A 72,089-nucleotide genomic window follows, 5' to 3' on the forward strand; every position below is an offset into this window, starting at 1 on the left:
AATTCAAATCACATTTGAATATAAGGTCGGTCAAAGTTTGTCTTTTCAAAGTCAAAAGTCAACTCTTTGACTTTTTACATCTTTGACCATTTCCATTATTTTCGAGCTTCCGAACGTATTTATATTCTTGATATTTAAATCACATTTAAATATTAAAGCTATATCTCTAAATTGAAAACCGACTACTATATCACATATACTTGTCGGTTTCTCACTCTTCACCTAATTCGAACAATTCAAATCATTCTATCATACTGTTCTAAGTTTATTCCATATAAGCTAGTAGGGGAACCTAATGGACCTATAAATCATGGGCTCCAACGATCCGAGATTAGCTGGCTAACCTTTTTAGATAGAGCTAATCAACATTCATTAACTAACGGGTCATTCCATTATAGTCCCGTAGTTGCACTCCCCTCACTATAGATATATTTGTGTCCATTTGATATAACCATGATTAGTAAGCTAATCCTTCACAGGTTGTTCGTAATCTCGGCTGAGTCATAAAAATCGTTTTACCCCCAAGACTACATATTGTTCCTTAAGTTTCACTGATCATCTAATGAATAATTGGTTTAAGGTCCAACCTATAAATCGAATCCCTCTCGGGCCAAGGAGAGGGTGAGGCCCCTTGTTCAAAACCTAGATTCAGTACTAAAGGGAACAACCTATCTACCCCTATAACGGGTAGGAATGAATTCCGTCTTGCACCCTATGTTCCCAGCTATCTACCCGATCTTACCCATGAAATGGGATGCTTATTGGGCCAACGATGATGAGCTGCCCTCACCTATGCAGATCTAAGGATAATTCCGAGTGAACAGGAGTTCATAGTTAGCTCAGGATTAAGATTAAGTTACCTAGGTTATCAATTAATGAAATAGTCAATTTTATACATAAAACGACATTTAGAACGTAAAAAGTGGCTATTTTATGGTTCAATCTTATGCAAACTCATTGCATACGATGCCCCCACTCACGTATCTCTATATGAACGATTCAGGATCACATCGTTTGTACTAACTACAAAGTGGGCCTCATCCATATTGTCCCCAGAATAAGACGCCCAACCTTATTCATATACTATAGACCATTTTGGCTATATATTTAAACTTGATCCATATTTATGTCACTACATAAAGTTCAAACTACATTAAATAGCCTCAGGACCTTAGTTTATTGGATTCAAGATTACAATTTCAGTAACAACTTTATCGAAAAACAAAACAGAATATGTTTATTAATTTACAAACTAGAGTTTTAGGACATAAAATCCAACAATAACATTCATAATTTCTTTTATAGTTCTATTTTTACTTTCTGTTATGCCATTTTGTTGAGGTTAATACGTAGCAGTTACTTCATGAATGATACCATTTAACTCACATAATTTCTTAAGGAAATGCCACTATATTCACCTCCTCTATCGAATCTAACTTTTTATTTTTCTGTCTACCTACTTCAACTTTGAATTTCACAAACATGAAACTAGCTTCATCCTTTGATTTTAGAAGGTAAATTTTTATATATCTAGAATAATCATCAACAAAAGATATATAATATTTTTTACCACTTCTACTCATAGTATTTTTAACATCAGCCAGATCTGTGTGAATTAGCTTAAGTAGTTCTATACTACGTGTTGTTGATTTAAAAGGTTTTTTTCCACAAATTTTGCTTCTACACAAATTGGGCATCTATTATTTTCATGTGAATCAGATACATTCATTAGTTACATATTTTTAAGCCTTTTAATTGATGCAACATTAGCATGTTCTAATCTATCATGCCATACATCAAGTGATTCAACCATATAAGCAAATCGAGAGGCATTGTCATTCATGGAAATAGAAGCATAAACAATATTCAGAACAAACAGACCATCAGACAGATATCCCTTACCAACAAAGTCAACATTTTTTGTGATGATAACCTTGTTAGCTTCAAACACAATCCTAAGCCCCCGTTTTTTCAACAGACTCCCTGACACCGAATTTCGATGTAAGAGGAACATACAGTACATCACTGAAGGATTGAGCTTTTCCATAAGTAAGTTTCAATAAAATATTCCCTTTCCTAAGGATGCCAGCAGTTGCTGAATTTCTCATAAAAACAAATTCGCCATTATCGGTGTCTTGGAAGTCGTGGAAAAGATCCCCGTCTACCAGAGACCTTAAATTGACTCTTCTTTTGTGATGACGTTACTATTTGTTTCTCTTTGTTTTTTTAACCTGTCTTTCAAATTTGAAGATTCAACAAGGTTAACATTAACTAAATTAACACATATAGAATTTAGCTTATCTTTTTGTCTGTTCGCCTCTTCAATGCATATGTGACTGACCAACTTTTGCAATATCAAATCTTTCTTTTTGTGCTTCAGGTGGTTACGGTAGTCACTCTAAGATGGTGGAAATTTTTCAAACAACACATTTGCTTGAAGAATCTTGCACATCTTCATGCCTTTGAACAAAACATTGAACGTTAAATTTTCATACTCGTAAACCTGCTCCATCATTGGTTTGTCATCCAACATTTGGAATTGCAGCCACTTGACGCTTACATATCTTCTTCTGCTTGCATCGTCACCTCCATATCTGGATTCCAAAGTATTTTAGATAACTTTTACAGATTTTTGGATGACGAGCAGATCAAATAAATAATTTGTCATGTGGTTGAGTAGATGGCCACAAACAGTTTTATTGTCCTTCTCAAACTTGTCAGCATCCATGGTGTGAACTGGATCACTAGCAGCTTCCTTAGAGGTTGTTGGATCAGTGATGGCAGTAGCATCCTTGGAAGACGTCGGATCTGGCATGGCAGTAGCATCCTTGGTGAGAACGTAGTCCACCTCCAACTGCTCAAAGAAGATTAACAGCTTCTGGGACCAGCGACGGTAATTGGCTCCGTTGCGGCTTCAACTTGGATAGATCTGGGATAACTTTTTTGGATTTATTCGACATAGATAAAAAAACTAGCTTTTAAATTGTTAAACATCGATAGATCCAAAGCTAGTTGTTGTGTCGTAGAAACCACTACCTTGAAAGCAAATTTGGCACGATCGTGGTGTGAATCGTTCTTGTCGGTTGCTCCCCAAGGTTAACATAGTGCCCCCTTCACTACTACAGATTTAACTTTTCTTGATGCATAGATTTTTTGTTTTCTTGATGGTCATAGCAAAAGATCATTATAAAACAAAAAAATCATTTCTTAATGCAATTAATTTTATATTTAATTTGACCTACATGCGCATTAAGAAAAGTAGCTTTCTTAACACAAAAATATATAAGTTACGTCAAAATGGGAAATTTTCGATTTTTGGATTCGTTGATGGTAAAAATCGTCAAGAAACTTTTTCTTGATGGTGGCTATCAAAGAAGAAGTAGAAATTGATGGGCAATGGCCATCAATGAATACGAAAACCAAGATTTAATACGCATTTTAGCATGCAAACATGGGTTTTCTTGATGAACATTGTCCATTAAGAAAGAGATCTACATTGATTGGCTTTGACGATCAAGGAAAAGCCCAAAACAACATCGTTTTGAGCTCGACCAAAACAACGTTGTTTTGAGCTCGACCAAAACAATGTCATTTTGATATCATTTTTCTTTATGTGCAAAGCCCGCCAAGAAAAGTACATTGCGTTAACCAACATTGACCATCAAGAAAAGCCCAAAATGATTTTCCAAAACCAAATTGGTTTTGGTCTTCATCTTCATGGTTTAGTTGGAAAATCTGAACTCTAGTCTTGCAAAGAAGCTTCAATCGTTGTGACCTACTAAGATCTATTGACCTTCGACTTCAAACTCTGTACGACCGTCGACCGCTGCTGCCTGTGATGTTGATTTTTGCTGCCACCATGACATTAGCCTATAGGCGTTGTGATCGTGACCCTTGCCTACTGCCTCCATGACTTGCTAACTTCGTTTTGGGTCAATCCGTTAGTTCTAAACCAATTGCTTAGGTTCTATTTCGATATGTGGTCTATGTGTTTTGTTTTTAGAAATTTTTGTTTGTGTTTGTTGTTGGATTTCTTAGTTTCTAATGATATGTGCAAGAAATTGGACTAGATTTCTAACAAAAATTTTGGTTCATATCAATAAAACAAATAAAACATAGTACATAAAAGATGAAATCTAACTATTTGAAAAGAATAAAAAATCAACAAAAATACTTGAGATTTATTCTTTGTAACGACCCGATCAGTTCAAGTACTCTGACATGGTCGTTACTCTTAAATACACATTTTCATTCAAAACATTTTGGATCGACATAGCACAAGTTCAGTGACACACATGAAAGATTATTTTAAACAAAAATAAATAAATAATTGACAAATAAATCAAGTAAAATAAGACATCTAATCGGGATTAAAAAAACATTTAAAAAGATAATGTTCAAAACAAACTGTAAATTGTTCCATATGACGATAAACACAAATCACAAAACAATTAAGTAAAAAAAAACATGAACTATACGAAAGCGTTTTCTAGTGTCTCCATATGGCTCTATCAAGAGTCTCGTCTGTCTTTCGTCGATCCATTCCTATCATTGCTTGAAAAACATAAAAGAAGAACGAATGAGTATAACAATACCCCATAAGTGACCCACTACTGGGCTCTCTAGGTAACTTGTTAGCTAGTCTATCTAGGCATCAATGTACACTCATATCATATCAATTGTGGTAATCCTGAAGGATCACATATCAGTCATAAATGTGTTCTCGTAGAAACATGCATCAGCCATAGTGTGTAACCCAAGGGTACACAAATCAGTCATAAATGTGATTTTGAGGGAACACGCATCAGCCACCAGTCATAAGTCATAAATATAATCCTAAAGGAACATGCATCGGTTATAATGTGTAACCCGAGGGTACACAAATCAATCATAAATGTGCACATATACAATCATGGTGTGTACCTGAAGAAGCACACAATTAGTCATATGTGTACACCTATCTAGATAAGAAAAGTTAACAGAAACATTTAAACCTAACAAGCATCAGTTCACATATACCTCATTTTTTTATAATTATAGTCATTTATCTTAGGGGTAAAGTTACCAGTACGTCCTCAGTTAACTTTACATATCATCATAGTCAAGACATTCAAATCAGTCAATACCATGAAATCTGCAGTCCAACTACATAAAAAATTCAATCTGTCTAATTAAGCAGTCCAATCAATCTAAAATAAACAGTCCAATCATTATCATGCGATAGGGAACGACTGGTTCGAAGGCAAGCCAGTAGAAAGACACTTACCTGAGTTTAGGCCCAAACATTGTTATTCAAGAAACCAATCTCCAATAGAAAATCTTGAACTAATGTCCCTGACACAAGAGGTAACATTCAAAACAAAGTCCAAAAGCCTAAATTTAAATCTTCAGGCTTAATTCCAAAACACCCAATTTACAACAACCTTTGATGTTTCCAAATAAATTATAAGATCTAATTATTTACCCAAAATTATGCTGAAAACATAAAAATCGACCTGCTAAACAGTAAGTAAATTGCACACCAACTCCAATCTACAATCAAAATATTATGGGCAAGCAAGATTTAATCCAAAAATTAAGTGAGCAAACAACAACCAAAACCCAAAATCTCACCATTAAATCAAGATCTTACCCCAAAACCAAGATCCAACGAAATAGCGGCGAAGGAAAACTATGTGGCAGACCAAAAGAAGTGGCGAACCATGGTGACTGAACGGATAGAGCGGCGTATCAAAAGGTAATCGACAATGTCGAATCCTAAAACCGCATGGAGAAGAAAAGGCGCGGATGACTAGGCAAGTGCAGATCCGATGGCGTGACATGAAGCAGCTGATAACGCTAGGCTTCTGATGTCGGTGACGTTAGGTAGAGACGCGTTGCGCAACTGAAATCTCCGAAAAGATTGGGCTATGGCATATGAGTTTCGATGGTGCGTGACGGCAGATTCGAGGATGGAGGGAGTCCAATGGCGAGGTTTCACACGAAATAGAGAGCGAAAGGAAAATTTCACAAAATGAACTAAAAACCAAACAATTTTCTATCAATGACCTCTTCCTATAAACTTTTTTACCACTGATCTTTTGCCCATGTGAAATTTCAAAATTACCCATAATTTTAAAAATCCTTCAGACCAAGGTCTTCTCTTCTTCCTTCAACCATTCAATGTGTATTCAATACAACACCAACATTACACCAAAGCATTTATTCCTAACTAATATTCTACCAATAGTATTTAATAACATTGGTATTAACAGAATGGAAGGTCACTCTCAGTATTCACTTTCTGTTGAACTCCCCACAAAATTATCCCATTGTTCTCTTGAAGTGTTCTCTCAGAGTTTCAGTCCAACATCTTCGTCGATCGCTTTCATCATCAGATTTAGAAACAAAGACAATGTAAGTGATATTCTACAATAATTATTATCCCAGATCGCTTTCATAATAAGTGTCATTTAGCATTAAATGAACGATTGTATGGTAATATATACACAATCGTTCATTATAATGTAAGTGTCATTTAGCATTACTAGATAATCGTGTAATAATTTATAAATGATCATGTAGTCATTTCTAAACAATCGTGTAGTAATTTATAAATGATGTGTACTAATTTATAAACGACCATGTAATAATTTATAAACGATTGTGTAGTAATTTATAAACGATTGTGTAGTAATTTATAAACAATCGTATACTTAGTATTGTATATAAGATTGTATATAAATTTATGAACGATCGTTTATACAGTACTACACGATCGTTTATAACTTAGTACACGATTGTGTGTGTATATATATACGATTGGTCATAAATTACAATATTTGCTTAAGATTTGCTTATCCCATTGTAGATCAATGACGCTACTTCACATATTTGTACGATTTGGTGGGGATTGGGATGAGTTTGGAAGGAATTATGTTAGAGGTCATATGAAAGGTATGAATGTCAAAAATGGTATAATAGTCAGTGAATTAGTGAGTATGATGCACCAACAACTGAATATCAATCTGGATATGTTTGATATACACATCAAATGTTGTTATAATTTATTGGTCCCAGCTTTCCCGATCGACATAATCGATGATGAAGACCTTAGATTTTTTAGAAGGCAGTGATGCATCCCGGATGCCATTATTTGTATCAGTTCCACCTTCCGAAAGTCATGGAGTACTCACAGATAATATGTACCAGCATTGTAATCCAACCGATCAACCAATTTCAACCAGTCAAAACTTGGGGGATGACCGAAGTGAAGCTTGTTTTGGTCACAACAATGAACCCAGATGTACTTCACAGTTCGATACTGAACATGGATATGGACAATCTTCAGCACCACAAACTCTCCACACACCTTACATCCATATTCCAACCAAACCTGCTCCCGTCCCACCAGTTTTGATGCCTTCAGTTCAAATGCATTCCTCCATTCCAACTCAACCATTTATAGATATACCCAGACCATCAGAGGGCTCATCGTATGACGACCTCATCATAATAACTCATGACTGTCTGAATGACGAGGATGTAAAGGTCGGTCAATTTTTTTTTGTCAAAATATGATTTGTCATTTAAATTATCGATGCATGCAATAAGAAAGAACTTTGACTACCGTGTAAAAAGTCAACAAAGAGCTTGCTAACTATCTGGTGTTCGATGGAGGAATGCAAGTGGAGGGTCCATGCAAAAAAAATGATAGAAAGTGATTCCTTCAAAGTGACTAAATATCCAAGCGAACACACATGTTCTCTTGAAATGAGAATGGGTAATCATCGACAAGCAAAAAGTTGGGTTATTGGACATTTAATCAAGTCCAAATACGAACAAATTGGTCGAACATACCGTCCGAGGGATATAATTGAGGACGTTCGACGAGATTATGAAGTGAACATAAGTTACGGGCAGACTTATCGCACTAGAGAGTACGGATTGGTGTTCGCTAACAGATCGTTGCTAAGAGATAGCTATCAAGAGATTGTTGGTGGGCGGTTCGATTCGAGCAGTTCAAGGCCCAGTTTACTTGTTTCGAACTGATTGACTCTTATTTTGTAATAATTAGATTTTTTTAATTAATTATATTAATATAAGTGTTATATTAATTTAATTAATTATTAAGGTGTCCAATCTCGGTCCAATAATTACTTTTTTAAAATTATGCATTTGATGTATCATTTATATTTATTATTATATGATATAATATATGTCATATAGTAAAAATCCCACCATAGGTTATGCATTTAATTTCATGCATCATTTATATTATAAGTGTTATAATATATATAGTTGCATGATTTAATTAATATAGCATGCTCATGCATCATATAATATAAGTGTTATACTGTATGATTGCATGCATTAATAACATTGTCATGCATTATTTATATTATAAATGTTATAATATTATAAATGTTATAATATATAGTTTTGAGTATGCATGGAAGAATGTTATTAATCATTTCATTACATTATTATATAATTGTTATATATAGTTAGTAATGAAATGGAATTGCATGAAGCATGACATTATCTTAGGTAATTTATAATTGTTATAATATGGTTTGTCTCAAAGGTTTGCTTTTTTAGAAATGACTTATATAAGTTGATTAATTTAGCTATGGAATGTCTATCCTGCAGTTATGGTAGTTACTTATATGATTTAGTTTTTTAGGAATGACTTGTATATGTTGATTAATTTAGCTATGGAATGACTATCTTGTAGTTATGGTAGTCACTTATTTGTTATAATATGGTTTATCTCAAAGGTTTACTTTTTTAGAAATGACTTATATAAGTTGATTAATTTAACTATGGAATGTCTATCCTGTAGTTATGGTAGTTAATTATATGATTTTATTTTTTAGGAATAACTTGTATATGTTGATTAATTTAGCTATGGAATAATTATCTTATAGTTATGGTAGTCACTTATATACTTTACTTTTTTTAGGAATGACTTAGATAAGTTGATTAATTTAGCTATGAAATGAATATTCTGTAGCTATGTAGTCACTTATATGCTTTGCTTTTTTAGGAACGACTTATATAGATCGATTAATTTAGCAGTAGAATGACTATCCTGCAGTTGTCGTGGTCACTTATATGCTTTGCCTTTTTAGGAATGACTTATATAAGTTGATTAATTTAGTTATGGAATGATTATCCTGCAGTTATGATCGTCACTTATATGCTTTGATTTTTTAAGAATGACTTAAATGTGCTGATTGATTTTTGTTAGAATTAGAAAACACATAGCAGAAGAAAAACGAATCATTAAGCATTTTAATTCATTAATTTTGGCTTTAAATTAAGCATGCTCACAAACTAATAAGAGAGTTTCGTGACATACCTTTGAAGAAACACTTGATTCTTGAATCCAGACGTAGATCTTCTCCAAATCAGCATGTGAACCACCTCAAGGCGTTCCCTACTATCCTCTTGGTGCCTTAGATTGAGTTGTGGGACTCAAAATAAACTTGGATTAAGGAAATTTGGAGATGTGGTCACTGCATTACTATGGTAGAAGACCTTCTTCAACCTCAAGTTTTTCAGCAAAAAACTATCGAATGCACGCCCGATTCTCATCTCAATCTTCTTCATTTATTGCATGACTATCATGCAAACTCCATCGTTGTATGAATTGCAGCTCATGCTTAAAAGATTGACTCAAGTTTATGGTGGAATGTGTGTGAGCTACTTGAAATGGAAAGTGGAAAAAACCCACTTTTGAGATTTTTCATTTTTCATCTTTTTCAATTTTAGTTTTCTAATTGATTTCTAAAATCAGTCTTTCAAAAATGAAATCTTTATTAATTTTACAAAATTAATTAATTAATTAATTTTCTAAAAAAATTAATAATAAATAATTAATTAAACAATTTAATTAATTATAGTTAATTCAATATCAAATATTAAATTAGTTTAACACTAACTCCACCATCATGAATCCCTATTCATGAATTTAATATTTAAATCATATTTAAATATTAATTTATTCTCCAATTTCGTTTAATTCCAACAGTAAATGCATAATTATATCACATATAATTACCAATTTCCTTAATTCTAATTTGAACGTTTCAAATTAACTTATCACGATACTCTAACGCTAATCCATTTGTAAGTTAGTAGAGGGACCTCGTGGACCTATAAATCATGGGCTCCAACAATCTGAGATTAATTAGCTAAACTCCTTATACCGAATTAACTCTCATTCGTTAACTGTTGGGTTACTCCACTAAAGCCCAGAGTTGCACTCTCATCAATGTAGATATATTATGTCCACTCCATATAAACCATGATTAATAAGTTAACCCTTCACATATTATTCGTAATAACGGTTGGGTCAAATGATTGTTTTACCCCCAAGATTATCTCTTGTTTCTTAAGTCCCATCGATCCTCTAATGAACAATTGGTATGTTATCCAATCAACAAACCGAGTCCCTCGGGCCAATGAGAGGGTGGGGCCTTTGTTCAAGACTTAGAGTCAACATTTAAGGGAACAACCTCTCTACTATCCCTAAAAGCAGGTATGAGTGAATTTCATCCTGCACCCTATGTCCCCAGCTATCTATCCGGTCTTACCCCTAAAATGGAGGTTTATTGAGCTGGCGCTGTTGAGCCAACCCTCACTTATGGATAATCCCGAATAAACAATAATTCATAGTTAGCTCAGGATTAAGATCAAGTTACCTAGATCATCGCTTTGAAATAATTAGTCTTAAACAGTAAACAACGTTATAGAGTAAAAGTGATTTATTTCGTGGTCCGATCTTGTGCAAATTCATTGCACAGGACGCCCCCACTCTTCATATCATGACATGTATGAATTATGGTCACTTCGTCTGTAGCACTTTATAACTCCTTGTAATAACTACGGAGTGGGCCACATCCGATAGTATTACCAGAATAAGGCATCCAACCTTATTCATATACTATAGACCATTTTGACTATTTACTCCAACCTAATCCACTTTTATGTCTCCACATATAGTTCAAGTATTCAGGTAACAGTCATAGATCTTTTAATTTATTGGATTTATTTTTAAAACGAAATAAGCAATTCATATATTCAATTACAATTTATTGAATTTTCAGAATAAGTTTAATTATCTACGAAACATGAGTTTTAGGACATAAAACCTAGCAAATTTAGCTATGGAATGACTCTCCTGTAGTTATGGTAGTCACTTAGATGTTTTGTTATAAGTTTAGTTTAAGGGTGACACCCTCCCCCCAATTTTATTTAACTTCATTATTTTAGTATAACGTGGTTTATCTCATTGACTTCTTACTTGTATGCTTTGTTTTTTTGAGCCATAAGATTGTTTTATATCTGAACAAATACGGGAGCTCGACCTCTTACTTGGATCCTATTAAGATAAGTATTTCAATTTTGATTGAATGGTAATATATGTTTGATTAAAATATCTAATATAAGTTTATGATACCCTTGACGAATATCGCTTTAGCGTCTAAAATCCAACTAAGCTAAGCTATGCTCATTTGGCAAAATATAAAACTATTATTATATATTACGTTTGTCATCAAGCTGAAATTTCAAGAAGCGTCAGTCGCACCTTATCAACACAGCTTCGCACGCCGAAAATGCATCTGAGAATTCTGAAAGTGGGCGTATCCAGCAGCAATGGATCAACTAATTCAACGCGACGATCTGGTTCAGAACCTGGCCACACCCTCCACCTCCATTGCACCGTGCATTGAACTTCCAGGCCACCCAATTCGTTCTCAATCCAGTTCCAGGTTTGTACAAGAATCCGCCATTTCAATCTGTTTTTGTTTTCTGGCGTTTCTATTATCCGTTGAGTTCGTATGGGTTTTTGGTTTGTTGCCTTTATTAGTGTAGTCTCTTACCCCCGTTTTCTGTACATTTGCAGACAACTAAGAGGAGATGTGATTTGTTGTTGTTAATTCTTTGTTTAAGAACGATTTTGTTTCTCTGTGAAACTATGCAAACTTGCTTTTATTTCGGAAATTTTGACTTTAGAGGAAAATTTTCTCAATCTGCAAGCATAAATGTTGAAACCTATTGGCTGAATTTGGTACTTTGCAGCGTCAAGGAAATTTTGAAACCTAAGGACCATGTAGATTTAGGTTAAATATGCGTTGAAAGGACCATAGTTTCCATGATTCCTTTTTCATTATCCGAGTAGTTTAACTATCTTTGCTATTGTCTTAAGAACATAAATTATCTTTAGCTTACTGGTTATCGTATCGATATATTTTTTCCGCTGCCGAAGGTCTGAAGGGGAGTTCAAGGATTCTGCAACTGCTAGAAAAGTTCAGAAGGCTGACAGAGAGAAATTAAGAAGGGGCCGTTTGAATGAACAATTTGTCGAGCTGGGAAACATTTTAGGTGAAATTAAGAATATCATCTCTTCACACATTGCTGTTTTTTCTATTTCTACCATCATTTATACCTTTCGGTTTGATTTTCTTTGTGGAAGTTAACACCTTGTTTCTACTTTCTTATTACTTTCTGAGTTCAACATGTACACATTCTAGGGAGACTCACAAAATTTCAAAGTGGATTTCATTATTGTGTTACATACTATTAGTGTGCTTGGTTTCCAATGTGTTTAAGTTTCATTTTCCAGATTGTCAACCTTGAATTTCATAACTAGAATGTGTTGACGATCATACTTATTAGAATTCAAGGCTCTGGTTCATTTTACCTTGCGCTAGGAGCGAAGTGTGAATTTGAACCATTTTACACCAATGATTTGGTGAGGAGGTGATGCACAGATTGAGAGAAAACCCGTGTAACTGATGGATGTAGTAAGTAGGTGGTTAACTGACTTGGTCCCCTCTTGTACGACCATAGTTTGGAATATATCAGAGTCGGGCATGAGAGTGGGAAGTAGTGAGCTGAGTTGATAGGGGGCGAATAAAACCTCTCTAATTGTCTGATAGCTTGTAATTTTCCTTTCTTAAGCAATTCAAATTAGCATATTTCAGCTAAGAGCTCCATTACAGATCATTTAGGAGTGTTGTTGTGTATCACAGTATCGGTATTGCTAGAATATGAACATGTTTCTGTATTTTTATTATTTATTCTTAAACTCAAGAACACAGTTGGACAATTTATAGAACAGATATAGTTCAAGTAAGATCATTTTTTTAAAAAAATATGATTACTTACGTCTATGCAGTCATTTGCCTCTGGATTAGGAATGTAGGATTACTTATGTCGATATTATCTATAACCCTGCAGATCCCGACAGGCCCAAAAATGACAAAGCAACCATTTTAATGGATACAATTCAGCTGCTGAAGGATCTGACGTCTCAAGTGAACAAATTGAAAACTGAATATGCTACTTTAACAGAAGAATCAAACGAGGTGATATTTTGTATGTCCTAGTATATAAATAAATTATACAATTTTGAATATGCTACTTTTAACATAAAAATTACACAAGATGATATTTTGTATGTTCTAATGTATAAATAAATTAGACAATTATCTTATACCAAGCAACTAATATTAGTTTATCAAACAATTTTATTCAACTGCAGCTAGCCCAGGAAAAGAATGATCTGAGAGAAGAGAAGGCGTTGCTTAAATCTGATATTGAGAATCTTAATGCTCAGTATCAGCAGAACCTAAGAGCTACATACCCTTGGGCTGCCATGGATCACTCGGTTGTCATGTCTCCTACCCCCTTCCCATTTCCAGTGCCGATGCAAATGCCTCCAGGGCCATTTCCCCTACATCCATCCTTGCAGCCTTATACGTTCTTTGGAAATCCAGATCCCAGGGTAATCACAAACCCTTGTTCCACCTTTGTCCCATTCGTACCTCCTAATTCCTTGACTGAGCAGCAGTCCTCTCGAAATGCACCGCCTTTCATTCAGTCAGGCAATCAGTCTCATAACTTGAGCAAGCAAAGTACCGGGAGCAAGTCCTCAAGTGAAAGCAAGATTGAGAAAAGTGTAGATTCCAATGAAGTTGCTACTTACCTGGAGTTGAAAACTCCTGGATCTTCTACAGATCAGGTTAGTTTGTCATGTTTAACGGATGCAATGGAATAGTACTAACCTCCTGAAGCTGGTCTGTATTTAATGTACTTATATCATCCAGATCGTCATCTAAGTTTGTTCATTTGCAGGATACATCGTTTGAACAAACAAACAGTAAGAACAGACAGGAAAATAATCTATCAGCAGAGAGTTCCTTAAGTAGATGTTCTTCATCTTGTAGTTTAGAGCCCAATTCGTTTAGTAGCACGCCAAAATGAACGAAAATCTACTGATATATGTGGAAAGCCATAAAAGTTGCAGGTTCACCCAAATTAGTCCCCGAATTTTATTTTCGATGGTCTATAACTTACTAAAATACTTCTCAGTGCTTTTCTATTTATCTGCAAATAAGGTGGATCATCTTCAATGCAATGTAAAGGGCCTTCACAAAATTAAAAGTATTTTGGGATTGTGAACTATTATATTCTTACCTTACCTCCTTTATGACGTCCTCAAAGTTGCAGCAGTCATTTAATCCGTGTTCATCTTATGTACTTGGACATGGCTGTGGATGTGCAAGCAATAAGGTAATGGTTCTAGGGTTGTCTTGCTGCAAAAATCCCACACTGAGAAACTAGCTAAAGCACTCTACAGATGGTTGGTCCATTCGTCTGAATACTTTTCGTTTTCCTGATGCTAAAATTCCCAGGTTATGTCATTGTTGATGTATGACAGACAATGTGACAGAGATATCTGGTCTCAAAAACCATGTGGAAATGACTCTGAGAGCATGTAGATGTGAAATATACATGCATGATATTCTGGGATATTATGTCAAAATTTTGAATCAAGAGACTGTGACTTGTCGTTCATGCTTGATCGATTGGGACATGATCGAATGGGAGCAATCGCACCATCATTGGCTGTAAGGCCAAGAAGGTGAAAATAATTGTGAGGAAAGAATGAAAGGACATGAATGCTGAAGGAGAATGTGGGGGAGAGGCCATTAATGCTGATATTATCCAGAAATCTGAAGGTCTTGAATGAAAGGTGGAAAAGCATCCATATTATGAGTGCCCAAAGACAGATTGCTTTGTCTGCTGCTTGTGAAAATCTAGATATGTTTAAACTTGTTCATAGGATATTGGTGAAGTAGAAGAGTGCAAGGGAGTTGGAGCTTTCTACTGGCCTTAGAAATTTCTTAGAGTGATGTTGAGTTAAAGTTTACTTTTGATTTTTTGGTCATAATCTAAGAGCGTTGTCTAAAGATTTAAAGAGAAATGAGTTTTAATATAATCCAATTTTTTTAAAAAATTATTTCTTTTTTGTGTTCGAGAAGTATGGAGTGAGAATTCGGGCTTTTCTTACCTAATAAAGTAACAAACTATCTTATCTGCTTAGGTATGTTTGTGATTGACATAGATGTTCGTTAAAGTTAATCTTGACATATTAATTAGTAATATTTTTTCGTCTTGGATATATATATTTTTTATTTTTATCTTTTATGTTTAAACATTTCTAAGAAGCTTTAAATCGTATATTTTGAGTTTTGCCCTATTTTAATAGCATTGCCTCTTTCTATTGTAGATAAATTGTGGAATATAGTTAAGATAATGTCAAATCTATAGTAGGGACACAACTTTAGAAGTTTTGAATCAATTTTGCCAAGGTAATTTTCTACCAATATATACACATAGATACACATATAAAGTAAAGGAAAAGGGAAAGTCAAAAGGGAAAACTACATTAAATTATAATCTTTGTTTTAATTGGTAACTTCAAACTTTCAATTCAAACTTTGTTATAATCTTTGTTATGAAATTGGTTGAATTAAACCTTTTTTCCCCTAATTCTAATGTAATATAAAAATGTAAAAATCTGATAAAAGGTCATTTTGGATGTAAACCTTTGTGATTTTGTTTTTAAAATAACTCCAAAAGGTTTTGATATCAAAGGAGATAATTATTCTTATACACCTATGATCACTTCCTTCCCTAATATGAGATTTTCTAATAATACCACCATGGAATTCGTAAGAATTTGTATAAATTATTTCAAATTCAACTTCCTCTTCATATTTATGTTGTTTGTTTAATGTTTGACTAGAAAAAAAAACTTGATGAATACAAAATGGTTATAGTTTAACTTTTTTTTAATATCCGTGAGTATCCAGATCAGCTTACGTGCACTTCGATTAATTTCATAAGACATTGAATCCTTGGTAGAAGATCAACTAATAACCTCTTAGTCTTTTATGAATGGGATGTACTCTTATTTATCATTGGGTCAACCTAGGATGGTTGAAGGTTGATATTACAAATCTGACATATTTTCAAGATTATAGACCATGTCAACAAATACATTACAAGTATGAATGTAAATTAAGTTTGTTTGTTTGCTCTTTTTCTTTTTCTTTTTTTCTTTTTTATAATTTTAAAGCAAGAATATAAATGAACTCTGGATCTTAGTCAAATAATCACAAATTTTTTGGAAAATTTACTTTCCTTGCCGTTGAAGGGCAGCAAATGGTACACCGACGATGCCATTATTCCATCGCTAGCAGGGCGCGTGGTAAAGGGTAATGTTAGCCTCGCAATATTTCCTCTTTACTTACCAATTATGTTAATTTAGAATATTTAATAAAAATGATATAAGATAAATTATAGGAAAATTTTGAAGATCAATTTTAAAAATATTAAATTATTTATAGAAATAGTAAAAAGAATAATGATGCTATCAGCATCTATAATGATAAAAACTAATAAAAATTTAAAATAATTAAATTTTATTATTTTATATAAATAGTTTTTCATATTTTTCTTTTTGAAAATTTCCAAAAAAATATTTAAATTTTATAGAAAAAAAATTCAAAAGTATACTTTTGAAACTTCTTACTAGTTTAAATATTTTTAAATATTTTTTATATTAAAAAAGATCCTAATTTTTATATGGTCCATAAATTTTATAATGCTACATATTTGCATTCTTTTTTAGAAATTATGAAAATCGATATTTAAAGAGAAAAATATTAATTGATTACAAAAGTTTCTGTTGGTAGGGAAGAGAGTGACAACACGCGCTTTCGATATCCACTTTATTGACTCACCTAATCCTGATCGTGAACCACAACTGACACCAAACAAAAACACCTCTTCAGTCACTTCTAGCGGCGGAGGACAGCCGAAGTAAAGCAAACGAATCCATTTCTCTGCTCGGCCATGGCGGCAGTGGTGTCTACTTCTCTCGCATCTCAAATCTCACCTCTTCGATTCTCCACTTCCAAGTCCGACATTTCACAATCTCTGTTTCACAACGTCCACTCACAAATCCGCCTTGCTTCCTCGCGGAAAGGTTCCCGTGGCGTTGTCACCATGGCCGGCTCCGGCAAGGTATTTTACCTTCTTCATCTCCGCTCCAGTGGTTTCCGCTACCTGAACGACTTTTTTATTAGTGTGTCGATCATCGTTCTTAACCTAGCGGGGTTGGCGTATTAACAGTAGGAAAAGAATGAGTCGGAGAAGCAATAAGGAATATGTTTGCCTATTTTTCTCATTTGTAGGCGTTGGACGATTCTGAATATGCGATGACTCCCATGTACAAATTTGTTTGAGCTAATTAATTTCTCCAGCTTTTGTGTAGGTCATACTTCTGAATTGTGATTACGTTTTGTTCAAGATTTAGGTGGAAAATTAAGCCTATTTCTTCTTAATGTGTGCATATTTATTTTAACAGAGGTCAATTCTTAGCCAATTTTTTTTTAAAAAACATGTTTTTATAAACTACATCTTTTAGTTTTTAAAACCCGGCTTGGTATTTTAAAACATTTGTAAAAAAATAGATAACAAACTAAGAAGTTTAGTGGTGAAACGGATGTTTATATGCTTTATTTTAAAAAAAAACTAAATGGTTACTAAATGGGGTCTTAATTATTACCGACTACTATTCGGTTTCATTAATCAAGTCTCTGAAGCCGTCTGGTGTGCTGAATAGCTGTGGAATATACTTACTGTCACATCTTTAACGAATCTTTTTCTTCAAATTGTTTTAAGCCCCATCCTTAAATTCATAAGGCCACCTTAAGGCCATGGTGTCGATGGGGTTCATTTATTTATTTTGATAATCGTTATTCTATATTCTCTCATTTGCATATTTTTCTAATTTCTGATTATTACCACCTTCTGTTGTATTTGCAGTTCTTCGTTGGTGGAAACTGGAAATGTGTAAGTATCTTCATTATCAGTAATCCTATAGCTAAAGGTCTGTGATGGACAGTGTCTATGTCAAGCAAAAAAGTTCGCATGTTAGTTGTAAATGCATGCTATGATTTCTCTTTGAATCATTCTATGTTTCTGTTCTGTCCATAATCTCACTAATGTGAAACAAAAGTCTTATCAATATGTTTCTAGAACTTTGCTTTTCTGTAACAGTTTATGTCAAATATAAATGAAAATGTAATTGATTTTCATTATTTTTCTAGTATTATCTATTATCATTAATGTCGATATTGTTTAGCTACTAAATGGAAGTATGTACAAATCATTTGAAATATAAGAAGCGTTGGAAAAATGATCGTCTTCTATTGGTCTCTATAACTTCATTTTCATGGACAAAATGGTTGGAGTTTAAAACTGGCTAGGTTCAAGCTATCCCTCCTTAGACCATACAAAGGTTTTCCGCCACTTCAATTTGAGATATCAATTTTAAATTATTTTGATTTTTGTCTTAGAAACTCTCATCTCCTAATACGTAGTCATTACTCATTAGGAACCCTTTGCTGTTTACTATTTTTGAGTTTTTTGGTTTTTTTTTAAAGTGTACTGGATCCGTTGTAGTAACTAGTACCCAAAATAAAAACATCTTTCTGCCCGCTGGTGTGGCTTGACTATGATCCAAGACTTCTCATATGTCCCCCCCTCTATACTTAGTAGATAAAGAAATTAATTATTATTATTTTTGTTGTGATTGACATTTATTGATTCTTTCCCTGCTTGTTTTAATTTCCAGAATGGTACAAAGGAATCTATATCCAAGCTTGTCTCAGACTTGAACAATGCAAAGTTGGAGGATGATGTTGGTAAGTTCCGTTTGAAATTGGAGAGTGCATGTTATCACCTTTTAATGTATATACTATTATATTTAAAAAATAATCCTCATGTTTGAGGATGCACTTCCCCTCTCTTGTATTCACTTGGCAACCATGTATGCAACTCTTGCTAAACAAACAAGGGGTTGCATTTGATACTGGTACGACCTTACTTGAACAGGATCTATTCTATAGGTTGTACCATTGTGTTCTTGAGTTCTAAGGTTGCATTCGATACTGGTTTGTTTCTGATTTACATGTCGTGGTTTCCTCCTCCTCCCTTTTTAATATGACTCTTATTCTAAAACCTCTATCAATTTTATTGTAGGTTGGTACTTTAAATTATGGGGAAAAGCTATGTATATCCCTAAACTTTGGGATTGTATACTAAAAACCCCAAACTAATAATTGTACCAATTAAAACCCTCAACTTTCACAAGTGAATCAATTTAGACCTTTGCTAAAATTTCATTTTAAACCATGAATGCGTAATCTTTGCACTTGTATAAGACTTCTTTAAATACATCGATTGACATAGTATGAGAGAAATGTTGGAATAAAATGGATAGTAGTGACTTTTCATTAATATGAGTAGTTCTCTTTTATCTTCTCGTCTTCCTCTAGTTTTCTCTACTTATTTAGGAAAAAATACACGATAATTTGAATGCAATCTAATGAACATAATTATATTTCAGTTATGGAGGGTCTAAATTGGTTCAACTATGAAAGGTCAGGGTTTAAATTGTGACAATTACTAGTTTGGGGCATAGTTGATACAACCTCTAAAGTTTAGGGATATAAGTTGATTTTTCCCTTAAATTATCAATACATCTGAGTTGTTGATGAGGATGAATGACATTTCTGTTCTAAATTTTGATAGTCTTTTTCTTCATATTGAAAGCTGATTTTTTCCCCATAATTATTTGTTTTTTTTTTCACATTAATTATTCTACTCTTCCAAGTACATTCTTCTGAAAAAAGAACTTTGGATATGTGTGGAAAAATGCAGATGTTGTTGTAGCACCTCCATTTGTCTACATTGATCAGGTGAAGAGCTCATTGACATCTAGGATTGAGATTGCTGCCCAAAACTCATGGGTGAGCAAGGGTGGCGCTTTTACTGGTGAAATCAGGTTATCTGACTTGCCCTTGACGAGACATTTTAATTTTTTTTAAATATTTATTTATCTTAATTCAATTATTTTTTTATCATAAATTTTTCTAGGAGGATTATTTTTAGTGCATGCGAACCCTTAATTTTACACCATTTGATGAGGATGACAACTTAAGTGTGCTTGTTTATAATCTGCAAATGAGATAACAATAATGTTTAACACAAGAATAGTTAGTCGTGGGGGCCATGATTTCTCTTTGAATCATTCCATGTTTTTCTTCTGTCCATATCTCACTCACGTGTAAGGAGTTATTAAAGCATAAAATTGATGTTTTTTAGTTGCAGATCCATGAACTCTTTAAATCAAGCAAGGAGTGGAGTTCACAACTCCATTCCCCCCAACCCCAACTCCTTGGGTCAAACACCCTCTAAGAGATTTTGATGTTTGTAACTTAAACTTTTCAAATTTCCTTTTTTGAACTCTTTCACCTTTTACATTGAAGTTTTCTCAAAAGAATTTGTATAAGCTAATTTTTGTATACATCAGATGCGTACTAAACTTGTATTCTTCTTATTCTTTGGGAACTAATATGGATAATGTGCCATGTATGTTTTGCGTTTTTCTGCTCTCAAATATGAAATATGTGTCAGATCTTATCATTGTTAAATTAATTGTATACTGCAGTGTTGAACAATTGAAAGATATAGGCTGCAAATGGGTCATCCTTGGGCACTCTGAGCGGAGACATATCATTGGTGAAGACGACCAGGTGAATGTTTTGAAATTGAGCTTTTAGTGGTATCCAAGAAATTAGTGAGCAACCTGCTTCTCTCCAACGCTAACTGTTGCTTTGGCGACTATAGTTTATAGGGAAGAAGGCTGCCTATGCCTTGAGCGAGGGTCTTGGAGTAATAGCTTGCATTGGGGAATTACTAGAGGAAAGGGAAGCTGGAAAAACTTTTGATGTTTGCTTTCAACAATTGAAAGCTTATGCAGGCAAGTTTCTGGCTTATTCCTCATTTCATTTTCACGATGATCTTAAGTCACTAATCTGAGAACAGAAAAATTCTGGAGTTCTTCTATAACTTGAGTATTCCATTTGACTGCAGATGCTGTTTCGAGTTGGGATGGTATTGTTATCGCCTATGAGCCAGTATGGGCCATTGGGACTGGCAAAGTGGCTACACCCGAGCAAGCACAGGAAGTGCATGCAGCAATTCGTGATTGGCTTAAGAAGAATGTATCACCAGAAGTAGCTTCTAAAACCCGAATTATTTATGGAGGTAACTGCAACTTTCATTTTACTTGTCTGAACTTGTTATTGTGAAGTCCATGTTTCTTAAGACTGCCATCAATAGTGTCTTACATGTCTAAGGAATGATATTATTGTTAGGATCTGTGAATGGAAGTAATTGTGCTGAGCTTGCAAAAAAAGAGGATATAGATGGATTTCTAGTTGGAGGTGCTTCATTGAAGGTGCATTTCTCTTCTCCCCTTACTCTTTACTTATGTTTACTTTGAAATGAATCGTCAAAATCACTTTTGTCATGTTTAAAATTTCTCTAAAATACGTTTCTAATCCCTCAAAATTTATTTAGGCCCCAATTCGTAACTACTTGGTTTTTTTGTTTTTGTTTTTGAAAACTAACCCTATAATTGCTGCCTCCACCTCCAAATTTTTTCCTTTGTTATTTTTCTTTTACCAAAGATTTAAAAAACCAAGTCAAATTTTGAAAACTAAAAAAATAACTTTTAATAACTTGCTTTTACTTTTGGAATTTGGCTGAGAATTCAATCATTTTACTTAAGAAAATACAAATCATTGTAAGAAATGGGGAGAAAATAAGCTTAATTTTAAAAAACAAAAGCTGAAAAACGAAATGGTTACCAAATGGGTCCTTAATATTTAATTTTACACTCTAAAATGCAATTTTCATATCATTAAAATTAGTTTTGAAGGTTAAACATGTTTCACAATAATTTTAAAAATGACAAAAGTAATTTTAACCATTTTAGATTCACTCCAAAACATATCCTAAAAGTTTCCATCTTAACTTTTGTTCCATGTTGCAACTATAGGGTCCTGAATTTGGAACAATTGTTAATTCGGTCACTGCCAAGAAAGTCGCTGCTTGATAATTTTTTTAGAGCATCTGGTGGCAAGCAAAAGAGGAAAGGGTTTTGTATTCATAGCAACATCCCTTGGGTTTTTTTTCCATGCTTATCAAGTTTTCAGCGTGTTCAGGGTCTTCTTTCAATGAAGGCAAGCAAATAATATCCTTCTGTTGTATTCCTGAGGCTACTTTGCTATAGAATACTAGAGCATATAAATTATTGGATCCAGAATATTTCTGCTTAATAAGAGTTCTAGATGTTTTTCTCGATTTTTGAATTATCATGCAGAATACTGTTCCTGATTTAAACTTGTTACTTACGAGCATTGCAATGTATGAGTGTAGAGCCTAACTGGCTAAATGGTGTTTTAGATTAGATAGGACGACCAACCTTCTCAATCGTGTACGGCTAAGATACCCATTCGTTGCTCAGGGAACAAATTAGAAGAGAGCAAGAGGAATTAGGACCTGAGTCTCGGAAGAAGAGATCAAAGGTAAGATTTATTCAATAGAAGTTATCAAATTGGTATCTAGTTTGATAACATTTCAGCTTTTCATTCTTCGTCTAGATTCAAATCTTTCATCAGGAGTTCTTACATTTGTTGGAAACTTGAGAGGAGTGTTCATTAAACTGACCGAACCAAACCAATTGGCCAAACCAAACCGAACTGAAGATTCAGTTTTTATTGAAGTGTCGGTTGGTTCAGTTTAAAATTATAAGAAAACCAAATTTTTAGTTCGTTTGGTCTTTTTATTTGAAAATCAAATCCAAAACTGAATCACACTATTTATATTATATATATAAAATCAAATCGTACTATTTATATTAGATAAAAGAAAAAATGAACTGTTTAAATATATATAAAATTGGAAACCAAATCAAATATTTATAGTTTGGTTCGATTTGATTTGGAGCAAACAAACATTTCGCTTCAATTTGGTATATATCCAAAAATCAATATTTTTGGTTAACACCTTTAGTTGAGAGATGGTTGAGAATAAAAGACAGGTCATTGAGATGGAAAGGATCTTATTACTTAATAGGGATACAAACTTGGCATCAAGAACTTTAGTGTCCAATAGGCATCATTCCATAGCCTATAATGACCTGTGTTTTATTATCATGGGCCATGGCAGAGGCAACACTCAACGAATATATTCCTAAACCAACACAACCCAATATAGTCTTCCTTTATATATTTCATGGCAGTGTTGAATTTCCAAGTGAAAAAGGAAGAGTTGAAGGAGAGAGAGAGAGAGAGAGAGAGATGGATTGGTATTATCCAAAGAGAAGAGGTCCAGAGTGGAAAACCATAGGCCCTGTTTCTTCTCCACCATCTCAATTGCTCGTCATTTTTGGCATTGTCATTCTCTTGCTTTACTTTTCTCTGTTCAACACAGGCTATGAAGCTCAAATCAATAGAAATTTGCAGCTGGTTTTTTTCTTGTTGCCCATCTTGGTGATTTTCTTCATGTATTCATATTCGGCCGGTCGATTGATCAACTTCCGGTTTCGCCGACCAGCAAACGGGTCGTCTCAACGAGGTGCCTCACCTTGGACTATTGCCATTTTAGTCCTCCTCATTCTTGTCTTGCTTTATTACCAAAGCTCATTCCATTGAAAACAGGGGAATCTTATGATGCTTGTGATATGTACGAATGTGTAATTTAATTTCGACCTTATGGGGTTTATTAACGTGAAAATAATGTCGTAAACATCTAAAATTGCAACCATTTTTTTTAAAAGAAATAAATTTATATATTCATCACAATCAGAAATGTTGTCTAAGGAGCTTGTTTGGATTGACTGAAAAAAAAAATGTTTTTCAATTTATTTAAATACTTTTAATCAAAACTTATTAAAATATATTTGAAAAACTATTTGGAGTGGTTGTTAAACACTCTAATTTCTTTCGAAATGACTTATTTTTTTAAAATTAAATACTTGAAAATGTATTTCAAATATACTTTAATTCATTAATTATGTTACGATAGATTAATGCAAATAGGATATTTGTTAACATGGCCATTGCCTCACATTTTACCACTTATATTTTGTTTTTCTAAATCAATATGATTGTAGGGGTTATATATTTTGGAAAATTGCATTGTATTGACAAATACATTTTAAGAAACCAAAGTCATGACTTCAACTTTTTTGTAATTGCAGGTGTGACAATCACATAGTAATCATATAACAATTACATGCAAATCAGATAGCAATCACATAACAATTATGTAGAAATTAGATAGCAATCAAATTTTCAGGCAGAAATTTTTTGTCATGCTTGAAAAAAAGCAAAATCTCATGCTTGCCTGTTGGGAGAAAAATCAGCTTATACCTTTTAATTTTGTAGGCTATATCAATTAAAGTCTTAAACTTTATAAGTATCAATTTACTTCGGTTAATTTTTATTTAAAAAATGCTAGTAAAGTTAATTTTCACACATGTGAAAACTTATAATTGAATAAGTTAAACTGAACAAATTTAATAATAAAATTTATTTTTTTAACACTATGTCAGTTGAGCTACGCTCTTGTTGGCAGAATTGAATGATTGTAACAATGGATTACCCTACAATAATTATTGATAGTGGAGAGGCAAAATGAAAGGAAAAGTAGAGATATAATAGAGGTATCAGACTACTTTCTTTAGTACAATAAGAGGGTGGGGGATTTGAACCATAGTACTCTTGGTAATTAACACATGTATTTTTTGTTAGTACAACAACTGAGGGTATGAGGGACGAAACCTCCATATTTAGAAAATGAGGTTATGACAAATACCGTTGAAAAGTTTACTTGGGCAACCAAAGCATGTATTGAATGGAGAGAGAATCTTACATCTCTCTATTTACAAGTTTTATATCGAGTGATGTTCTTTCCAACATATTGGCAGATTTCATAACGGTGTTCATGAAATAGCAAGATAGATGAAATCGATATTTAGTTCTTTTTGTGCTTAATTATTTTTCTCAAAATAAAAAAAGAAATATATATATTTTTCCAAGTGTAACCTAAAAAATATGGAAAAATTAAAAGGATATTGTACTTTTAGAAACTATTTAGGAAAATATTGTTGTTTTCAAACTATTTGTAAAACTATTGTTGTTTTAAATAAGTCGAAGGTTGAAAATTCGACCTAGATAGGTCGAATTTTGAACCCTCGACCTTCTTTTTTTAAGGAAAATATTGTTGTTTTCAAACGGGTTCTGTCATCTCAGACTAAATAACAAGCTAATGAATCTCCTTCTTTTTGCTACTGAACTTCCCAATCAAATTCGAGAGCGAGATTATGAGAGACAGCGAGAGTTTGAGAGAGCGAGATTTTGAGCGAGAGCGTGAGCATGAGCGAGAGCGAGAATATTGTACAATTTTTTTTCTTTTTAATTATTACACATTCCACCTTCTTCTTTCTATTTTTTTTTTAATTTTCCATTTTATAAAAAAAATTCTAAAAATATTTATTATTTTATTTAAACTCTAAAAAGAATAAATTAAAAATAATAATAACTCATAAAAATAAAAAAATGTAAATTAAATATCTCATTTATATAAAAATAATTACAAAAATCAATGTGTCCCACAAGGCGGACGTCGTCGATTTCGAGTTGGTTGTCGTCGTCGACTTCGAACTTAAGGTTGCTCGGGTTCTTCTTGATGTTGCTCTGGTACCTCTGCAGGTGCTTCATAATATAAATATTCATTATGCTCTCTACGACCCCGACCGTATCCATGCACGTATGAAGACGAAGGACCAGCCTCTGAGTCATAATGTCCTGAACCAAATTCTGGCATCATCATCATCGGACTAACATAATCAGTTTGACTCTGCGTCTGCATCATAGGGGGCAACTCTTCCACATTATGTGCAACCTCATCAAACTCATCCTCTTCCCGAACAGGTCCTTTACGTCTAGGAGCTGGTGGAGGAACAATAGGTATATCGTACATATAATGAATTTTCTCCATATAGCTTTGGTTGTCACTTCATATAGCAATAACCTAGTTCGGATCATTCGCAACCTCACGGAGTCTACTGTTGTTCGATCTCTGTGAATTATAAAAAAATTAGATAATATTTATTCATTTACCAAATGACCTACAGCTGCTCCCAGACGAGTGACGTAGCACCTTGTGATATTATTATACCAATGAATATATTCTGGAGTGACATCTGTATCAAACTGTTCAAGAAAAACCCCCACTGCAATAAACCTTGCACGATAGTGCCATCGCACTACCAAATGTGCAACTTTTTTGGACCAATCTCCAGTTCTTTGGTCAATATCATGCAGTACGGGTTCAGTATTACAAGGCGATGGGATATCCTGCTGAAAATCGAATTGTCTCATCACCCTGTCAGGAAGATGCCACTCACCAATGTGAAAACATATGAGAGGACTCATTGTCTGCTATATGTTTTGACCATTCGTACAAAAATTAGGCAAAGTATGCACAATAATTTTGTACGGCTCCCAAATAATCTGAAACACAAAATATTATATTAGAGAATATTAAAGACAAATACAATAAAAATGTGAATAAAATAATCAATTAGGTTTAGTGTAATGTACCTGTTCAGGTTGAAACATATCAAACATGTATCTATACTGGTTGACTACATGTGTAGTTGTCCTAGTCACACAAATTTTGTCTCTCCACCTAAATTTTTAAATTGATAATTTAGAATTTAAATTAACTAGATCAGTGATATAAAAATTAAATTGAATTAAAACAACATACCGAGAATCGTAGGCTCGTCCAACTAATTGAGCGTCATTAACATGATGTAGCTGTGGAGCCATTGTTGGAAATCGCTCCCAAGCCCATAGTTGCAAAAGTATGAAAGGCCCAGCTATCTCTCGAACCTCAGGTCTTGTTGCTTTGCATAGTTGTCTATACAACCATGCCAAGCATGCTCCACCCTACGAATACCGTCCCGCATCATAGAGGTTAGCTAACAGTGGAAGGAACATCAAGTGAACAAAATGACTTAATTTATCTGAAAACAGACTTCCACCCATCATTTGTAGTATATACGCTCGTGCATATCTTATGAAAGTTTTCTCGTCTGCATCATCTATGAGCTCATGAAATTGTGTTTCTAACCATATTAAACTTAACCTCGATCCTTTAATCTTGTCGGCAGGTGGGGTCGCACCGAGGTACAGTTGACAAACTTCTAACTAGTCATCGTACATCACTCCGGTGACCGGCTCACCGTCAACAGGTAACCCCAACAACACTTCTATGTCTTGTAGAGTGATAGTGCACTCTCCAACAGACATATAGAATGTATGCGTCTCGGGCCTCCATCTCTCGACCAAGGCTGTGATCAGATGCCAGTCCAACTGAATAAATCCTGCCTCTCGACGTCTGCAATATATTTCTCCAGTAGTATGATCTCGCCATACAACATATGATCGATGAATGGACTGGTCGTACAAAACATCGGGATCAACAGGTCTTGGATTTATCTTGACGCTCCAATGCATCCCTTATTTCTGCTCTTCTTTTCTCGAAATAGTTCACGCATTTGAAGAATGTTATTTGAGCAAGAGCATTTATAGGCAACATGCATCCCTTATTTCTGCCCTTATTCAATTATAGTATAATAATCTAATATATTCAATTTATTGTCTAATGATTATTCAATTATAGTATAATAATCTAATATATTCAATTATAGTCTAATGATTATTCAATTATAGTATGATTATTAGCTTTTTTTTTCTCTTTTTTTATATATATTTCTATGGAAAGTTCAAATAAAGTGAAGACTCTCGCTCTCTCCTAAGATCTTGCTCTCTCACTCTCGCTCTCTCCTAAGATCTCGCTCTCTCACTCTCACTCTCGCTCTCTCCTACGATCTCGCTCTTTCACTCTCGCTCTCTCTCAATATCTCGCTCTTTCTGTTATTGTTGTTATTTTTCCATTAATGATTACTAGCTTTCATTTCTTCTGGAACAATCACAAACACTTTTTTGATTATGGATCTACTTTTTTGTTCGTAGACAAAGCTAATTCGGAATTGTCTTTCATTCCAAGGCATAACTTGTATCCATGCGCTTCATATTCGCCTGGAGTTCGCTCCCAGAAATATAGCTATCCCTACCCCTTCACGTCAATCCCACAAGCCTCCGTCTAATTCGAAATGATAACAAAATGCATAGGTTGTTAGAAACAGCTCGAGTACACAGATACATATAGTATACCATCTCATTACTTTATTTACTCTATAAGGGAAAAAGAAAAGTAATAAACCTGCAATCTCGAGGGTGGATGTGTGTCGAAACTTCAACCTTCGACAACCTAAGTGAGATTCACGAGATTTCCCTTGTCGAGGGTTGAAGTTTCGGCTTATGTATTGTTTCCAAGTTTTTCTTTGTTCGTCGAATTCTCAACGTTCGACCTCCACATTAGTCGAGTTCTCAACGTTCGACCTCTAGTCTCGAATTCCCAAAACAATAATATTTCTCTAATAAGTTTCAAAACAACAATATTTCTCTAATAAGTTTTGAAAAAATACTATTCATTTAATCAAATTTTGTGATAATTGGCGTTTCCAATGGTGCATTAATAGGAGGAAAACTTTCTATGAGCCACTCAAACGTTACCAACATATCCATTGTTTTAATGCCCAATTGACTCCATCGTCCATCAACCACCCACCTTTTTTCAATTTTATTTTATTTTATCTTTTCATACCAACTTTTCTTTGTTGAATGTGACACAATTGACTCATTGCCAACTAGCTTCAATTTCAAGTTTAGCTCAGCCTTCCCTTATTTCTTAAAGCTATAATTATTAAAAGAGAATTTTCTTTTATTAAAAAAAAAAGAACAAATAGTTATCGCATTTTAAAAAGGTTTGGAAGGACGAGTTATTATAAAAAGTTTAATCAATTCTTTGTGGTCTTCAATATAATCATCTTTTTCTAAAAATAAAGTTTTAGCCTATACTATCGAGGATGATTATATTAATTTAGTACAAATATTTTAAGATTGTTTTCAAATATAATAAAATGAATTAAAATATTTATAAATACAATCAAATGTTATTGACAATCGACACGGATAAACTTCCATCACCTATCAATAATAGATAGAGACATTTTATTTTATTTAAAAATATTTTACACCATTTTTCTATTTAAAACAATTTATCAATATTTTAATTTGTGTTTTTTTTTGTACAAAGGTACAAGTGGATGGAAACGGAAGTACCGGAATTCTGGATAAAAATCTTTAATCGATTTTATTTTCTCGATCGAGTCTTCATACTTATCCTTTAAAATTATTACTTTTTTAGTAAATATTTGTTCTTGAACAATAATTAGGTGCCCATGCTTCTCTTCTCCTATACACATAAATAAAAAATTAGAAGTAATTCTGTTGGATTGCACCTAAGTTTTTTCCTTTATTTAACTGCATAAACTATTTATTAATTTATCCAAAATTACTTTTAATTTATTCTAAAATGGGAAAGTTGATGGTTAAAATATATAGATTTAGTTTTTTCTAAAGATTGCTTATAATAGAGAATCTAGATTCTGTTTTATATTTTTAGATTGATTAAGTTCAATAAATATGTATTTCACATTAGTATAAATTTTGAAAATATTAGATTTTGAATTTCAATTTTTAAAGTGCATGATTATATTAAATAAAGATAAAAAATACTTAAAATTATAATATGTTATGTTATAAATTCAATTCATTTTTTTTAAAAGTAAAATATGTACTATATAATATATTATGAATTATATAATATTATAAAATAATAATTATAAAAAAAAAGTTCACATAAAACATGTTAATAAATTAATAATAATTTATTATCAACTAATATTTTATGGATAAAATTTCATGATTTATAAATATACTATCAATCACATTTTAAACCATTAAGAATTTTGGAATCTCAAGTTTATCCTTCCATATTAATACACTACACATCTATCTCATGGAATTTTGATCTGACTTCAAATTTTTATAACAATTATTTTTCAACTTCTATCAAATAATTTAGATTAGACAAAATTAGATACAATCTAAATTACATAAATTATAAATTAAGAATATAATTGAAATAATGAGTTTCAACTGTTAAAAGCTACAATATTAGAAGTAATTGAGACTAATTTCATATCTAATTCTACATTTTTTTGAAAGTGACAATAAGTAATTTTAACAATTCCAAAATTACTATCAAACATAAACAACAACCCTAAATTTTCTATTTCTCTCTTCTTTTTTTTTTTTAATTTTTTTTAATTTTTTACAAAAGTATTATATTAAAGGTGGGTGAAAGAATCGATCCTCTAATCTCAAGGTTGATACTACAAGTATGGTACCAATTGAGTTACATTCATGTTGACAAAAACTTACTATTTCATTCATTTAGACCTAAATGTAATAATTTCATCAATATATTTAGAAAGTTATGAAAAGTTGAGAGTTGAATCAAATATGGTAAAATTTATACTATTGGTTTTGATGTCAATTTAAACATATTTGATTTATGTCCGGGCGTGACTTAAAATTATTAAAAAAATTAGACCACAACACATCTTTAATTACTCAAAATTAATTTAATATTTAATTTAACATTGGTTTTGAATCATAAGTTTCATAGTGATTTTAATGACAAAAGTGATTAATAAATCACACCCAAACAAGTCCTTAAATTTGATATCTAAACTAACATTAAGAGTTAAATATCACAAATCAACCAAAAGGTCAAAAAAGAGAGAAAAATACAATTCAAAGTTCTAGAAGTTCAATAGCATAAATTTCACCGACTAGATTCATAACCTACCCTCTGTTATCTGCAATCGTTTGTCAAAATCAGATTAAAATCCAGAAAGTTCAAGCGTAAGGGTAAAGAGTTGATGGATCATCCCCAAACCACACAAACCAAGACGAATTGAACTTTACGCTTCACATATTATCCAAGAACAAACGAACAAACACATCATCATAATTTATATCATAGACACCTTATTCAATCCTTAACCGTTACATCAATCGATCATAATATCACAATCTCATCCTCTTTAATCAACGGACTATAATTTACACCACAACAATTAAGTATATGATGAAACAAATATCAATTAAATTAGGTTTACTAGTTACCACGCGCTACGACCGCACCGACAGTTCGTCTTCCAGCCGCGATCGCAAGGACAGGCATGGTACCTGGATGAAGAATCCATGGACGACAAAAAGCGAATAAGAACGAGAATGATGATCGGAACGGCGAGAAGAGGCCAATTGATTTGGAATTCGGAGAAGTCGATTGGTTCAGAAGGGAACAGGGAGGACAATCCGATCAAGATGAAAACTACGGCGAGAAGAAATAGGATAGGGCCGGGGAGTGGACCGGAAGGGCGAGGTTTACATCCATAGCAATAAGTCATTTCACGATCTTCGTATACTGTCAACAATGGCGATTTTTACAGAGGAGTTTGAAGGTTTGGAAATGGAAGATAACAGAGATTGAAAGAGAGAAGAGACAAGTGAGTATTTATACCGGAGACTGATGGCCGAATGAAGTTGAGTCGGGATTTTTATTTTATATTTTTCTAATTTAAATTTCATTTTTTTTTTGTCGAGGTTTAAATCCAAGTTTGATTACTGAATTTTAAATTAGATTCTATTTTGGTTGTTAAATTTTTAAATTTTACTTTTATTTTTACTTTTGTTTTCGAATATTTTAAAAAAATGTTTATTTTAGTTCATACATTGTTTATTTTAGTCTATACATTAAGATTTTGTTAACTCTAGAAATAAATTGCATCTAACATGTGTTGAGCAAAATAAAGGTCTGTAAAATATAAAGTAATGTGACAAAATACGAGAGGACCAAAACGGCAAAGGACTTTTGAGTCTATAGAAAGCTTTAGCACCTAATTTAAAATTGAAACTCTATCTTTTTTAGCATGAATAACTTATTTAACAATTTAGTGATGTAAAAATATAAATCATCCCTTCATTTTGTTTAAGAGTTAATATAATTTTAATAGCAGAGACTAAAGTAAATGCTTTTTAAAAGTTTAGGGATTATGATAGATATTTTTTAAAATTTAGGAATAAAATAGAACAAGTTTCACAATTCAAAGTGTAAAGATGAAAATAGAATTTAAACTTAAAATAAAATTTAAATTTTATTTGATTCCGATTTGTAGAGAATGTTCACATCACGTGGTCTATGGGAAAAAGTTAGGAAGACGCGGAAGGGGTTAATCAATTATGATATTTATTGGAATAGTTTCTCTCTTCTCTCTCTTTTTGGTTTATTTATTTATTTTGCGAGCATGAGGATTGAACTCCAAACTCTAGAGAAGAAAGTCATAATTATCATCGAACTTAATCTGATTGTTATTGTTATATTATAGTTAATACCTTAATCATGACATTTAAAAAAAAAAAAACTTTTAATTTTGTATATCATAAATCTGTGAATGGTGTGTTTGGAATGCATTTTCAAGTGTTTAATTTAAAAATAAGTCATTTTCGAAAAAATTGGAGCATTTGACAATCACTAAAAATAGCTTTTGGAGTGTATTTTCAATAATTTTTGTCAAAAATATTTAAATAAAAATGATTTTTTGAAAAACACTCTTTTCTCAAATAATCCAAACAGACCCAAAGTTTTATTGTTGTATCTAATAGGTTCATAAAAAATTTCATCATTTATATTTATATATATATATATATAATAGAACCTCAATTTTCAATTTCTTATTAGATAGATTTGTGAATTTTAAAAAGTTTGAAAGTTTAAGACTAGATTTATAATTTTCAAAGTTAGAGAGAAAATTACATAGAATAAACACACATTAAAAAAAAAAAAAAAAAAAAGAGCTCAAAACCGTTTTTGTCCCACTTTTTGAAACTTAAAAAAATTGTCATTTTGCTTACATCATCATCAACCAACATTAGTAAAATACCCTTAATCTTTCTTGACATTTTCCTCTTCTCGATTTTCTTCTTTCTCCACTCTTTTTTCCTTCTAGTCCTTATTGCATATTGGTCATCGGCCATGTGCTCATTGAAGAGGTTGTAGCCTCATCGAAAATGGATTTGAGAGATCATCAAAATGTAAAATTGGTGGATTTTTCGCATTGAATATGGGTTAGTTAGGTCGAACGATTTTTCCATTGGTTGGGTATATGGGCTTTCGCAGAAAAGTGATGTTGAAGCAAGAGCGAGAGAAGTGAGTTTATAGTGTCAAATCTATGAGATTTTTTAGGAAAATGGCGAGAGAGCGAGAGAAAGTGGATACTTAGAGTGATAGAGGAGAGCGAGAGGAGATGAAGAGTGGGAAAGTGAGAACGAGATCCTAGTTCGCATGCAAACTGATTTATTTTAGTAATTTCACCTTTATATCACTAGGCAAAAGGTTTAAAAAACATTAATTTAAAAATGTATGGCATATTTCATTTTTGGCCAAAATTTTGGATCATCTGTATGATTTTTCCAAATTAAGAGACTAAAGCTTTAGAACTAAACCTAGAATTCAACATTTTAAGGTGTGTTTATTTCTCTTTTAGAGGGTGTTTGGCTCACCAACATGAGTTGAATTGAGCTGGCATAGTATACCAACTCAATGTTTGGCTCACCAATTTTACATGTTGGTGTAGTTGAGTTGGTATATTTTACCAACTCACCCTAACTCTCCCTTCTTCCAATGTTTTCATTGACTCTCGACAACTGTTGGCAACTATTGCTACCACACTCCGGGAACCAACTCCTGGCTCCGACAACCACCTCCGATGACAACTCCGATGACCAATTTCGGGCTCCGATAACCACCACCGGTGTCAATTTCAGTGACCCAAATCCGACGACCACCTTCGCATGACCAACTTTGATGACCAATTTTGGGCTCCGACAACCACTTACGAAAATAAACTCTGATGACCAACTTTGACAACCATCTTCTAGGCTCCAACAACCACCTCCAACTACAAACTCTTATGAAAATCACCTTCGATTACCATTTTCGAGTGAGAAACTCCGCGATCAACTTGGGGCTTTGATAAGCTCCTCTGATGACAAAACCTTGGCTACTAATTCCAATAGTACCTTCATGCGACCAACTCCGCGACCATCTTCGGTTACAAATTCTGATAAAAATCATCTTCGATGATCAACTTTAATGACCACCTTCGTGCGATCAACTCCAATGACCAATTTCAGGCTTTGAAAACTACCTTCAACGACAAAATCCAACTACCAACTCCAATACCACCTTCATGCGACCAACGTTAGGCTCCGACAACCATCTCCAACTACAAACTCCAGCGAAAAATCATATTTAACAATCAACTTCGACAACCACTTTCGACTATTATAAGACTGATGAATGTTAAAGTATGTTGTAGTGTTGTTGATTATATATATAATAGTATTTTGTCTATATTAAGTATTGAAAATAAAGGGTTGTTATGTATTAGTCCTAGGGGCATTTTAGTATTTTTACTTTGCCTAGACTGTATTAGGGTTTCCTGCAAGTCTATTTATACCTATGCCCTCTCTTGTATTTTGATAAGAAAAGGAATAATAAAAAGTACTCCTCTATCGTGGTTTCCCCCCTATTCTAGAGTTTTCCACGTAAATATTGTGTCTTCTTCTTCTGGTATCAAAGCATGGTGACGAAACACTAGCCATTTTCGACGAACATCAACCTGTGGTCTCTCAATCTTCACCAACAGAAGCAACCTCCACCGTTACCGATGCAGCCCATACCGCCGCCATGCAAGTAGCCATCAATCGTTACCTCTAGACCATACTGCCTTTCCTTCTCATCCAGTCGACGTTTTGGCCACTTGTAGTTGTCGAAAATCTACTAGATCCTGTTCGCCCAAGTGGGCTTTTCCTGAGCACAGACCAGACCGAACACCACCAAACTGCTGGATTTATGCTGGTGTCGCACTACTTGAGCGTTAATGTCACATCAGCGCTTTTCCATCGGTGTCGAGTGCCGGCCCATATCGAGCTTCAGACTTTTGTCGATGGGTTTGTACCCGAGAGTTGGTGTTGGTGATCTCCATGGTGGACAACGACCATCTTTAGAAGAATCCTCATTTTCTCATGGTGGACAACAACCAACCTTCTCGGCCTCCAATAGTGCTTCGGGTTCGATGGGTTTATCTCCAATGGTGGTCAAACAACAATTGGCTAGTCTTCAACAATAAATTGTCACTCTTAGGGCAGCTCTTGGGCCAACTACAAATCTCTAACCAAATCCCACGAATTCATATTTATCCTCAAGACTACCGTTGTATTCGGAAAATCTGGTAACCATTTTTCCTACTTTGCCTATAACAAATGTTATGTCTGGATGTATGGGAACTTCTGCAGGTTTCATTACAAGAAAGAAATTAAATGGCCATAACTATTTTTCCTTTGATTTGTATATGGACTTAAGATTCCAAAACCATATGATTGAACATGGAATCACGTCCCAACTCTCAGCCCCAAGTACACCTCAACAGAATGGTGTATCAGAAAGGAGAAGTAGAACCCTGTTAGACATGGTTCGGTCTATGATGAGCTATGCTCAACTTCCAGACTTGTTTTGGAAATTTGTAGTAGATGAAGGAACTCTTATCAAAGAGCACCTCTAAGCAGAAGGAAGATCGTTCCAAACTCATTGTGACAGAAATACCGCATTCACAATCAAACATACTAGTTATGCATTTAACAACAAATTACAACATGATTTGAACTTTAATCAACAAAAGAGCAAGATACATACCGGTTGAAGAACTCTTCTTCGCAGAAATCTCGCTCTCGTCAAAGGAAACAAATCTCATTGTCGCTGAGATCGTCCAAGCAATCGTCCACAAAAACTCGCTATCGTCTACCCACGAATGGACTCCTCACGAACAAGGCAGTAGGGAAGCCACCACCACTCGGAACCCTCGATATTTTGGGAGTGAGAATCTAGGAGGTGTGGGCTCTATTGGATTTGGTAGAGGGAATGAGGAAGGAACGATCGTTTACCACGACCAAGAAAGTGGGAGAAATCGGGAGTCTATCATATAGACGGATGCTTGATCGTTTAGGTAGAGGTACACGATCGTATAGTAAAAGAGGCTTGATCGTATAGACGATCGTTTAGTAAAATTCTCGAGCACGCGATTGTTGAGAATAAGCTAGATGATCGTTTAGGTAATTTTATGTGATCGTTTAGTAAAAGCGCGCGTGTACACGATCGTTTAGAAACTTTGAGCTGTCATTTATGCTCTTGGTTTTCTACGCGATAGGCAATGCACTCAATCGGTGAGCGAATATCTGATCTCTTGTAAAATGAAAACCATTTTCATTTTATCTTTCAATTACGAAAACTAAATACAACCTCCCACTATCTCATTCGGTTATAGAGAAAAACTGCCACAATTATCCTATAATTATTTAAATTAAAAAAATATAAGCATATTATATATATAACCTATGGTTTAGTATCACATCATATGCAACATATGAGCCATAGTTCTTTTCTTCTTCACTAGATATAAATCATATTTATATCATTTTCTTCTAATTAATGTATCTCATACATCATGTCAACTATATCATTTATAATTGACTCATTTAATTATATCATATATAATCAAAATCCCTCTTGTCAATTTGAACACTTCAAACTGACCCAAAACTGATTCTCAACATGAATCCATTGAGCTACCAAGGGGACCTTATGAACCTATGGCTCGAAGCTCCAACGGTACGTGAATAGCTGACTAAACTCTTTAGCCATGAGATATACCATCCGTTAACTGCCAAACATTCCACTAAAGACCAACAGTTGCACTATTCTCAACACAGATATATTTTTGTGTCCATTGGATATAATTAATCAACAGTATGATAACTCTTCACAGATACTTGTAAGTACATCTGGGCCAATTTACCGTTTTGCCCCTGTAGTTACATCTAACTTCTTAAATATCGCTGATCCCTCTAATAAACAATACAACATAGTCCTACTATGTGTGGACACCTTTCAGGCCATGAGAAGGTGTGTGGCGCCACATCGTTCAAGCCTCGAAATCAACCCTTAAGGGAGGAATCTATCTACTTACCCCTACTTCGCGGAAGGAGTGAATTCCATCTTGTGTAGCTTAGTTCCCAGCTCCCAAATCAGACGAATCCCCAAAGTGGTAGGTTTGAGTCGGCGATCTGGCCACTCGCACCCATGTAAATCAAAGGACCGCCCTCAAAGGTAGGAGTTCTCAACTCACTCAGGATTGAGGTCATGTTACAAGATCCCATACTGAGTTTAAGTACATCGACTCCATCTCGAGATTCATGTCTTTGACCCATTCATCCCCGTCAACATCCTCCATTTTCTTTTGATAGGACAATGGATCCTCAATGTCACCATTTGTCACCATAGCTAGGATTTCCGTAAAACCCAGATAACGATCAGGTGGGTTCGTAACCCTTCCACTGCGACGAGGTTCCCTTAACTCTTGAGGTGGAACCGACCTACCAGATGAACTATCATCAACAACTATGGTTAATGAAGCAGGTCCTTTAACAATTCTTGTTGAAGTTTCAGTAGTTTCTTTGGAAAGCTCACTTAACACGACTTTACTACGTGGACTATGCTCCCTGATATGATCCTCCTCCAAGAAAGTAGCGTTCGTGGAAACAAACACCTTGTTTCGGACGGATCATAAAAGTAACCTTTTCGTGTACCTTTGGGGTAGCCTAAAAAGAGGCACAACCTCGATCGTGATTCCAACTTCTTGGGATTTGCCTCAAGCACATATGCTGGGCAACCACATGTGCGGAAGTGATGTAAACCAGCTTTATGCCCATTCCACAACTCCAAAGGTGTTCTCGTAACACTCTTAGAAGGAACACAGTTAAAAATGTATACCGCAGTCTCCACTGCGAAACCCCAAAACGAGTCCGGTAAGGAAGTGTAACTCACTATCGAACAAACCATGTCCAACAAGGTTCTGTTTCTCCTCTCCGCTACACCATTTTGCTGAGGTGTACCCGGTGCCGAGAGTTGGGAAACGATTCCATGTCCTAATAAATAGTCCTAGAACTCAGAATCCAAAAACTCTCCACCTCGATCTAATCAAAGTGTTTTAATTTGTCTATCCAAAGCATTCTCAACTTTAGCCTTAAATAATTTGAACTTTTCAAAAGATTCAGACTTTCGTTGCAGCAGATAGACATACCTATATCTTGAGTAATAATCAGTAAAACTGATAAATCTAGAGGCTTTTTAGCTCGATAACCTTTTCCAGTAAAAGGTATTTTAGTCATCTTACTCTCAAGGCAAGATTCGCACACTGGTAAAGAATTTTCTTCTAACTTGCTTAGAAGGCCATTCTTCACCAATCTCTCAATCCTATTGAGATTTACGTGCCCTAATCGAAGGTGCCAAAGTTGGGGGTTTTCTTTTGGAGAAACTCATTGGCGTTTAGATTGAGTTACGGCAGATTTAAACATCTCTATGTTATGGAGGGAACTTAAGATTAACGGTCTTAGCACATACAAGTTATTTTCCAGTTTAGTTGTACAAATTTCAATACCATCCTTATGAATAAACACTTTATTCAATTTAAAAGAAAGAGTGTAATTACATTGTAGCAGAAACTTTATAGAAATAAGGTTCCTTTTAGTTTAGGAACTACAAAGACATCTTTCAATACAAGAAACCTATTCTGTAAAGTTAACTGGATGCCTCCCATTGCCACAGCTGAGACGGCGTTTCTGGTGCCTGCTCGCAACGTCATCTCATCAGTCTCCACCTGTCGCTAGGATCTAATCCCCTGAAAAGAAGAACAAACATGATTAGTGGCACCCAAATCAATTATCTAAGCGGAACCATCATTCTCCAATAAACAAGTTTCTAACACAAGTAAATCATATTTACCTTTGTCTGCCTTGACTGCCTTCTTTTTCTTCAGATAACGAGGACAATTTCTCTTCCAGTGTTCGTCCTGGTTATAGTGGAAACATTTTCCTTTTTCAACCGACGGTGGACGCTTCTTCTAGGCGATAGGTGGTGGGTTAGCAGGCGTATTCCCTTTCTCTTTACCACTCTTCTTCTTCTTCCCCTTTCCAGAGTTAGAAGTGGAAGGTGTAGACTTTGTTCCTGAGGTTGAACCTCGATAGAACTTTTTAGAGGACGAGACAACATTTTCCTCACCTCCCTTTTTCTCTTTACTTTTTAGCAAGGATTGGTAAGTCTGCAACTCGTTGAAGAGAGTAGTAAGGGTATAGTCCACTTTGTTAAGAATCGTATTGCTAACAAAGTGGAGGAAGTTCTTCAACAATGAATGCAGGATAATGCTATCCTGATTGCCCTAATTGATTTTAGACCCATTCATCTCCGCCACGTTAAAGTGGACCATCATAGTTAGCACGTGTTCACGAACAGAGGTGCCTTCCTCCATTTTAGAGTTGAAGATGTGTTTCAGAGCCTCATACTTGAGCTGTCCAGAAGATTGTCCAAACATTCCCCACAGGGACTCCATGATCTCACGTGCTGAGACCATGGGCTCATGGTTATTGGCCAACACTTCACTAAGACTGACCAAGATATAGGCTCTAGCCTTCTCGTTTGCCCGTGTCCAACGCTCATACGCTGCCTGAACATTTCGAGTAGCGTCCTGAGGTGGCATAAGAGGACAGTCCTTCATAAGGATAAAATTAAGATCCTCGATGATGAGTATTGTCGTAAGTATATGTTTCCAACTGGAATAGTATTGGCTATTCAGTTTTTCAGCACTAAGTAAACTGATAGTGGTTGTAGCCATTTAAAACCGTTGCTGAAAAACTAATAAACTTTTATAAGGCTTTGCAAAAACCACGTTTTTAACCAACTAGTTTTAGCAAAACAGATTCCAAGTACCCTAAGTGATAAGACTTCTATTTTGCAATGATGCCCCAACGAGGCAGGACAAACGTTACCGGTGGAGTGATCAAATGTCTCTTCATTGAGATGAGACATTCTCAACTATTAGGCAGAACCAACTCTTGGAACTGAACCTAATAGCCACCATTTGTTCGGTCCAGAACTGTTAACCCTTAACAATTCCGCGTAAGTGTAACCCTTCGTTTTCGACCCCATAGTCCTTCCCTAATGCGCCCACTGTAGAGAAAAAACAGATTAGAACAAGAGACTAAGTAACCTTATCTTCTTATAGGAGATCGAATAAAGAAACACATAAAACAACCATCCTATAGAGGGACACACCCAGGGTGCCTCGAGGTGATGTGCAGAAACTTTATTTAATCCAACGAGAGAGACCGTGGGATATGCTGTCGCACTTCCCGCTCTCACTTACTATGAACATTCTCTCCATCCACCTTGATATTGACCTACCCAAACACCATCCTTTAGGGGGACACTCCCAGGGTGTTACGAGGTCGAGAATAGATATCACGGTATGGACTATGAAGAAGAAACGCGAGAGGTGTAAATGAAGCATCAAATGTTTCAAGTACCTCCCACTGAATGTTCTACCTAGGGGTTTATTAACTTAGACAATCTGACTACTGATTATAATCTAAGTCATTTATTAAGTTTGCTAAAAAACAACTTTCGTCTTTGAAATAATACAAGTCCAAGTAGTCACATTAAACTCTTTAATGGGTTGTCCTTAACTTGCATGCATGCATCAAATCTATCTAATTCACCTTTTCAGGTAGGTTCCCAAGTAGAGGTGTTTCGTTGTCGTCACCTTAAATACCCCAGCCTAGATAGAACCCGCCTTAGACAAAAGGTCCCTTATAGATAGATTTGCTACTTTAACCTTTTACTAATTATTTTAGTTCTAATTTCATTTTATAATCATTTGTAAAATAAAGAACTAAAACACACATGCCACATAACGAAGTATTTATAACGCTTATAAATATTAAGCTAAATAAATAATGCATACATAAATATAACCTTTATATTATATGATGCATGAGCATGCTCTTACGTAAATCATATCATGTTTTTCTAAATCATAACACTAATAATAAAGGGAACATGCATGACTGATGCATAACCTAAGGTGGGATTTATCTATATGTGTATACCATATGACATAAAAAAATATACATCAAATGTATAAAACCATGGATTAATGGACCGAGATGAACCAATACAAAACCGGAATGAGAAAACTATCTATTACATTATTCTGCTGAGCAAACCGATTCACAAACGAATTGGGTCTTGAACCGTCAGGCGAAGCTCCCATCGTTTAGTAAACGCCTCCAGGTAAATGATTGTGTAGCGTACACTAGACAATAGCGCAAAAACTAAACGATCGCATGGACAACAATGAGGTCGCGAAGCCTGATCGTCTAGATAATCGCATAGTATGTGAAAGGTAAACGATTTACCACACTATTACTCCACGATCGTATAGTCAGTAACTAAGTGATGAGGCTTGTTGAGCTATATGATCGTCTAATGTGTGCACACGTTAAACGATAGTCGAGCATCCGATACTCAGCGATCGTGTATCTCATCGTTTACATGACACGACCAACACTTAATCGTCTTCTTCCTCGAAGAATAGAAACCCTTGCTCCGAACTTCATCACGAACGACTTAAGACTCAAACTAATTTTGAAATTACAGTCTCGATAGCAATTAATTGTGTCAAAAAATGCAGGGGCCTTTACAATTAACTTGAGAATTCAACAAACCGAGGTTACATCCTAGAAAATTTCATTAATCCACACATCCACAAATGAATTAACAATTAAAACAAAGACTAGACATGCTGCACCCACCGTGAATGTAAATGAAATTCTTTTGCAGTAATGAATTAGAATATTAGAAACCTGACTCTGATACCAATTGAAGAAACTCTTATTCAAGAGTACCTACGAGCGGAAGCAGATCTTTCCAATTTATTGTGACAGAGTTTCCACATATACATTCAAACATACTAATATGTACTCATAATGTTAAATTATTGACATGCTCAAAAGAACAAAATAAGCGATCGATAGTTCATACCAGTTGAAGACTTATTCTTCATAGAAAATCTCGCTTTTGCTGAGACGGTAAGCTATTGCTCAGCAAAATCCAATCGTCTACCTCAAACAGTCTCCACATGAACAGCAGAAGACGAGGATGACACCACCACTCAGAGCCCTTAGTATTCTTGGAGTGAGAATCCAAAAGGTGGGCTTTGTTTGAATTTTGGTAGAGGGATTGAGGAAGAGAGATCATATACAACGATCAAGCAAGTGAGAGATAGACTTGTCTATCGTATAGACAAAATGCTTGATCGTTTAGGTGAAGTATACGATCGTGTAGGAAAAAGGTAAGCGATCTTCTAAACGACCGTATAGGAAAAACTAAGCGATCGTCTATACGATCGTTTAGTAAATATCGGGCATTAAACGATCGTTTAGGAAAAGGTAAACGATCGTTTAGTAAATAGAGCATGTGGGTGTAATCGTTACGTGATCGCTCAGCACTATTGTATAGGTAAGCGATCGTTCAAGTACTATCGTATAGGCAGTGGTTTTTATAAGCGATGACACTCTTCAACACAATGTTCGCACCTCCCATGCTTAACACACCGTGAGCTATTTAAGCGTCTCAAAGTGATTTTTCAACTTACTCATCCGTTATGAAAACAGAAGAGACGTCGTCCTATTACCCCTTTAACCGTCCAATTAATAGACAATGAATATCATCACATCATATTCATAACTTATGAATTAATATCATATATTAATCATAGAATTTTTTCTCCATTAGATATAAATCATATTTATATCCAATTTCCTCCTAATTAATGTATCTCATACATAAAATTAATTATATCATATTTAATTAACTTGTTCAATTATATCATATATAATCGAACTCCCTCTTGTCAATTTGAACATTTCAAATTGACCCAAAAACCGACTCTCAACTTGTATCCAAGCTATCAAGGGGACCTTATGGACCTATGGCTCGAAGCTCTAACGGTACGTAAATAGCTGATTAAACTCTTTAGTCACGATATCCACCATCCGTTAACTGCTAGGCATTCCACTAAAGACTGACAGTTGAACTCTTTTTGCCATGGATATATTTCTATGTCCATTGAATATAACCAATCATCAATACATTAACCCTTCACAGATGCTCGTAATTACAACATGCCAATTTACTGCTTTGCCCCTATAATTACATCTTCCTCCTTAAGTACCACTAATCCCTCTAATGAACAATACAACATAGTTCTACTATGTGTGAAAACCTCTCGGGCCATGAGAAGGCGCGTGGCGCCACATTGTTCGAGCCCTAGAATCAGCCCTTAAGGGAGCTATCTATCTACTTGCCTCTGCCTCGGGGAAGGAGTGAATTCCATCTTGTGTAGCTGAGTTCCCAGCTCCCAAATTAGATGAATCCCCAAAATGGTAGGTTTGATTCGACGTTCTGGCCACTCGCATCCATGCAAATTAAAGGATCGCCTTCAATGGTAGGAGTTCCCAACCCATTCAGGATTGAGGTCATGTTACCTATGGTCATCCTAGTAAAGTGAAGTCTCAGTTATGAATGGTGTTATATAACAAGACGTTAACACTTCTTGGTCAGGTCGTATACAAACTCTTTGTATAGGACGCCCCCGCTCACATGTCCCCTACACGAATGATCAGGATCAGATCATCTGTGACAAGTCACAACACTTGTGACCATTCCACAAAGCGGGCCGTATCCGTAGCGTTACCAGGATAAGGTTTCCCTCCTATATCCATATACTATAGACCATTTTGGTTATCACTCAAGACATGATCCACTTGTATGTCACCACATACATGCTTAAGTTACATACAGATAACCAGGGATTTTAAGTTTATTTGTTTGTGGCAAAATGAAAAACATCTAAATGTGCAAAATCAAGTAGTGAAGTAAATATCATTTATATTATACATCACAAGTGTTCGTACAAAGTTGTTTACAAACTACAGGACACGTGTAATTTAGGACACAAACTCTAACAAGGAGTTTCCAACTCACTCAGGATTGAGGTCATGTTACCTATGGTCATTCTAGTGAAATGAAGTCTCAGTCATGAACGGAGTTATATGACGAGACGTTAACACTTTGAGGTCAGGTCTTATACAAACTTTTTGTATAGGACGCCCTCGCTCGCATGTCCCCTTTACGAATGATCAGGATCAGATCATCTGTAACAAGTCACAACACTTGGTAACAATTCCACAAAGCGAGCGCGTCCGTAGTGTTACCAGGATAAGGTTTCCCTCCTATATCCATATACTATAGACCATTTTGGTTGTCACTTAAGACATGATCCACTTGTATGTCACTACATACATGCTTAAGTTACATAAAGACAATAAAAAATATTAAGTTTATTAGTTTGTGGTAAAATAAAAAATATCTAAATGTGCAAAGTCAAGAAGTGAAGTAAATATCATATATATTATACATTGCAAGCGTTCTTACAAAGTTGTTTACAAACTACAAGACACGAGACTTTAGGGCACAAACCCCAACACGAACGGCCTCCAAAAACCTCGACTACGTCGAGTTGAGTATGACATCACCACAATGACTACCCTGGTATTCTCGGTGTGAAAATCCAGAAGTGTGGGCTCTGTGTGGACTTGGTTAGAGGAAGAGACCGGAGGAGTAACAATCGTGTAAACGATTGAGCAAGTGGGAGATGATAGAAGTCTATCGTATAGACGATGCCCAATCATTTAACAAATGCTCCGCGATCGTTTAGCTATGGCCAACTGAGTGAACGATCGTGTAGTGTCACTCCACGATTGTATAGTCTCTCTTCATCTATCGTTTAGTGAATCCTATTCACTTGACAATGATTCCGTAAGTTTTCTTTCCGAGAATAGAAAATCTTAAATCTTACCGATACTAAATTTAGGAAAACATTTTTCCTTTTATCTCACGGTTACCATGAAATCACCAATAACCTCCCACTCAATTGGTTATTAGAGAAAAATATATAATTATCCAATAATTAATATTATTATAAATATATATGATAACTAACTTACCATATTATATTTATAACCTATAGTTTTAATATTTCATCTCATGAAACATATAAATCATAACTCTTTTTCTATTTCATAGTACTTAATGTAAATCTCATTTACATTAATCCTCCACTTGATGTACTAATACATCATACCGATCATATCATACATAATCGAATTTCCTCTTGTCAATTTAAACATTTCAAATTAACACCAAAAACTGATTCTCAACTTGAATTCATTGAGCTACCAAGGGGACCTTATGAATCTGTAGCTCGAAGCTCCAACGGTACGTGAATAACTGACTAAACTCTTTAGTCACGGGATCCACCATCCGTTAACTGCCAGGCACTCCACTAAAGTTTGACAGTTGAACTCTCCTTACTACAGATATATTATGTGTCCATATCAACCAATCAACAATGCGATAACCCTTCACAGATCACTCGTAAGTACAGCTGAGCCAATAACTGTTATGCCCCTGTAATTACATTTAACTCCTTAAGTACCACTGATCTCTCTAATGAACATAAGTCATAGTCCTACTATGACTGAGTCCTCTCTTCCAAAGAGAAGTTGTGGCCACTATGTTCAAAACCCGGAATCAGCCCTTAAGGGAGCAATCTATCTACTTACCCCTGTTTCAAGAAAAGAGTGAATTCCATCTTGTGTAATTGAGTTCCCAACTCTCAAATCAGACAAATCCCCAAAAAGGTAGACATGTTGAGTTGGCAATCTGGCCACTCTCACCCATACTAATCAAAAGACCGCCCTCAAAAGCAGAGTTCCCAAAACACGCAGGATTGAGGTCATGTCACCTATGATCGTTTAGGTGAGATGTAAGTCTCAAGTATGAACGGCATTATATACAGAAACGAATCATCTCGTGGTTTGGTCTTATACAAACTCTTTGTATAGGACATTCTTGCTCGCATATCTCCATATGAATTGTCAGGATCTACCATTTGTAGTAGTTCACAATACTTGCAAACCTCTACAAAGCGAGCTGTATTTGTAGTGTTACAAGGATCAGGTTTCCCTCCTTAATCCTTATACTACATACCTTTTTAGGTTATCACTTAAGGCATGATCCACTTGTATATCTCATATACATGCTTAAGTTTACATACAATAACCATGGAGCTTTGTTTATTGGATATGAGTAAATGCCAAATAAAATAACTCTTATTTTATCTATAACAATGTGTACATATTACGAACTACAAGACTTTGGGAGAATTAGGACACCAATCCCAACACTTTCCTCATAGAGCTCCTTCAATTACTTCTTTCATATATTTTGTTGCATTTAGTGCAAAGTCATCTGAACTTGATGATGACAAGCAGAATAATCAACCTCCTCCAGTATGTGAACATTGCAAGAAGATTCAGCATACTAAGGATTAGTGCTGGAAGTTACATGGTCATCCTTCGAATAGTAAACGCCATCATTCAAACGATATGTCAAATTCTGGCTGGGCACTTATGAATGATTCAAACAAATGGTACTTTTCAACCTCAGTGAATAACTAGAATGACTCTGGAGTTGTGGGAGTTAATGTTATTGCCCTATCAGGTACGTTTCAATCCTTCGGCCTTCTTAGTATTAATGGTAAAAACCATGGATTCTTGATTCAGGAGCTATAAATCACTTGATTGGCTCGTCTGATCAGTTTCTTTCATATTGTCCGAGTGCTGGTAATGAAAGAATTCAAATTGCAGATGGATCATTTGTTCCTGTTCTAGGAAAAGGTCATCTCTCTCCTTTTGAGGGTTTTACTTTATAAGATGTGTTACATGTCCCGAAAATATCATACAACTTATTGTCTATCAGTAAGATTACTAGAGATTTGGATTGTCAAGTTATATTCTCACCTGATACTATTTTCTTTCAGGACCTGAGCTCGAGGACGACAATTGGCATTGCCCGATACAATAGGGGGCTCTATTTTGTTAATGTTGATCCTTTCTTTAGGAACCATTATAGGACTAGTATTGTATCCTCTTGTTTTTCAACTTCTGAAAAGGATTATATGTTATGGCATTTTCATCTTGGTCACCCAAGTTTTTAATATATGAAATATTTATTTCCTCATTTATTCCATAATGTTGATGTCTCTTCCTTATCTTGTGATGTGTGTATTCGTGCTAAACAACATTGGGTCTCTTTTCGATCCCAATCTTACAAACCATTTAAGCCTCTCACTCTTATCCATAGTGATGTTTGGGGTCCCTCAAACTACTTCTTCTGAAAAACGTTGGTTTATGACCTTTATCAATGATCGCACTCGTCTTACTTGGTGTTCCTCCTTACTGATAAATCGGAAGTATCATCGATATTCTAATAGTTTTATACGACTATGGAGACTCAGTTTCACACTAAAATTGTCATCCTTCGCAGTGACAACAGTTGTGAGTTTTTTAACCACACCTTCCATGATTTCTTGGCATCAAAAGGAATTGTCCATCAAAGCTATTGTGCGTATACTCCTCAACGGAATGGGGTGGCTGAATGAAAAAATCATCACTTGAATGAGGTAACACGATCTTTCATGTTATCTACTTCCCTTCCTTCTTACTTGTGTGGGGATGTTGTTTTGATTGTAGCGCATCTTATCAATCAAATGCTTTCTCGTGCTCTCCAATTTAAAACTCCTCTTGAGTGTTTCAAAGAGTCATACCCAACCACACGTCTTATTCCTGATACCCCTCTTTGGGTATTTAGGTGTGTTACCTTTGTCCATACTCATGATCTAAACCACACTAAATTTACACTTCGTGCTCAGAAATGTGTCTTTCTCGGGTATCCTTTTCATTAGCGAGGTATAAGTGTTACCATCCATCCTCATAGAAGTACTTTGTCTCTATGAATGTTACCTACCTTTCTTTATCATTAGTCCTCTCCAGGGGGAGGGTATTAGTGAAGTGACTAATTGGTCCACATCTTTAATTCCTACGAACTTGCTTCCTGAACCTATCTTAAGTGTGAACAATACTGTTCTTCCAACTAAATAGGTTCCTTGGATAACGTACTACAAGAAGAATCTCAAAAAGGAAACAGTGTCACCTGTTGCATCTCCGGCTACGGTCCATGAATCAGAACCAGTACTAGCTTAAAGTATTCCTATTTCTGATAACATTGATGTTTGTGGTGAGGGTGATATATGTGATGTGGATGAGAATGAAAAAACCTTTGGTAATACTGATGCTTGTATTAAGGGTGACATGTGTGATGTGGATGTGGTTAGGAGTGAAAAAATTGAGGTGACCATAGGTAATATGACCTATATGGGCGGTCCTTTGATTTGTATGGGTGAGATTGGCCAGATCACCGACTCAACAAGCCTACCATTTTAGGGATTTGTCTAATTGGGGAGCTGGGAACACAGCTACACAAGAAGGAACTCACTCCTTCCCCAATGTCGGGGTAAGTAGGTAAATTGCTCCATTAAGGGCTGATTCCAAGGCTTGAACAATGTGGCATCAAACCCTTTCCTGGTCCGAGAGGGGTTTGATCATAGTTAGACTATGATTTATTGTTCATTAGAGGGATTAGTGGTACTTAAGGAGTTAGATGTAACTACAGAGGCAAAATGGTAATTTTGGCCCAACTATACTTACGAGCAATTTGTGAAGGGTCATCGTACTGTTGATTGGTTATATCAAATAAACATAAAAATATATCTATAGCGCGAAGAATGCAGTTGTCGATCTTTAGTGGAGTGTCCAATAGTTAATGAATGGTGAATAATTTAATTAAAGAGTTTAATTAATTATTCGCGTACCGTTGAAACTTCAAGCTACAGGTCCATGAGGTCTTCTCGGTAGCTCAACAGGATTAAATGAGAATCAGTTTTTGGATTAATTTGAATTGTTCAAATTAATTGAGGAAATTAATTATATATGATATTATTATGTTAAATTAATTATATATGATATAATTGTTGTAATGTATTTGATACATTATAATATAAAGTTTATTTGAGAGCAAATAAATATTTGAATATGATTCAAATATTAATTATGTGAATTTGATTCATATTATTAAATTTAATATAAATGTGATTTATATTAAATGTTATTAGTGAGAGAAAAGAAACTATAAGTTATATTGTATATGATACAAAATTAAAATTATAGGTTATATGTTATATTTGATATAACATAAATTTTTATATGATAAAGTAGTTATCATATTAATATATATTAAATTATTTATTTAATTATTTTAAATTAATCAGTAGAGGGAATTGTTACTCCCTCCTTTTTTTTTTTTCTCTCTAACCGTGGAAGTGGGAAAGGGAATGGGTCAGTTCTTCTTCCTGAAAGAACACACAGAGGCACAGTGCTCTCTGTAGAATTCCCCTATGATCTCTCTTCCTCTCATAAAAATTTCTCTTCCCTTACTTCAAAATAGCCAAAGCCCCTCTTACTGGGTTCTTATCTCGAGAATACCAAGGTTTCCTTGCGGTAGTGTCCAATTGGCCATTCACAGTTCGTGATTGTTCGTGGGAAAAGATACGTGAAGATTTGAGTTCTTCAAAGGCAGGGGTTTCTGAAACCCATTTATTTTTGTTTAAAGCATGTTTTATGTTTTAAAATTAAATACATATTTTTTTTCTTCTCTGTAAAAATTTTCAATTCTAAAAAATTGGGATTTGGAATATCCGCTTCCTCTCAAGGGTCCATTCAATGTGGATCTTTTAACAACTCCCTCCCAAAAAAAATTTAAAATAAATTAAATTAAATTTATTTATTTTCATAAATCAATTTAATATATATTTATATGATAACTATCTTATCACATAATATATATATATATATATATATATATATATATATTAAAATATATATTATATCAAATATAACACATACCTATAGATTCTATATCGTATCAAATACAATATAACCTATAGTTTCTATTCTCTCACCAATGACATTTAATATATATCTCATTTATATTAAATTTAATTATATGAATCAACTTTATATAATTAATATTTGAATCACATTCAAATATTTATTTCCTCTCAAATAAATTTTATATTACAATGTATCATATACATTATAGTAATTATATCATATATAATTAGATTAAATTAATTGTATCACATATAATGAATTCCCTCAATTAATTTGAACAATTCAAATTAATCCAAAAATTGATTCTCATTAATTTCCGTTGAGCTACAGAAGGGAGCTTAAAGCTCCAACGGTATGTGAATAATTAATTAAACTTCTTTAATTAAATTATTCACCATCCGTTAGCTGTTAAGCACTCCACAGTTGCACTCTTCACACTACAAATATATTTGTGTCCATTGAATATAACCATTCAACAATACGATGACTCTTCACAAATTGCTCATAAGTACAGCTAGGCCAAAATTACTATTTTGGCCCTGTAGTTACATCTAACTTCTTAAATACCACTTATCCCTTTAATAAACAATAAATCATAGTTGAACTATGATTGAACCCCTTTCGGGCCAGGAGAGGGTGTGACGCCACATTGTTCAAGCCCTGGAATCAGCCCTTAAGGTATCTACTTGTCCCAACATTGTGGAATGAGTGAATTCTTTCTCGTGTAGCTGTGTTCCTAGCTCTTCAATCAGACGAATCCCCAAAATGGTAGGCTTGTTGAGTCGGCGATCTAGCCACTCACACCCATACAAATCAAATGACTGCCTTCATAGGCAAGAGTTCACAACTCACTCAAGATTTAGGTCATGTTACCTACGGTAATCCTGGTGAAATGTAAGTCTCTATTATGAACTACGTTATATAATGAGACTAAATATTTTGTGGTCCGGTCTTATACAAACTCTTTTGTATAGAATATCTCCGCTCACATGTATCCACATGAATGATCAGGATTAGATCATTTACAGCACTTTACAAAATTTGTAACATCTATAAGGTGGGTCATACTCGTAGTGTCACCAGGATAAGTATCCAGCCTTATCCATTTACTATAGATTTAGGTTATCACTTAAACATGATCCACCTATATGTCTCTACATACATGTTCAAGCTACAAATATAACCTTGGATGTTAGTTTATTGATTTATGGTTAATGCAACTAATTTTTGAAATAAAACATCATATATTTTATTACATAAATAAAATGTTTGTACATTATAATTACAAACTATAAGACCCTACGAGATTTAGGGCATCAACCTTAATGCCTATGACCTTAGAGCATGCTTATTGAAAACATACTGAAGTCCAAAGCGTATTGGCACCTAATTGAAATTGGTTACAAAGAACTAGAAAAGGTAGGTAGTGATAATGTCTAAGGAGTCGCAAAAGGAATGTGAAGAGTTGATGTTGAAGGATCTTAAAGCCAAGAATTATATATTCCAAGCTATAGATAGAATCACTTTAGAATAAATTTTGGAGAAACGCACAACAAAGAAAATATGGGATTCCATGAAGGAAAAGTATTAAGTAAATGCAAAGGTCAAACACTCAATTCTCCAAGCATTGAAACGTGACTTTTGAGATTTTAGAAATGAAATCAAGTGAAACTATCCCAAAATATTTTGCTCGTGTTATGAATGTTGCAAAAAAAAATGAGGAGCAATGGAGAACAAGTAAATGATATCACAATTGTTGAAATAAGTTTTAGAACTTTAACTAAGCAATTCAACTATGTGGTAGTTTCAATTGAAGAATCTAAAGATATTAATACACTTTCAATTGATGAACTACAAAGTTCTCTCATTGTACATGAACAAAAGTTTCGCATAAACAAAGTTGATGAGCAAGCTCTCAAAGTGACCATAAAAGATCAAAATGGAAATCGAGGTCAAGGACGAGGAGGCTATAGAAGTAGAGGCAGAGGTCGAGGACGACAAACTTTCAATAAATCAACCATTGAATGTTACAAATGTCATAAACTTGTTCAATTTCAGTATGAATGCTCAAAACTAGAGGAGACCAACTATGTCGAATTGAATGAAGAAGAAGAAGAAATGTTGTTGATGTCCTATGTCGATGTGAATCATGCTTCATAGAAGGACATATGGTTTCTTGATTCAGGTTGCTCAAATCATATGAGTGGTAATAAAGTTGCATTCTGTGAATTAGATGAAGCTTACTAAGATTCAAAAAAATTGGCCAATAATACCAAAATGAGTGTACTTGGAAAAGGAAATGTGAGGTTATATATGACTGATATTATTATGTGATTATAGATTTTTTTTTTTATGTTCCAAAGCTAAAGAACAATCTTTTAAGCATTGGACAACTCCAAGAATGAGGTCTCTTTGTTCCAATTCAAGCAGAAAAATGCAGTATTTATCACTCAGAAAAATGGTTAATTATTAAATCTGAGATGACGACCAATAACATATTCTTTATAAAGGCATAATTGCACTTAACAAGGAGAATGGTACTTGCTTCCACAATGCCTAGTGAGGTGCATGTTGTCCGAGAATAAATAGGGGAAGGGAATTTGACTCACAAGATTTCAATGAGTTTTGTAAGCAGCATGACATTATAAGACATTTAACCACAACCTATATTCCCCAGCAGAACGCTGTAGCGAAATGGAAAATTTGAACCATGATGAACCTAATGAGGTGCATGTTGTCCAAGAATATAATGCCAAAAGCATTTTGACCTGAAGCAGTCAGTTGGGAAGTTTATGTGTTGATTAGAAATCCATCATTAGCAGTAAAGATATTACACCACAAGAAGCATGGAGTGGAGTAAAACCCACTGTGGAGCATTCCAGAATATTTGAGTGCATTGCCCATGTACACATACCTGATGAAAAAAGAGAGAAATTAAGCAAGGTCTTTCCTCGTGTCCTAGGCATCAACGAAGAATCAAAAGCATATTGACTATATGATCCATTCACAAAAAGGATTTCGTAAGTCAAGATGTTTTTGACGAGGAGAAACAATGGGATTGGGATAAAACCATAATCCAACAAATTTTAGTGGACCCTGAATGGAAAGATGGTGAAAGTGATGTCGAGTTGATTGAAGATGATGCTCTCAACCATGAAGAAGGTGAGGCAAATACGAACATGGAAAATAGTGATCTACGCCCAAAATCAACATCCTCTTCAAATGTGTCATCATCAGCAAATGAAGGAGGAAAAATACGATGAGCTCCAACTTACTTGAATGATTATGTTGTTGGAGAGAAACTTTCAGATGATGACAACATTGAAGCTCACATGGCTCAAACTGATACGGACTAAGTCAATTTTGAAGAAGCATCCAAATCTCCTAAATGGAAGTTGACAATGGACGTTGAGATGGCCACAATTGAGAAAAATGATATGTGGAAGCTGACTAAATTGCCAGTATATGCAAGAAAAATTGGGGTGAATTGGATTTACAAAACAAAAATCAATGAACACAAAGAGATGGATAAATACAAAGAAAGGCTAGTGGTTAAAGGTTATTCACAATAACAAGGAGTGGATTATTCTGAAGTTTATGCACCAATTTCAAGAATGGATCTGTATGATATTATCTTTGACAGCACAAAAAAAGTGGAAGATTTTTCAACTTAATGTAAAGTCTGCTTTTCTTCATGAAAATCAGTGAAGATGTCTATATAGAGCAACCAATGGGCTATGTGCAAAAAGGAAATGAGCATAAAGTATATAAGTTGAAAAAGACATTGTACGATCTATAACAAGCTCTTAGAGGTTGGTTTAGTATATTGGAAGCGCATTTTGAGGGAGAATGTTTTCTAAGATGCTACAATGAACAAACCTTGTTCATTAGAAAGAGCCACAAAAGTAAGATTATTATTGTAAGTATTTATGTAGATGAATATTGGACGATGATGAAGATTTGATAAAGAAATTTAAAGAATCCATGTTAAGTTCATTTGACATGTCAAATTTAGGGAGAATGGGATTTTTTCTGGGTATTGAAGTTTTGCACAATAGAGGTGGTACATATGTATGTCAAAGAAAATGTGCACAAAATGTTTTAAAAGCATTTGGAATGGAAAATAGCAATGTTGTGTGCAGTTCCATTATACAAGGTTCTAAGTTACATATCAATAAAGGAGAAGATCTAGTTGATGAAACATATTTTAAACAAATAGTTGGAAGTCTCATCTATCTAACTACCACCAAGCCAGACATGATGTTCATTGTTAACTTAATCAGCATTATATGTCAAAGCCTACAAAATTACACTTACAAGCAGCTACACTTCGATACTTGAAAGGGACCATAAATTTTTGGATATTTTATGCACAAGGTAAAGGTGAAGAATTTCTTGCTTTCACAGATTTTGATTATACTGTGGACATTGAAGATAGGAAAAGTACCTCTGAATATGTATTCTTAATGAACTCAAGAGCTATTTCACGGTCTTCCAAAAAGCAACCATTGGTTACTTTATCAACCACTGAGGGCTGAATTTATAGCTGCAATAACATGTGCTTGCCAAGTTATGTGGATGAAGAGAATTTTGGAAAAGCTAGGACTTAAGCAAGATGGAGGTACAACAATTATGTGTGATAACAGCTCTGCAATTAAACTCTCCAAAAATCCAGTCATCTATAGAAGAAGCAAACATATAGATGTGCGCATTTTCTTCTGACGGTGTGATCAAATTGGAATTTTGTGGGACTAATGGCCAAGTTGCTGATGTGATTACTAAGCCCCTAAAGCCAGAAGAACTCCACGCTTGACAGTGTTTAGTTCAAAGGAGGGATTGTTAAGTTATTTTGTTATTATGTCAGAATAAAATCCCTATTAATTAGGAACTTAGTTATTTAGATTTTATTTTCTGTTTTGCACCATAATTATTGGTGGGTTAGTATTTTTTGTTAGTTTGATTCTTTGTAATGGCTATATAAGTCTCATTTTACTCTTCAATAAAACACATAACATAAAATTTTACATTTATAATCCATACATAAATAATCTAATTTTTTAGAAGTAATTTTTTAAAACACTTATATTGAACTTCATGACAAAAACAAGAAATTTTAGCCAAATAATTGAAAAACTTTTGGGGTCAACATCTAACTTTACTTTTCTAAGTTCACATCTGACTTTACATTTGATAAAATACGCCACTTATTTTTAAAAGATTGCATGGTTTCGTCATTAGTTTCAAACCAACTCTATCATAAAAATCATTTTTTAAACTACATTATTCTTTTAAGTCTTTGGATAACCATTATATTTTCTCTGCATTTGTTACAATAGTTTGCATCTTTCTTAAATACAATGATTGAATCTTAGCTAAATTCTGAAAACGAAAATAAAATTTTAAAAACTATTTTTTAAAAAAATGGCTTGAATTTTTAAACCATCGGTAATAAATTAGATAATAAGTGAAAAATTTTAGAGGTGAAAATAGTGTCTATATACTTAATTTTTACCAAATGGTTATCAAACGGGACATTAATTAACCGAGGGTTGCCTGTATTTGTTAAAACAATATAGAAGTATGTAACCATCAGTTTATACTTGGAACTTAGAAAAAATTCATGATTATACATGACAAAACTGCTTGAAATGTTTTAAAATATAGTAAAATATCACTGTCTATCATACAATGATAGACACTTATGACATTTATCAGGATTTATAGATGATAGATCTATCATTGATAAATAATGACATTTTACTACATTTGAAAATAAATTAGCTCATTTTCCTATATTTGAAAATCATACTAAAATTATAAACGAATGAGCATAACTAAATGAACCATACTAATTAAGAAGATTATTTATTGAAAGTTGACTTTAGGAAATTTAAAAACAATTAAATATTTAATTTACTTATCTTTATGGCATGTTTGAGTGTAATTTTGAAATGGTTATAATCACTCCAAAAATGCTTTTATTCATTTAAAATCAATTATAACGGTATGGAAATCAAATTTAAAAGTGTGAAATTAAACATTGAATTGATTTTAAATATAACAAAAGTGATTTTAATAATTTCAAAATCACTTATAAATATGTACATAGTAAATCTACGTAAAAACCAATTTTTCAAATACACAAAATACCAAAAAGAACCAAACAAAATCAATGGTTAGCTTCACTTTGTTTTGGACTAACGATCTGAATAGTTTCATGCACCCTTGAGTTGATATTTGAAATAAATAAAAATGAAAATCAGAAACTTAATGATATGTAGAAACACAATTAATCGTTTGCTAGTAGAAACTAAAATATTGGCAAACTAACCCTTTGGCTTCTCAAGTGTCTAATTGAAAGAACCGAATTTCCTAGCGGAAGCATAAAATCACTTTTGTTATTGATTTTTGGAGAAAAAAATACAGATAACGTATACTATGAACTCTAAGTTAAACATATAGTAAGAAAAATTACATGTGAAGACCTTTTCTTTAAAATCTTCTCCAAACCTTCTTTTCACGAATAGATCTCCTCAAACGTACTAGACACCTCCAAAAAGCCTTACCGCCTATTCTCTGACAAGAATATAGCTTGTGGGTGCCTTTATTCTTAAGAGTAAAAGGGATTGAAGTTTCTCAAAGAAATTTTAGTTTGCCTTCTCTGTAATTTTTTTTTTTTCCGGTCATTCTCTATAACCTACACTTTTAATATAAATCTAATTCATATTATTTATATCCTTTAATTTGAATATATATTGATTTAATATTTTAATCAAACTCAAATATATTAATTCTCCCAAATGATATATAGTTTTCTTTTTATTATAAATCATATTATTAATGAACTATATATATTATAATGCATCATTATACATTATACTTTATATTAATTATATCATATACAATTCATACATATATATCTCTTATCTAATTTGAACAATTCAAGTTATTCTTTCAAATTTTGGTCTTTGTTATTCCCTAAATAAATAGGAAGACCTAATAGACCCACAAATTATAAACTTCAATGATTTAAGATTAATTAATTAAACCCTTTAATTAAATTGATCATCATTCATTAACTAAAGAGCACTCCACTAAAGATCCATATAGGCTCAAAGTTGCACTCTTATGCACAATAAAATGTGTTGCATCCATGGATTTAACCATTACAAGTCGATCATTCACGAGTTGTCCGTAATTACAATTAGGCCAAATTACGTTTTACCCCTTCAGTTACTTCTTTCTCTTTAACTACCATTGAACCTCTAGTAAACAATTTATTTATGGTCAATCCATAAACCAAGTCCCTCTCGGGCCAGTGAGAGGGTGGAGTTCCATCATTCAAGACTTAAAGTCAACACTTAAAAGAAACTACTCATCTACTTACCCTAAAGCAAGTACGTTCCATCTTGTATAGATATATTCCCAAGTCCCCACTCGATTAAATCCCCAAAATGGTAGACTTATTGAATCAAAAAGTTGGGTCACTCACACCCATACAAATTAAAGAAAAAGCTTCCTAGACAATAATTCATAACACACTCAAGATTGAGATCAAATTACATATTTCAATCAACAATGTTAGTAATCCTGTGAAATATTAATCTCTTCAATCAACAGTATTATTAGGAGAGGCTAATTATTTCATAGTCCAATCTTATACAAATCCTTTGTATACGATATCCCACTTACACGTCTCCATATGAACGTTTTGGATCACATCGTTTGTAACAATTTCATAACAAGTCGTATCCATAATGTTACTAAGATAATATACTCAACCTTATCCATATGCTACCGGTAAGTTATTATATATTTAATAATTAATTTTAAGTACTATATTAAATAATTAATTAATTACAAGATTTTAGGCCACATTCCAACACTAATTTAATTTGAACTTAACAATATAAATCCTATTATGATGGGTTTGTTTCGTTCTCCCCTAAATATTAATTTTAAATCCTATTTCGGATTCTAAAATTTCAAGTTGGTTTCACTCCTTCCCCATTGATCTTCAATCTGAAATTGTTTCATTTTGATATTTAAACTTTAAAGATATCTATTTTAAACCTCAAATTTAAAATCAAACAAGAAAAATAACACTTTGATCTTTACCTTACAACTTAACAAGTTTTTTTTTTAGTATGTGCACTGGCATGTTAAAATGAGCACATTCAAGCCATATTGGTTTTAAAAAATGAGCATTGGGATTAAATATTACAGACAAATAATATAACAAGGACTCTAAAATTTATATTAAAAAAAAAAAAAAAAACCAATGATCAAACCTGAAAGTTGAATCAAAATTCAATGATCAAAATAAATCAACTCAACAATTTAGGGACAAAAACGAATTGGAAAAAAAAATTTAAAAATAAAATAAAATAAAAAAATAAAACCACAAACTCTCATAATTAATTACAGTGCTTAATGGAATAATACAACCATGGTCCCTTCGGGGACATCCGATTAATGCAATAAAACAACCATGACAGCAGAGACCAATGGCAAAACCAATGACGTATAAATTATAATCAGACAAAACTGCAGGAAAAACTGCTATGTCCTATACTAAGTAAAAACGAATAGTATAGTATGAAATAGATTAATGAGAACTTCTTAAATTTATTTACACAGAGAAAAAAAATCAACAATGGTTAAGAAGGCATCAACTTTACCTCAGAATTCTGTGTTCGGCGGTATTTTCCAATCAAGCAGCCGCTCGTTTGAGAAATTTTCTTTTATGCATGATATGGATATGATCTCTCATATCTCATGAACATAGAAAGAAATGGTTTTTGTATCATATTAGAATCATATATGAACATAGAAAGAAATGGTTTGTATCATATTAGAATCATACTTTTCCTTCATATTGGAAAAATTGTTTGTAATCCTGCTGCAAAGTTGCCAAGGTGTTTCTACATGGACCTTCTGCAGAAACAACACAAAAAGTAATAATGTTAACCTTTTGCGCATTCATCTTTGTCCTTTGAGAAAACCATGTCAACCAGCGATACTTACCGCCAAATACAGTGTGAAGGTATTGAAGATCCTCTGCTGAACAAGCATCTATTAAAGCATAGACACCAGGCCTTAACGCTTCATTGATTTCCCTGCAACGGAATTTTCGATTTTACAATAATGAGTTACACATTCAAGAAAATCTTTACCAAATTCAGGTAAAGTTGAAGAGATACAGCCTTTTAATTTCCTCGATAGTTCTACTTTTTAATAACTCAACCGCTGTTTATGCCAAGACAAATGGATAATGTTACATACTCATGTTAGTAAGCATGTGAACTTATAATTTGCTAAAAAATTTCTTAGAAGTTCAAGGATGCAAACCTTCTAATTCCTGATTTTAAGGGACCGTGTCCCGAGTAAACCCAAACGTAATTTGAAAGAAACAGGGAGCAGTGTCGCCCTACAATATCCCGCTGTTGTCTTATCTGTGTCATGGAGTAGAAAAGGAGTATGTCACTTGAACAAACAAAACATGAAACAAATGAATAGAACTTCATTTAGTATCGAAGTGAAACTCTGAATAGTATGCAATATTAACAAGTCAACCATAAATTATCTGAACTGATTTAAATTATCGACCTAATTACCAAGAGTACTTAGCTGAACTGAGAAAACATTTTAATGGTGAATAGAATTCCAATAAGTTTATTGGAAAGTTCACAAATAACATATTTGGGGAAAAGAAAACATGGACTTCGTAACAGCCCCCCATGAACATTTCCGGGCTACAATAGTTGTAGCAATTAAAAAAAAAATGAAAGTCATCCATCATAAACACTCGTTGTAGCTCAGAACATTATATTATAGAGGGTACAATGACACTAATTCTACTAATACAAGATTGGTCAAAGTAAAACAAAAACTTGCACACGCTTAAAACCACATGTAAGAATTTGGTTCAAAAGTAGTTAAACGTACGAAGGCTTGATTATCAACTTGTAAAAGCAACAAAGAATTAGGGTGTCTTTGGGATTAACTTTTCAAGTATATAATTTTAAAAATAAGTCATTTTAGAAATAATTAAAGTATTTGACAACCATTCAAAATAATTTTTAAAACACTTTCAAAGATTATTTTAAATAGTTTTTATCAAGAGTTTAAATAAAAATGACTCCTTCATTTTGTATAGTTGGAGTCCCTTCTTGCAGTGGGGGTCTCCCCTTTTTGTGGACTTGTTTTTTTTTACGCCCGTGTATTCTTTCATCTTTTTCTCGATGAAAGTTGTTCTCATAAAAAATTGATTTCTTTTGGAAAATATTTTTTTCTCTAGTCAATCTAAACAAACCCTTAATCTTGACAATGAAAGAGAAGAATTACATAAATGCTGATGCTATTTAGGTTGTAGGACACAAGTCATAAATAGTTATCAAGAAACATTGATGGACATATCAAACCTCTTCATAAATCCTTCGGAGAAAAGATGCACACTTTACTCCCTCTTCTACTTTCCATGAAAAGTAACCACCCATAAATTTCGGGTCTGGACCTACTCTTTCAAGGGAATGAAGAAGAACAGATACTGATGCCTGTAGTTGAGCAATGGAACGCTTGCACTCACTATGAACAATGAAGAAATTAGTTCAAGAATAAAAGGTTTTAAGCCAAGGCACAATAAAACAATCAAAATTGAAGCCCACGACTGATATCAATTTGATTCAAGAAACATAAAACACGCGTAATAGAGGAGAAAAAATAACAAAAAAGTTACAGCAATCTGCGAAGACAGAACGAATTACTAGAGTTATATCAAGATTCTGAACTTATTTACAATTACATCAACTTAAAAACATAAAAAAGCAACTATTTTCATGCTTCTAGCTTCACAAGACAAGATTACAATCAATTGTTCAAACTGGAATAAGTTGTACTTTATGTAGTTAAATGGACAACATATTTCAAGGATCATCTGCAATGAAACGTAAAGAAACTAGTATTGTATCCAATTATCAAGCAAGAATAAATTGCCAATAGAAAATGATCAAACAAACGAAAAATATGAAATACTCTGCGTAGACAGCCACCGAAAATTACCTTTACAACTAAAGTCCCAATGCTAAATCATACCTTTTACGATGCTTGAGAATAGTGTATAATAAGCGGCAGCAGCCAGCAAAAAGGTCTATTGAGAATTGTTTGTCTATAATAGAATTACTCGTGGGTACAACTACATTGGAGGCTTCCTGAGCCGAGATCAACGAACATTCTGATTCAATTGGAATTCCTGGGAGCTTAAGAGAGAGAGTTTTGAAAAGTGCTGCAGGAATGCGTAAACACTGTGCTACATGCCAAACATTCATTTGGAAAAGAGCATGCTTCCCGGAAACTCTTGTAAGTACTTCAATAGACATAAGAATGACTGATCCCGGATCTGGATCACTCCTATTTTTCGTGGCAATCATTCTTACATAGAAAATTTGTGGACTTTGCAAGTGTAGAACTATGCTAAACAGAGCAGCAGTTAAGCTCTCAATGTGTCTTTTAATCACACCCATGCATTTACGTCCTAAAAAAGAAAAAGAAGAAATTTAAGTTGCATAAAAAATTTGTTTTGAAGAAAAGTTTATTGGAAGAATACATATAGAGAACAAACTAAAAAAATACCGACTGGAATAATAACCTTTTGGTTTAATTGCTCCTACATACAGATAATACAACATATGAGACTATGGCAAAGTAACATACAAAAAACATAAACCTTGCAATATAAGATAATATGGAGTTCCATCTCAAATCCAATTGGCGACGAGAGTAGCTCATCTATCTTATAAAGAGTGTGAGATCCCTTGATTTTACCAACATGGGATCCTCAACATGCCCCCTCAAGATAGTGTCTCTTTTGAGTTCACCATTCTTGATCAAATCTCAATTTCTTTTTATTGGACCAAATAACCGTTCGGGCTTTATGAGCTTTGATACCAAATTAGATAATATGGGATTCCATCTCAAAACCAATTGACAATAAAAGGAGTAGCTCATCTAACTTATAAAGAGTGTGAGGTCTCTTTATTTTACCTATGTGAGATTCTCAACATGCAATACATGCTAAAAACACTTAATAAGACTATCTATTTAAATGGCTGGAAAAGAAGAAGACTCCTAAGGACTCCATCAAAAAGACAAAGCACATGGTACAATTTTTTTTTTTTGTTTTAATAAAAACAACTTTCATTAAGAAAAAGGGAAAGAAAACAAGGGCAAGGTGATTAAAAATTACCTGAAACAAATTCAAGCACCAAATCCAAGCACTCAACACCAGCTGCAACAACTGAGGAACACCTTCCTCCATCTTCACTTCCGGAATATAATTCATATATCGTTGTACAACCTTCCTGCACTCCAACTAGGGCTCTCTCAATAGCCTGAACTGCAGATAGGAGATGCAATTCCGAGGCTTCCCTTATGAACACTTTGAATGACATTCTCAATGAAGATTTAAATTCATCCATGCAGTAAACTCCAGGAAAAGACGATTCTTTGAATAATCCCCCATCAAGAGTCTTTGTAGTGGACTCCGTCTCATGTGATGCTAAAGTAGCTCCTTTTCCCTGTAGACAAATGCACTTTCCTACAGCTTTCAAATGTAGATTTATAAGTTTAGAATATATATTCCGGGACTGCACAGGATCAGCAAAAGGAAAAAGATGGCCTAATTCCTCCAAATACTTTAGAACACCATCTAAGCATGAAAGCACAAATGGTTGTGGCACTTCAACCATATCCACAAATTCTAGCAACAAGAATCTTGAAATGCTAATTAGGATGGTCATAGACCTTGATGACAAAGGAGTGGTATCATATTGCTTATGCAATCTCAAAATTCTTGAAGCAGCAAGAAATAGCTGCTTAAGTGCAAATGCTGCTTCAGGGTAGGAACCTTTCAGCAGACCTCGAAAAAAGGGTTGGTTCAAGGATTGCATCTCAATTGACTTAGCCTCGTTGAGAACAGATGCAAAACTGCTTTTATTCTCCACTTTCAACCTTCTCCTTTTTGTGCTAGCATTTTCACTTTTATCATCACGATAAAAAGATTCTAATTCGTGAAGTTCACTAAATGATGTATCGGCCTCAGAGTTGTGCTTACCAGAGAGCTCATTCACAATCAACAGGTCTTGAGATGCTTGATAATCACACAATTTTGTCGGCCATTGACTGTCTCTATCAAGAAACATGTCCAAGATGAGGCCTAAAAATTCTGAAATTGCATTCATGCAATGATTCAGTCGAGAACTATATTCACATTTCAACTTGATTGATTTCACATGACGGTTACCATTCCTGAAATCAGTGTGGTCAATAGCAGATGCTAGGCCCCACAAAAATCCATTGAGGCAAGAAGCTAGAGAATTAAATTTACACATATCCGTACTGTTTTTAGCATCTCCAACTGCAAAATTAGACTTCTTCAGAGAGAGAAGTTCACTCTCCACCTGTTCCTCCAGACTGTTAATCATTTGAATTGCACTATTGCATACTTCTACACTGTGGATGGAATCTAAACATAGATCGTCTCCATCATTTAGTTCTTGGCAAACATCCTGGTGTTGCTCCTTGCAGGGTTTGTTGTCATTTACACTTATGCAGAGCGCCTCCTTAAATTGATATTTGCTAGTTGTTAAAAACAAGTATGATGTATGATCCATCAATGAAAAGATGATGTCCTTAATTTGTCTGTCTGTACCTCCCCGAGAAGCTTCTTGAATTTGATTAATAAGTGATAAAGACTTAAAAAGCCATAAAACAGGAAATCGATTTTCAGATGGAATTGGAGTAGATGAGCTTTGTCTATTATCAGCCTCATAGTAAGCCGTAAATATATATTTCAAAGCCTTCCGACAAGATGCAAACAATTTGAGGAGTTCAAATTGATTTGAACATAGAGCTGTCTGATTATCTAATAAAGCATTCACCAATATCCTGGAAAACAAAAGAAAAGTAAAAAAGAAATAAATTTCAAAGGCTATTAACTATGACACTCCAAGAAGCTACATAACAAACCAGCTTCCCAGACTCACTTGAGATTGTTTTGTTATTCTATTATTTATTGTCTAATTAATAACATAGATATGAAAATAATGACATACAACAAGATGCATCCTACTGTAGAAGAGTGTGTTCTATATCATCCTGCAAACTAAGAAACATCATATTCAGGCACCATTAATAGGAAGAGAGAGCAAAGAAGATGCATACCTTTCAAGTTCGAGAACATATGTCGTATAAAGGGAAAAGGACCTTGAACTCATATTTCCCATTGGCATCAAACATAAAAGGTTAATCAAATATTTACAATCTCTGATTCCCCTATTGCTTTGACGTGACTCACCCTTCAACTTGCAATCTTCTGTATGCAACATATCAGATGAACGATTGTCAAGGAGAGCATTATCATCAGGAGTACGTTGGCCACTGCAAATGCCTATAGTTAAGCACTCAAGTGTGGCTATCACCTCCATCCAATCAGCTGGACTTCTATAAATAACATGAAAATATGATAATAACGAAGCCTTTAACTCACGACAAAACCTTGATGGCATAAACCTGCATACAAACTAATAGAATAGACAGTGTTGTCATCATGTGATATAATAAACTTCATAAACACTAAGAAATTTGAAAAAAAAAAATCAATAGACAGAAGGTATTGACAGCAATGAAACCTTCAAAAGACAATAACAATCATGTTCAAACCAAAACTAAAGAATAAATTGTTCTCTTTTTTCCTTGAAAATACAAAGAGAGTGAGAGGGTGGGTAGTATTTGTTTCAGTGTCTTACTCTGTGTTCATAAAAGATAGGATCACTTAGAACAGCTGATGAAATTTGTTGCAGAGACACTTTCTTTGGCTGCCGATATCCACAGGTTTGTTGTGTTCCAATCTTAGTATGATTGCTTGCAAAGAAGCAAAGAGACGTAGGAATTAAAAAAGAAATAAACATTTTTAACTTCTTTTTAGCAGCATGAGTCACCCAAATATCAATATTCTGGCAAACAATCCACCAAACTGCTGTGGGGAATGACCTTTTATTCACATTAGAAATATTAAAGTCCCATTCATCGATCTCACTAAGTATTTCAGTAGATTTATCATTTGAAGTTGCATTTCTTTTATGACGTTTAGCTACTAAAGATAAATGGCTCATCACAAAATCAGTAAGATCTTCTGCTTCTTTTCGCAAAACAGAGACAAGCCTTCCAAACTTTTTTCTCTTTTTCTGTAACACTGACAAATCATCATCACTAAGCACCTCAACCTGCATCAAATTTTCATTTCTCTGGTGCAAATACTCGAGAGAGCCTATTTGCTTATTCAAATCCACTAACCTCTGAATAGCCATGGTAAGCAATACATAAATCAAAGGGTACCAACCTACGTTGGTGCTTTGATGATAAAGACTACAAACAGATTCCACAACAAAAAGAACAGAAGCTGAAGGTTGAATTATCCACGAAAAATATCCTTCATCACTCCAATCAGTCCTCTGCATCCAATCACAAGCAGAATAGGCCATGAATGAGTCTCCAGTTGCTGTTGACATCTTTCTAGACGAACTTGGGGGCATCAGGCTAATTGCTTGCCTGTACAGGCTCCGGCAGGACATGTACAAGCGAAAGAAGAAAATAAAGACCCAATGACTGGCCACTCCAAATCCAAGACAATTTTCTTCATTAGCAACCAAATCATCCCATGTTTTTCCCATGACAGCAAGGAAGAATGCTTTGGCACCATCTGACTGTAGTCCAACTAAACTACTCATGCAAGGACGTATTGCTGAAACCAAGTTCGCAATTAAAGTTCCAACTTGGAAAGCATTGCCAGATGTGATCATCAGTGAATCCAATATCAGAGCATATACTTCAGACAACCCTCTCCCAAGAAGCACAGGTTGCATATCTGAGCCCCCTGTCTTGTTTCTTATAATCAAGTTCAGATTACACAGTTTCAACCATCCTAAAGTCTCTGTCACATCCTCAGTTAACTGCTGAATAATTCCACTAGCTTGCCCTTCGGGTATATATTTAATAGCTTTATGGATTGCAAATTTTATATCTTGGGAAGAAAGTAACATCCCAACTGATTTACCATAGGCTTCATGACCTAAAGAAGTCATAAAGCTGGCATATTCTTTTTCAGTTTCACCTTCATTTGATACCACTGCCCTCATAGCTTTACATAGAGCAAAAATACTGATGTTGACCTACAATAGAAAATATACAAAAAAGGAGTGACCATGGTTTAGTATATTGAAAATTTAAGATTAAGTCAAAAAAATTTGCAAAACAAGTTATAAAACAAAAAAAAATATTATGAGAGTGAAACAATATGAAGACAAATCAAGACAAATCAAGACAAATTTCAGATGATAATCCAAAGTCTTAATACTAACCTGCCGCAGCTGACTATATAACACGACCAGTTGACATCCAAGCTCTTGAATCTTGGAAGTTAACAAGTGTTGTTTAGATACGCTTGTGAAAGAAAGATTAAAAGCAGAGTAAGAAAGGATTAGCATCCATAAGCTCACCAAATCATTCTCAATCACATCATATTCAATTTCCAGAAGATAGCCAAGAGTCACCAGTATCTCATTTGCTGCTAAAACAAACACTTCCAGGTCTATATTGCTTTCTATCTCAAGCCTCGATAATAATAGTAAATGAGAGGAAACCAACATTATTGTATCATACACCTTTTTTAAGAAATTATGGCAAGCCCCTTCAGAGTTATCCTCAGTTCTCAAGTACACATTTTCCTTCATAAAACTTGCGAGTACATTATTTATTGATTTGAGTAAGGAATGAACATCTGACAAGGTTGATCCCAGTTTAATCTCAGCGCTAATGAGTTCAATTGTTTGAAGTAAAGGATGCAAAATCTGTACAAAAAACTCAAAAAGAGACCTCCTTATTTCTGTACTCAAATTGCTCTCGTTATTGCTTTTCTCTGATAGTCCATCGGGACTTCCTAGAAGCGCAAAAGATGCATGACTTGATATATCATCCCTCAAAGGTCCCAAAAGACCCATTGTGTTATTCAGTTTGGTGTCCTCAAATGACATTGAAGCCTCTTTCACCTTTTTAACTCTGACAACAAGCACATGAAACAATTCTCCTACTGCACCCAACGCCAAAAACTTCTTTCCTGCAACTAGTTTTTGCACTTTATCAAATAAATGTCTATGGTAGCTCATAATATGTGCTTTAGACTCTTCCAATTTCTCATCATGGGATTTCATAACCTTTTCTGGACCATGTAAGCACAAAAATCCTTCGATATGCACAGTATGAAACAAAGCATGAGATAGAACTTCTTCAAGTAACTTCATCAAAGTTCTTGTCCAATAATGCTTACATCCATCAGCTTTAAGGCTTATATCACACAATAATTGCAGTAAACGTTCCAAAAGCTTATTGACAAAATTGTGAAATCCAGTTTTCTTGGTAGGGTGAATCCACAAAAATTTAGCAAAAGGTTCAAGCATCATACACGAAAATTTAATAGCAAAAGTGCCTACATCTCCACCTTCCAAGTTATTTACATAAATTATGTGAAGAAACTCGAGCGCTGCATCAATTGTAGAAATCCAAGCATCTAAATTCTCGTTGGATAGACCAAGGTGGGGCGAAAATACTAAAGAAACACAATCAAGCACGATATTGTACAACTTGAAACAATCCCCACCAAATAACTCTTCTTTTGAACTCAACGAAGCAGCTAGTAGGGATATCGCATGCCTTGTAACAAAACAAAAGGCATGCAAAAGATTTTTTGAGAGGTTCAAAGTGATGCGTGTTTTCACTGATTCTTCCAAACAAAATTTAAAAACCTCCCAGCATCTATAATCTAAGCATGGCTCAACAACTACGTTAATATGTTTTCCACCATCATTCTTGGTTTTCTTTTGAGATGAAATCAACAATGACTGCACCCAATCACTAAGAAAAACTATCAAGCGCGATATTTTTACCGTATCATAACATTTATCTTTCTCTTTCAACTTCGAGTTTACAAAGCCAAAAACGGCTTCGACCTTCCTGCATTCAAACCACCGAATAGCATTAGACAAAAACTTACACAGATTCCAAGCAAAACTAAGGAATTTCGCCGTAACATATATGCAAAGATAAAGTGTGAAAGAAACAAACTTTTGTTGGTCGAGCTCTTTGTTCTGAACAAACAAAATCAATTCCAAGTTCCTCCATGGACCACCTTCTTCAGACTCTTGAGACACTTCTCTTTGCGCCAACTTCTCAACCCGTTCTGTTTCATCTACATCTTCCACTTCCGCTGAGATGAAAACTCGAGCAGACTTGGAAGGCCTAACAGTTTTTATAGGACTCTTTAGCTTCCTCTTTTTACTCTTCATCTTTGAATTCTTCTCTTTCGACTCTACCTCCACCATTAACAACATCCACTAAATCACTGCTAGATTTACTTGCAACTGCATTGTGAATGGCATGACCCTTCAAAATAATAGAAAAACAATCACAGATGGAATGCGATATGACTAGTCTGATTTAGGGGTTTGAAAAATGAAACTCACTCACCATCCCTATCAATTGATATTCATAATCACGGCCATAACATAGGGATTTTTTTAAATTAATTATCTTGAATTGCGTCTTCTTCGACAACAAAGAAAAGAAAAACCAATTTAATGATCAATATGTCAGCAAAGAGACCAACAAAGAAAACAACATTTCTTTTAACACTACAAATGATTACCCCCAATTTAAAAAACTCTTCAGACCGCTTACGAACGATTTACAAAGTCGACGGTGAGTGTGTACTTAGCAAATTTCATGAAACAAGACAAAACACTGCTGAGTAGTTCAAAGTGTGGTTCGACTAGGGAACGTTGCTGTGGGCGCTGGAGTATGGTGTGGACGTCGTTCGTCGCTACTCTAAGATTCCGGTGAGGAGAAAACAGAAGGGAAGTGATGGTACGCTGGGGTCGCCGTTTGCTGCTGTGCTCGTGCGCAAGTGTTGCCGGCGTGGCTACAGATACATGATTCAAAAAATTGTGTAGGTTATGTGAATTAAATTAAAATATACAAATTATTGTGGAATATTTATTAGATATTACAAATGATATAATAAAATAGATGTCCATTAAATGAATTAGGGTGTAGATTTGATTAGTTAGTGTTTGAAATTTGCCCAAACAACTCTTTTACTTCATTAAACTACCCTATCACCTTACCTATTCTTAAAAAAAAAAAAAAATAAATAAAAAAATAGATGTTCATGCATAAGTGTCCTAGTGCATATCATCCATGTTAGCCATATATCTTGAGACGTTTATGTAATATAGGATTGGCAATGGGACGAGGGCAGAGAGGAATTCTCATCCCTATCCCTGCAAGGAGAATAATCCTCATCTCTGCCTCTATCCCGCGATTGAAGACGAGGATGGAGATGAAAATTCCATGTCGGGGAATCGAGTCCCATAGGGACCCGTCCCAAAAAAAATTATGAAAAATCTCACTTTAATTAAAACAAATTATTAAGAAAATAAATATTACAATTATACTTACTAATCTTATAAATTTGTTGGAATATAAAACAATTTTTTCTTTATTAAAGAAAGTTGATAGATTATATAACTGAAATTTGAATTTAAAAAAATAAACAAAAAATTTAAAAAGAAATAGTATTACATTATGCAAACTTTAAAAATAAATAAATAAATAAATAAAAGAATCCACAATTAGAAAAAATGTAAACTTTTTCTAGATGTTTTAAAATTAACATAAATAAACTATATATATATTAAAAATATATTAACAAAGCTAAACAGGGTGGGGTCGAGGTCAGTCCAACACCGACCCCACCTGGGCTCCCATTTTAATCTCTGGTTTGACCCTGGATTTTTTTGCTAACCCTAATGTAATACTACATCTTAGTTACCAAATGGTCTCTAAATAGTAGTATTTGGTGAAATTTAAAAGGTATGCACATTGGTGAGAAAAATCCACTTCATATTCCCATTTCAATTTCCACATTTTTCCTGATACGTAATTTTGTCAATTTTTTTTATTACTGTATTATATTTCCTCGATTTTTGTGTTTCCTTGGTGCCTCTTTTCGCTCCTCAATTTTACAACATGTTATGAGCACGAGTTTTTGTCGTTTCCTCTGCTGAAGGTAGGTCCTAAAAGTATGGTTTTTTCCCTCTTTAATGTAATTAATAAATTAAATGTTATTTTACATGCTTAGTATATATTAAATTTCTAATATAAACAAAATATTTTATGATAGTGTTACCATGACAAACCTTACAAAACTAGAATTTGTAGCTCTTGACATTAATGATAATAATTATTTGTCATGGGTGCTCGACGTTGAGATACATTTGGACGCCATGAATCTTGAAGAAACAATTAAAGAAGAAAATACGACCAATCAAGAAAAAGAAAAAGTCATGAGTTTTCTTTGCCATCATCTTCACAAGGGATTAAAGATAGAATATTTAACCATAAAAGATCTCTGCATCAGGTGGAAGAATTTGAAGGTAAGATATGATCATCAGAAAACAACTAATCTTCCTAAAGCTCGTTATGAATGGATGCATTTGGCTCGTTATGAATGGATGCATTTGAGGCTACAGGATTTTAAATTAGTAAGTGATTACAACTCTGCATTATTTAAAATCAGTTCAAAATTGTTATTATGCAAAGAGAAAATTATTGATGCGGACATGTTAGAGAAAACATTTTCTACTTTTCATGTCTCGAATATGCTCCTGAGGCAACAATAATTAGAGAGAGGTTTTAAATAATATTATGAACTCATCTCATGTCTTTTTGTGATTGAACAAAATAACAAATTATTAATGAAAAACCACAAATCTCGACCAACTGGAGCAACACCATTCCCTAAAGTGAATATTGTAAATTTTAACAATAATCATAGTCGAGGTTGTGATCGTGGTAGAAGAAGAGATAATTGTTATTTTTCATGGTGATCATTCTATTCATCTAAATTTCAAAAGAACCACACAAAATGATTATCATAAAGGAAAAGCTCCACAAGATAAGAATTCAAAAGGCGATGAATAAAAATGTGTCCTATGTGATACGACAGGGCATTGGTCACATATTTGTCGTACATCAAAACACTTAATTGATCTGTATCAAGCTTTCCTAAAAGGAAAATGGGAAAATTTTGGAAGCAAGTTTTGTCTGACAGGATAATGATATATCTAACATATCCAAAATGATAAATTTGGATGTGGTAAACTTCTTTGAATCTCCTAAAGAGAAAATTGGCACAATCAATGGAACAATGAACACTATTTTGAAAATATCTAATGTTTTTTTTTTTATTTAGGTTAAACTTTTGTATTTTGAGTTTTGTTTATCTTATTGTAATTATTTTGTTTAATGAAGAATCATGAGTAATTTTCATATGCTGAATGACTAAAAAATGAGGAATGAACATCTATGTCTGACAAATTATGCAACAACACATACAATACTTAGAATAAAAAATATTTCTCCAAACTGACAATGCTAGAAGCAAAAGTCAATACAATATCAGGTTCTTGATAACTTGTAGAAATACAAGTTATTGATACTGCTTTATTAGGATATTGCGGTTAAAAAAGAGGAAAGTTGTGTCAATTGTATGGAAATGGGCTAAGAAATGCAAGAATTATAAATTGTCGTCAATACACCCACTAATACCATTGCGATAGTATAAAAGAATATTTCAAGTCTGTTTTGCAGGAAATCCAGTCACCGTATGCGTTCATGGCTCAAGAGAAAAAGATTAACGCATCTACATCGCATTGCGCCCATCATTCAGGAATGAATAGACGATCAACGCAATGACGGCGTATGCGACAATCGATCCAGAGCTGAACTTCAACCGCATGTGGTAATAAA

General features: G+C 34.1%; 4 protein-coding genes, 1 long non-coding RNA gene and 1 pseudogene across 10 annotated transcripts; 4 read left to right on the forward strand and 2 right to left on the reverse strand.

Annotated features, from left to right (window-relative positions):
• Positions 1–11,240: 11,240 nt before the first annotated feature.
• Positions 11,241–14,457, forward strand: LOC120089194 (transcription factor bHLH121). Its single transcript, XM_039046607.2, is given in 6 exon segments — positions 11,241–11,759; positions 12,257–12,372; positions 13,231–13,358; positions 13,535–14,014; positions 14,128–14,250; positions 14,252–14,457. Coding segments are annotated over 6 exon segments (1,002 nt in total). The 5' UTR covers positions 11,241–11,643; the 3' UTR covers positions 14,291–14,457.
• Positions 14,458–16,461: 2,004 nt separating this feature from the next.
• TIM (triosephosphate isomerase) lies at positions 16,462–22,560 on the forward strand. The gene is made up of 10 exons (XM_039046705.2): positions 16,462–16,556; positions 17,037–17,367; positions 18,172–18,198; positions 18,983–19,052; positions 20,071–20,194; positions 20,861–20,945; positions 21,040–21,172; positions 21,286–21,459; positions 21,570–21,652; positions 22,256–22,560. Exons 2-10 carry the CDS (start codon positions 17,197–17,199, stop codon positions 22,310–22,312), a joined length of 924 nt encoding a protein of 307 aa, XP_038902633.1. The 5' UTR covers positions 16,462–16,556; positions 17,037–17,196; the 3' UTR covers positions 22,313–22,560.
• An 86-nt stretch (positions 22,561–22,646) lies between these two features.
• On the forward strand, positions 22,647–24,062 carry LOC150033421 (uncharacterized). Its single transcript, XR_016523835.1, has 2 exons — positions 22,647–22,784; positions 23,692–24,062. It is a non-coding gene; the product is annotated as an uncharacterized LOC150033421 (long non-coding RNA).
• A 2,310-nt stretch (positions 24,063–26,372) lies between these two features.
• LOC150033422 (serine/threonine-protein phosphatase 7 long form homolog) lies at positions 26,373–35,072 on the reverse strand (annotated as a pseudogene).
• A 23,678-nt stretch (positions 35,073–58,750) lies between these two features.
• On the reverse strand, positions 58,751–69,236 carry LOC120089295 (Urb2/Npa2 family protein). Of its 6 annotated transcripts, none has more exons than XM_039046724.2 (12): positions 68,926–69,223; positions 68,748–68,822; positions 68,346–68,663; positions 66,587–68,234; positions 64,976–66,397; positions 64,392–64,750; positions 62,416–64,115; positions 61,266–61,704; positions 60,596–60,758; positions 59,523–59,626; positions 59,199–59,290; positions 58,751–59,108 (listed from the first exon to the last, which is right to left on the reverse strand). In XM_039046724.2, exons 3-12 carry the CDS (start codon positions 68,609–68,611, stop codon positions 59,032–59,034), a joined length of 6,270 nt encoding a protein of 2,089 aa, XP_038902652.2. In that variant the 5' UTR covers positions 68,612–68,663; positions 68,748–68,822; positions 68,926–69,223; the 3' UTR covers positions 58,751–59,031. The 6 variants fall into 6 exon arrangements, with proteins under 6 accessions (XP_038902652.2, XP_038902653.2, XP_038902651.2 ...); XM_039046725.2 differs by having other exon boundaries at positions 68,748–68,825; positions 68,926–69,196; XM_039046723.2 differs by lacking the exon at positions 68,748–68,822 and having other exon boundaries at positions 68,926–69,236.
• A 1,232-nt stretch (positions 69,237–70,468) lies between these two features.
• LOC150033423 (uncharacterized) lies at positions 70,469–71,167 on the forward strand. Its single transcript, XM_090306406.1, is given in 1 exon segment — positions 70,469–71,167. A coding segment is annotated over 1 exon segment (699 nt).
• The last annotated feature ends 922 nt before the right edge of the window (positions 71,168–72,089 follow it).

The sequence above is a fragment of the Benincasa hispida genome, chromosome 10, assembly GCF_027475165.1.
Source record: "Benincasa hispida cultivar pf3 chromosome 10, pf3_genome.v1.1, whole genome shotgun sequence".
Lineage (NCBI taxonomy): Eukaryota > Viridiplantae > Streptophyta > Magnoliopsida > Cucurbitales > Cucurbitaceae > Benincasa > Benincasa hispida.

Excerpts from the sequence above, each read along its gene's own strand:
- TIM (XM_039046705.2), top strand. The coding sequence starts at position 17,197 with ATGGCGGCAGTGGTGTCTACTTCTCTCGCATCTCAAATCTCACCTCTT. Across the intron at positions 20,946-21,039 it reads TCATTGGTGAAGACGACCAG|TTTATAGGGAAGAAGGCTGC; the intron begins GTGAATGTTTTG and ends TGGCGACTATAG. Across the intron at positions 21,460-21,569 it reads AACCCGAATTATTTATGGAG|GATCTGTGAATGGAAGTAAT; the intron begins GTAACTGCAACT and ends TATTATTGTTAG.
- LOC120089295 (XM_039046723.2), bottom strand. The coding sequence starts at position 68,611 with ATGTTGTTAATGGTGGAGGTAGAGTCGAAAGAGAAGAATTCAAAGATG. Across the intron at positions 68,235-68,345 it reads AAAGAGCTCGACCAACAAAA|GAAGGTCGAAGCCGTTTTTG; the intron begins GTTTGTTTCTTT and ends GTTTGAATGCAG. Across the intron at positions 64,751-64,975 it reads CTATCTTTTATGAACACAGA|TTTGTATGCAGGTTTATGCC; the intron begins GTAAGACACTGA and ends CTATTCTATTAG.